Source organism: Sceloporus occidentalis, unplaced genomic scaffold, assembly GCF_023333645.1.
Source record: "Sceloporus occidentalis isolate IW3139 unplaced genomic scaffold, rSceOcc1.0.p SCAF_9, whole genome shotgun sequence".
Lineage (NCBI taxonomy): Eukaryota > Metazoa > Chordata > Lepidosauria > Squamata > Phrynosomatidae > Sceloporus > Sceloporus occidentalis.
In genome coordinates, this window is record NW_028316989.1 from 33747458 (window position 1) to 33819546 (window position 72089).

Consider the following 72089-nt stretch of genomic DNA (forward strand, 5'->3'; position numbering starts at 1 on the left):
TATATAAAATGGCAAAATCAAGGTTTGCTTATGGGAATGTATATATTTTAAAAATATTTTCAAACCATGGATGCTTGAATTCATAAATAATAAAAAAATCCATGGATACAGAGGGCAGACTGTATTTGGAATTGCTGGAGTGCCTTTAGAGCAGTGGTTCCCAAACGTTGGTCTTCCAGGTGTTTTGGACTTCAACACCCGAGACCCTCAGCCAGCTTAGCCACCTGTCAGGAATTTTGAGACCTGAAGTCTAAAATATCGGGAGACCAAAGTTTGGGAATCACTGTTTTAGAGCCTTGCCAAACTACATTGCCTAGTGTTCCATAAAGTGCAGATATGGCAGTTAAAGAGGGATCATTGCTCTTTCAGTGTATAGTGTGAAAGGGCCCTCCAATTAACAGACCTTCCTCTCTAGATCTTTCCGATTTCTCCAAAATGGGGTTCTGTTCCAGCAAACCTAGAGTTTGAGGAATGCCATATGCAAGACATCCTTCCTATTTCTCTTGAACTGACCAATGTGGATGAGAGCAGGGCCTGGTAATTTTCTCTCATGTCTTTTTTGTCTCAGTAACGGCACTGTGAACCACATTTTGATTTATAACAGAGTGTCTTTATTTCTATGGTTCACTGAAGAACTCCTGTAATTCCTTTGGAACCTGGGGACAAATAAAGGAAATGTCAGTATCTGTCAGTCTGTCTCGATATGCATCTACACTGTAGAAAAAATGCAGTTGGATATGCAGAGGTGATATGATAGCCCTGTTTAAATATTTGAAGGGATGTCATATTGAGGAGGGAGCAAGCTTGTTTTCTGCTGCTCCAGAGATTAGAACGTGTAACAATGGATGCAAACTGCAAGAACAGAGATTCCGCCTCAACATTAGGAGGAACTTCGTGACAGTAAGGGCTGTTTGACAGTGGAACACATTCCCTCGGATATTAGTGGAGTCTCCTTCCTTAGAAGTCTTGAAATAGAGGCTGGATGGCCATCTGTCAGGGATGCTTTGATTGGGAGTTCCTGCATGGCAGAATGGGGTTGGACTGGATGGCCCTTGTGGTCTCTTCCAACTCTATGATTCTATGATTCACTTTAAGTGCTTCAGCTCCATCCTATGGAAGCCTGGGATCTGTAGTTTTATCAGGTCTTTAGCCTTTGCTGCCAAAGAGGAGTGGTGCCTCACAAAACTACAAATCCCAGGATCATGTAGGAGGGAGCCATGGCAGTCAAAGTGCCATCAAACTGCATGATTTCTACAGTGTAGATGCACCTTCTGCCTCTGGTCCTTTTCACACTGCACAACACTGAGAGAGTGTGACTAACCCAAAGTCACTCAGTAAGTTTCCATGGCCAACTTTGTTGTTGTTCTTGTTGTTGTGTGCCTTCAAGTCGCTTCCAATTTAAGGTGACCTCCATGGGCTTTCTTGGAAAGATTTGTTCAGATGAAGTTTCCCATTGCCTTCTTATTGCCTAGTATGTGATTGGCCTAAGGTCACCCCGTGGGTTTTATGGCTGAGCTGGGAATCGAACCCTGTTCTCTAGAGTCATAGTCCAACACTCAAGCCACTATGCCATGCTGGCACTTCAACTTATGTGGATATAAAACAGTAACTGGATTCTGCGCTATGTGTTTTTGCTCACTTTGTGATTGTAAGGGCAGGTTTTCTTGGGTGCTGATCACTGTTTTGAACACAGAAAGGCTATATTGGAAGGGGACTGAGTTCTTTACCTTATTGTTATTTTTCAGGAAAAGTTCATATGTGGTACAGGCTTTGGAGATCAACTCATCCGCATCTAGGTCTATGATGTTATTGCACAGCTGCCGAGGGAAGAAAAGTGGCAATATCACTATCCCCAAGCCAATGGTTCTCATGCTGCAATGCAATTTGTTTAATTTGGAGATAGAAGAATAGCCTTATGTACCATGGTACACTGAATCTCATATTACTTGCTTAGATGGGAGGTGAGAATCACGTCCCTTCGTGCAGATGTCATTGAATTGCAAACCCCAACATTTTACACCATTGGCTGTGCTGGCTAGGGCTGCTGGGAGTTGCAGTTCAACAGCATCTGGGGAGCCACATGATTCCCACCTCTGAATTGGATCAATGCAGTGCTTGGACACTGAAGATTTCTGCCAGTTTTCCTTACCATTAAAATGTCATCTCCACTCATGTCCTCTTTGATGATCTGATCTCTCACTGTTTGCAATATCGTGTAGGCTACTATCACCTGGAAGTTCCTGCAGGGCAGTCCAGTCAGAAATACCTGGTAGAAGACCAAGACAAGTGATATTCAGTGTATGACACCACAACGCTCCATCCCTTGTCATCTCTGCTTAATACTGATGTCATTTCATCTTTCTTGTCATTCACTTTAGGTTGCCTGCATCATGAAGCTAATGCTACTCCATGTAAGGCTTCAAGAAGGAGGATAAAACAAGGTGATCACAGCTGGGAATGTGATATCACACCCACCAAAAGCATGTGTACATGGACCAAACATATCCGTTTCCCACTGCCCTTGCATCACCCTGTCCAGATGACTCTGAGCTAAAGGCCTGATTCAACTGCAGACTGTTTTAAGGCAAATTTAGGAGACTCCATCCCAGAAAACTTGGAGTGCTCCACAGTGATGCCAGGTAGATCCTCTGTATGTTGCACCTTATCTAGAAATTTAGGTCAAAAAATTGACCCAAAAAACCCTGAGTCAACTTATCCATGGGTCAATGTAAGTACTGTATCTTAACTCTTATTTAAAAGAAGGAACCATCCCCTGGTGAAAGGCAAGAGTATAACCTGTCCTGGAAGCACTGGCTCCCTCTACTCTCTCATCTATCCAGCCTTAAGAGTAAGCACAAAGATTTATATCTGAGGGAATTTTGGAAGTTCTTTGACATTGTTTTGCTGTGCTTCATCCTTTAGATCCTTTGTTATATGCCCTAAGTATTACTCTTGACTTATTCAAGGGTCATATCAAAATCCATAGTTTTGGCGGCCTCGACTTATACAAGATGTCAACTTACAGTCAAGTAAATATGGTACCTCTAGCCAATAAAGAGTTGTGGCTTTGTTTTACCTATGTCTGAGATGTATCCACACCTGCCAATTACAGCAGTTTGATACCCATTTAACCTCCATGACTCCATCCTGTGGTGAACTGGGATTTGTAGCTAGCTGAGGCACTTAAAATGCTCTACTAGAAAGCTCTAGTTTCTGTCTCCCAAAAAACCTCAGTACTTCAGCACACTGCACATCCAAGATTCCCTGGAAGGGAGTCATGGTATGTAATGTAACATCAAAGTGCTATAATATTGTAATATGGATAACATCCCTAGACTGTAAATGGCGAGTTCACCAACTCTCCTCCCTGCTTTGGTGCTGTGGGTGCAAGCCATTGCCTAAGCCATTGCTGTGAGTGCAAGCCTGGTGTGGATTATGGTGTGAACCCTGTTTTGGAAGCTGTTCTCAGAGAAAGCCAAGGATTTCTTCTTAACAACCCAAATGGAGCTTTGTCCTCTAAACAGCTGGTTGGAAGAGCCTATTCAGCAGGAAGAGCAAGTGTGGGGATGCTCAGTCTCTGCAAATATTAATTGAAATAAGAAAAGCTGCTGGGGAAGAGGATGGAGATTAAGATAACTAAACAAACGGCTGTGGTCTGGTGGGTCAGAAATATTGCTGTTCCAGCAATCTTGGCCTCTGTCTGGGACTCAGCTTAAAATGAAAAAACTTGGAGAGGAACTGGAGGGGAGCAGCAAATGTGGAGCAGCTGTAGAGTTAGCATGGGTCACTGGTGTCCTAGTAGCTTCAGGGGAGCTGGCATGCATGGCAATGCTGCCTTCCCTCTGCTAATGCTGCCAGGATCCCTAAACTTTGCCCAGAGAGTTGACAAAACTGCTAGCAGAACCGAAACAGATTTTAGTTGTAAAAACCCATTTCCAAATCCACCATGTGAATGAGGTTGTATTTTGCTCCCTGACATGCTTCCAAATATGGCTTGCAAAGATTATTTTAAAGAAAATCTATGAGTGGTTCCCATCTTTTTCTGTGCCCCACATACTAGGGAATGTTTTATTAATATTCACAGTCACTACGAAAGTAATATGACATTTGAAGATGAAGAACTCCAATTTCTAATTTTTGAACCAACTACAATACTGCAGATGAACAAACTTAACTTTAAAAAAAATTAAGCTTTTAATTCAGTACATAAAATGCAAATCTAAATTGAGCAATTAGAATCTAATTTATTCTGAAAAAAATTGTAAATAGTAAAATTAATTGCAGCTGTGAACATAAAATTCAATGACGTCTTTGCTCCTGCTTCTCATTCATGATTTTGTAAAAATGTGGAACCTTTTTGCTGACCACAATCCGCAGGTCTACCTGTGGATTCTGGTGATTCCTAGATTTTGTCTTGATTGACAAAAGAAAACTGAATTCAAATTAACACAAGTGATTAACTTTTCTACATCCTTTGATCCATTTGTCCCTCTTCTCCCTTCTCTCTCCCTTTTCTTTTTCCCTTCTCTTCTCTTCCTTCCTATCTCTCAGAAAGCCTCCATGCTTTTGCATTAGGAAAATTGTAGGTGCTGTTAGGTAAAGCAGACAAATTTCAGTCCCATTTTGAAAAACAAACTAACAAAAACAAAAAAACCAGTACCTAAATTTTTCCTTTTGCAAAAGCATAGAGGCTTTTCGAGCGATTCGGGCCTTTTTTTTTTTTTTTAAAGTCGCTCAGATTGCAGACTGGGAATATTTGCATGGAACAGGAGTCCTGCTTTGCAGATCAGGACATTTTTGCATATAGCAGGGGGCTCTGGTTTTCAGACTGGAAAGGCTTTTCATTGAACAAGAACATTGATTTTCAGATGGAGAAGTTTTTGCATGCATGGGAGTCGCTGCACTGGAGCAAATTGGTCGGGGTTTTGCATGTAACCCTCCAAGATGCATCATAAAAAGGAAATTTGGTCCCAGACCAAAGAGTATGCTCACCTTTGCGCAAACATTATCAGAGTCACGAATGGTATCAGCAGTCACTTACCTCCCACAGCCTCCAGACATCATCAAAAGACTTGAAGACTCTCTGGAAGAAGAGGCAGAACCACGGAAACAAGGCTGGTACAATTTGGCCTTTCTCTTCTAGAAAAAGGAAGGAAGGCAAAGTTTAGGTTGCGCAAATCCTGGCTGTCTCTCAGCACAGAAGGAGTCTGACCTTTGGAAATACCTTCTTGCTCTTTCCCATACAGTGGAGCAGTAGGGTAGTTTTGTTTCTTCTGCCTTCTGAGTTGGAGAACATGAGGCACACCTCTACAGTGGTGAGTCTATGAATAGCAACATGCTGTAGTGCAATTATTCCACTTTAACTGCTATGGCTTCCTCCTGTGGAATTCTGGGGGTTATAGTTTAGTGAAGCCTAAGAGCTCTCTGGCTGAGAATTCTAAATGCCTCTCACTCACCTGCAAATCCCAGGATTCCACAAGAGGCAGCCACTGCAGTTAAAGTGGAATAATAGTGATAGTAGCTAGAGCAATGGGCAAATCACATTCTCTCAGCCTCAGAGGATAACCTCCCACCCATTGCTGAAGAAACTTGCCAAGAAAATCCCATTAGAATTTGGTTTTAGGCTTGCCATAAGTTGGAAATGACTTGCAAACACATAACAACAACACTGATAATCAGCTATGCTAGATATGAACAGGACTCATCTGCATCTCCCAGAGGGATCAGAGCAGACCAGAACATTGTAAGGATGACAATCTTGCTCTCACATGCAAAAATAATTAATTTTAAAATGTTTTTTTTTTTTGGGGGGGGGAACAATTTTTAGTCTTGGTGAGATGATAAGAGCTTTTCAGTATTTTTAATGGTTTTCACATATTGGTTCTGTTTTCATAAAACATTGGATTGTGCCCACTTTTTACATGAAACTTAACAGCTGAAACACAAAAAATGGTGCATGTTCAACAGAATGCAGTACATGTTATATTGTGCACACACTGACCTTTTGTGCTAATGATTTTTTTTGTTTTTTTTGCAAAGGAGCCTCAATGTGAAAAATCTAATGTCCTTTGACTAATTTCTTCAGGAGGGTCTCAAGACATCCTTTTTAAAACTCAAGGATGAGAACATATGTTGATATTGTTTCCATCCCTAGAACCTAGCTATCCTTTCTGTGCGACACTGTTCTGAATTTTGCTCTGTGATACTTGGCTCAATATTATGGATTTGATCAGGCTTCAAAAAGTACACCATTTTTGAACATTATCTGCATTTCAGGACTTACTCTGCATAAAACGTGCACACTCTATTTTTTTTTCCTGTGCAGAAAGTAATACTTCCACACAGTTACGATATTTCCTGATCAAATCCACATGTAGATTTTTGAGAGAATGAGTCTCAAATGCTGAGGTTTATCATCAATCCAGAATTGTCTTCGATAGGTTTTCCCAACACTTGAGAAATATGTTTTTGAAATTTTTTTGGGGGGGGAGGGAAATATTTTCAGCCCTTCCTTACATCAGTCATCTGTAATTTAAATGTCAGTTTTCCTGAAGACTATAAAAAGCACAATTTGGAAATGGGATAGAAAGAGCTCGTGCCATCCACTAGTCTTTGCATGCAAGTGTTGCATAGTTTCTACCCCACGAAACAAAGGATGTCCACCATCATATGTGTTGTTCTGTGCCTCCTAGAGGTAGGTGAGAACAGCCCCTGTGATTGTGCATTGTAGGCAACAGTGTGGGAAGGCAACTGCACAACCCTGGCCAAGCAGTGGAACTCACCCAAGTGCTTTGCAAAAACTGGATCCAGAAATGCAATCAAAGCTCTGAGCATGAACAGGTTCTTCTCCACCCCAATGTTCATAATGCAGCTGTTCTCCTGGAAAACAAAGAAATCCAGAATGTGAAAGCATTCAAGGGGCATGAACAGTCCAGATGGCTCAGCCTGCCGATATTCTGCTTTTGTACAGTTCGGTCCATGAAATGGTAATGAATCCTACCCAAGACACCCAGGGCATCAACAGAAGGGGAAAAACAACAGCTTACTTTTCTTCCATGGACAGATTTGTATTCTGCCAAGGCCCTAGTCCTTCTTATGGAGATTTGGCAAAATACAGATGTGCTACCTTCTGTTCCCTAGCACAGAAGGCAACATAGGCTCGAGGAGCAAGTTCTGGGACTCAATACCCAGAGACGTAGCCAGGATTTTAGGAAGGGGGGGTCCAGACTAAGTGCCACCATTATAATGGGGCTTGGGTGCAGTGGCGCAGCAGCACACACCATTCATTTTTCTAATGGAAGGGGGGGGGGTCCGGACCCCAAGATCCCCCCCCCCTGGCTACGTCCCTGCAATACCTCTGTTATTTTTTGGACAATAACTCCTTGAATTTCCTCAGGCAGCGTGACCATGTGGCTGAAGTATTCAGTTCAAAAAAATACCATCAACTTTTCCAAAATCTGATTGCTAGTTTGGGAGATTGGGTTCAGGGCTGTGTGCTCCTCTTTGGTTGCAAATTTTACATTGTGGCTGAGGGATGGGGGATGCATTTGAAAGCTATTCTACATGAGACAAATTTATTTGTTTAAAATACCTCTGCCTCATTTTCTCATTCATCAAATGTGACAAAGATGGCTATACAGAAACCTAAAAATGATGGGTTCTATTGATCCAATTAGTGACTCTCTGGTGATTTAGTATTCTTTGATGCACAGTAGGCTCTCATTCGTGGAACTGGAAGGGAGGTGATTTTCAGTGCTTCACCTGCAAATTCAGTCCCCTTCCCAATATTCCAGAGAAGGCTGAAGTGTGCTTGGGAACAATGTGGGAAATGAGATGTGTGGGATGGAAGAATTGTCAGAAATAACTCCCCTTTCTGTTCCCCTGATGGATGTCAAAGATCCTTATGTTGGTGGAAGGAGATCAAGATGATGCAGTCTGATGCAATTAAAACTTAAGGATCAAACTTCATGCTTGCTTCCTTTTTTTAAAAATAAAATAAAATAAAATAGCTTCTCTTTTGCCTAAAATGACCCAGGGAAACCAAAAATATATAAAAAATGCCCCCCATGTCCTCTTGAGGGCTTTAAGGGCATTGTGGGGCAAATGTATTGTTGTGTGCCTTGAAGTCATTTCTGACTTATAGCGATCCTAAGGCAACTTTATCATACATTTTATTGGCAAGTTGCTTCAGAGGGGTTTTTCCATTGCCATCCTCTGAGACTAAGAGAGTGTGACTTATCCAGGGCCACCCAGTGGGTTTCCAAGGCCAAGTTGGGATTCAAGCCCTGGTCTCCCAGTGTCCTAGTCCAATGCTCAAACCATTACCTCACACTGGCATCTACTTTTACATTTTATTTTTCATTTTTGACCCCTGGGGCCCTGAGGGCCATGTGTAGCCCATGGACCACGCTTTGCCCACCCCTGGTGTAAAATTGTACTCCATTTCCTAGATGTTGGATCTTAGACCCAGTCTCCAACATACTCCACTTTTACACCATCCATGGTCGTTTGTTTTCCTTTAAACTCTGAAGGGTGATGGTTTGAAGTTCATTTCATGTTACTTATCTATCCATAGTGCTGAATTAAACCCATGAATAATGCCAGTTAAAGACCTTCTTTGCTGTGGCAAGGACATGGCTTATTTTCCACCTGAGCTGTTACTCTCCCTGTTCTGTGTTTACTTCATACATGACTGAGTTTCTCTACTGAGTCTGTTTTCATCTGCATGTATGAGTTTCAAATACACATATACCTCAGCTGACAAAGTCTCTGGTAAAGAAGCTCCTTCTTACAAAGTCTTTTTTATAAGAGCCCAGATCAGTCCCATAGAATCATAGAGTTGGATGAGACCTCAAGGGCTATCAAGTCCAATCCCTGCCATGCATAAATATACAATCAAAGCACCCCTGACAGATGGCCATCTAGCATCTGTTTAAAGCCTCCAGAGAAGGAGAGTCCACTAGATATGTTCCATTGCCAAACAGCTCTCACTGTCAGGAAGTTCCTCCTAATGTTGAGGTGGAATCTCTTTTCCTGTAATTTGAATCCATTGCTCCGTGTCCTAGTCTCTGGAGCTGCAGAAAACAAACTTGCTCTATTCTTCTTTAACATTTAGACCCAAACCCAGAACAAATTCAGTGCCCCAGGACTGCTGGAGCCTTTTGATGCTTCTGGACAAGCTTACGGTTTTTTGGAGAAAGAACTGGAACAGCCAATAGATCTCATGCTCCTTTTCTGCAAGCAACCGGAACAGCAGGAGCATCTCATGGAAGCCTTGTTGGTATTCTGAAAGAAAAGAGAAAGGAAAGAGAGGGGAGAAGGAGATGAAACTTTCTGCCCAATAATTATTTGTTACAACTGCTCTTGTTCCTTGTATTCACAGCCAAGCAACTCATACTCTCTTTTAGGAAAAGAGAGCTGCTAGCTATTTTCTCTCTATTCATGTTTACTTTGCATTGGTTAGAAGATTATTCTCTCCTTGAGAAACCATCCCAAACTCCATGCACCAGGACAGAGAGAGAGTTGCAGAAGTATATAATGAGCCAACCCAGACCATTGGACTATCTATCTCGGTTTTATCTATACCATAGTGAGGATCTAGATATTGTTGGACGTCACCCCTAACCACTTTTCATCACCACTAACCACTGGGAGTTTAGGAGAGGTGGAGTCTGGCAATACCTCAAGGGTATATAGGTTTCCTGGTTTGAGCGTTGGACTAAGACTCTGGAGACCAGGGCTTGGCCATGAAACCCATTGAGTGACTTGAATTCAGCCTTAGAGGATGGCAATGGCAAACCTGCTCTGAAGAAACTTGCCAAGAATACCCCAAGATAGGTTTGCTTTAGGGTTGCTATAAGTTGGAAATTACTTGAAGGCACACAACTATCACCACCACCATTAATTTGCTATGTGGTCAAAAGACTGGGGTCTGGGTATAATTTACAATGGTTGAAATAGCAGGTCATTGAAAAGTGAGTTGTCGAAAAGAAGGGGACTTCTGTCTGGCAATAGCTTTAATGGGTATCATGCAACAAGTTCTCTGGAGATAGTGGTAGATCTAAACCCTAACCCCAACATTGCAGGCACATAATGTGCTGTGCTACTGTGCCATGGCCTTCCCCAGCTACAGCTCTTAACCATTATCCTGCAATGCTTTCTACATAATGCCTACTTCTGTGGAAGGAACACGTACCCCAGAGCCAGGGATATGGACCTGATGGGCTCTCTTCCTCTCCCCAGTATGTATCTTTGTTAAGTACACATGTCCTCATCCTGACGGAATGTCAACACCTCCTATTTTTCATTTGAAAACCTTTTTGGAATGAACCAGGGGCTGTTCCATCTTCTGTCTGCCAGCCCAATGTACTTATCAGAGTTAAACAGAGGGTAGAAGGCTGCCTAGCAGATCCTTGCTGGCCCCTTTCCCACAGCAGTTTTTGTCTCAGAGGAAGAGCTGATTTGGCAGGGCTCTCCAGAGCATCTACTGTGACAAGGGCATTAGACTAGTGAGTCTGCAGTGGCAGAAGATCCTTCTAATGTCAGTGGGTTATGTGCACACAGTCTGCCTGTTCTTTTGCTCTGAACTTGAGGTTGAGATTTCAGCCAGTCTCATGGGAGAACTAGTTCTGGTTAGTAGGTTTGGTAGGCAGCAATGGGAGCGAGTAAACAGGATATGATCTGGAATCAAGAAGCCTTTAGTTAAAGGCACAGAAGCCCTGATAAGCCACAACAGCATGTTGTCTATTCACACCGAGACAGGTGGGAAATGCAACTTCTTTTAAACAAATAAATTGCCCCAAATCAGGTGCTGAGAGGGTTGTTAGTGAGAGATAATATTTAAATACAACGATCAAGCATAAATATTGCTTGTATTGTCTGTAAAAAAGTGAGCTAGTATCGTATATACTGTTGGGTCAGCATATGGGAGATCTAACTTCAAGTTCCTACTGAGCCTTGAGACTTGCTGGGCAACTATTAGCCACCCATTCTTGGTTGCCTTGGATTCTTTTTGGGAGAAAGGTGGGTATATAATTAAGTGCAATAAATAAATAGATTTCTCTCCCAGAATGATCTGATGTGATCTAGGCTTTGCCTCTGTGATATACCTCAAAGAGTTGTTACGGGGGGAAAGTGAGCCTTGAACTCACTGGAGGAAAGGTGGCATAGAAATGTAAAATAAATAAAGAAGAGGTGGACAAACGAATAACATTTTCAGAGTAAACAGTGCAGAAATAACTACTCTGTAACTCAGAGAATCTACTGGGAACGGATGTCTTGCTGCCCTTACCAGCTTCCACATTGCACATGTAGTTCAAGAGGAGGATCTTTTCCAGCTGGCTCTTATCCACAAGCGTGTTGCCCTGTGCATCTCTGACATAAAGTCTCTGAACATCAGATTCTGCAGGGAAAGAGAAGGCCATGTTTTTATTCTCACAAGCCAAGCCAAAGTAGAGGATAGGCAGTGGCAGCTGGTGGATTCTGCATTGATAGGAAGGTATAACTGCTCCGGGTATTAGTGTGAAGTGTAAAGGAACTATCCAAGTTGCTGAACCTATTTGGGGGTTCAGACTAAAGTCCAGAGTAGATGTGGAAGCCACCAGCCTTCAGAGAGTACAAGGATGTGTATATTAAAGTTGAAGAGTTCTTTTTGCATGAAGCAAGGTTAATTGTCAAAGGAGTGCCTGAATAAAATGGTCTCTGGCTGCTAGTGTAATGAAAACAAGAAGGGAGCCAGACCATGTTCCTTGGAAAAGGTGTTCTAGAGCTTGGGTGCCGCCACCAAGAAGCTCCTCTCTCATACCGATATCATGGGCCAAAATCTTTGCTTATTTCATGCACACACACCATGGATATTTAAACACTTTCTCCCCATTGGGTTGGAGACTATCGGATTACAAGAGTTTCTGAGCACAGTCTGATAATTATTAATATTTCACGAAAGTGGTTTTTGCACAAACATTTTTTTTGCAGAAATTACTTTTCAGGCACAGCAGATAATATTTTTTGGCAAAAAAAAAATTAATGTTTTTGTGCAGAACCAACTTCATTTTTTTACATTGCTGCTGCTGGGGAAAAAAAGCTATGATATTTTTTCACCTTGCAATATTATAGCACTACAATTCTACTTTAAGACCCTTCTCATGTTCAGTTAAACTTTAACTCTCTGTAACTTGAAACTATTAGACCTGGTTCTACCCTCTGGAGCAGCAGAGAACAAACTTTCAGCCTCCTCTCTGTGACAGCAGCCCTTTAGATATTTAAAGAGTGCTATAGCATCCCCTCAGTTTTCTCTTCATTAGGGTAAACATGCCCCAAATCTTCAACCTTTCCTCATACATTTTGTTCTCCACTCCTCTTATCATCCTTGTTACTATTCTCTGAATCTGCTCCAATTTGTCTATATTGTCTTTTAAATGACATGTCTAGAACTGAATGCAATACACCAGATAAGGCCTGACTAGCAAGGAATATAATGAGGTTATTACTTCCCTTGATTTGGAAACTATAATTCTATTAATGCAGGCTAAAATATGATTTACCTTCATTGCTGCAGCATCACATTGCTGGCTCATGTTCAAATTATGTTCAGCTTATGATCACATTGCTGGCTCATGTTCCACTTATGATAATCTCAAAGTCCTTTTTACATACTACTGCTAAGCTAAGTATTCTCTGTCCAATACCTGTGCATTTGGTTTTTATGGCCTAAATGCAGAATTTTTGCATTTGTCTCACATTTGTGCTTTACATCCAAAATCCACAAAATAGTGAAACTTTTATACCAATAAAGGTACCACTATAGTTTTTTGTGGGGTTTTTTGGGCTATGTGGCCATGTTCAAGAAGAGTTTATTCCTGATGTTTCGCCGGCATCTGTGGCTGGCATCTGTAGCCGGCGAAACATCAGGAATATACTTTTCTAGAACATGGCCATATAGCCCAAAACCCCCCCACAAAAAACTATGGATGCCGGCCATGAAAGCCTTCAACTTCACAAAGGTATCACTGTTTAGTAGATTTTGGATGTTTTTGTACTTTGCTATATGACCAACATAGTTATCCCTGAATATGTTTCTTGGATGTGAAGAAACCTAAAGGGGAATCCTAAAGAGGGAGCCAATGCTCTGGGACTTTACTATCTGAGGTTTCTACCTCCAACAAAGGGGAAAAAGTTATTAAAAAATTGGAACTACATTTGACATGTTTTATCAAAATAGCACCTACAATTTTTCTAATGCAAAAGCACAGAGGCTTCTCTTGAGATATTCAGTGTTTTCTGCCAAACAAAGGGATTTGTGAACTCACAAGGGACGGATGCATCCTGGCTCTCAGAGAAAGTACCTTTTGTATTTCTAATGGAATTAAATTTTATCTCCTAAACTTCGAAACGCTTTGTTCCCAGTGCCACATGGCCAGAAGGAGCAGAAACCTGCCAGCATAGATATCCCTCCATTACTATCTCAACTCAGAACAGCGCAAATAACATGTTGACAAAATGCAGGCCTGTGACTCACATCATCATATTCTTTTGTCTTGTATGATTTTTAACACTTTTACCTGACGAAGAAGCCAGTGAAGCTTCAAAAACTTGCACTGTATTTTTGTGCATTTTGATTGTTCCCATAAAAGTATCACAGTTCAGTAGATTTTGGATGTTATTGCAGTTTGCAGTACAACCACAGCATAGCTACCCCTGAACATGCCTTTACATGTTTGAGCATAAGTGGTCAACAACAGAATCCATGTAACAATGTTTTGTAGAACAAAAAAGAATAAAATTAGAATGAGAAAAAGTAGCAGGTGACTTAAAACAAGGTAGGATATTTGCCAGAGAAGGTGAGACATATCAAACCCCAGTGCCCTTGAAAAGCATAACACTGGGGAGTAGCGATCTAACACACTATCTTTTTCTATAAAAGTGGGAAATGATTTCATTTTATACTGATCCTTGGGAGGAGGAAGGGTGATAAAAGGGAACATTTCCCTCGGTGGGTGACCTGTTTAAGGAATTCTCTATCAAAATTGAATATCTATTACCTCCGAAGGGCCTGGCTAGGTCCCACCTAAGCCGTTAAATCTTTTCTCTAGCCTCACTTGGGTTGATTGATGGTCGTTACATTGATTTGTGACATTAATTTGGCTGCATCACTTAATATCCTTTCTGTTCTACAACTGGGAGGTGAGCTTGAATGGGGATTTCAATATAATCAAAATAATCGCTTACGTGCTTCTGCAAGAAAAGGGACTCATCGGTGTTTTTCATTTTTGCTCTTTCCAAATTGACATCTTAACCCCTCTGTCTCTCCATGTCCCACAATTTCTCCCCCTTCATTTTCTGTTTTGCTTTCTAGCCTCTCTTTCATCCTGTAACTCTTTCTCTGGAGACACCTGACCTTGTGCTAGAATGAGGTTGGCTTTGGGAGTAAAAACTCAATAGCTTTTGACATCAAATATAACATATGGGAAGTGTTGGTGGTGTGATGGTGGTGGTATTCTTGTCACAACAAGAATAGCTGGAGAATCTTATATACTTTGAAAATGCAGAAGTAGACAACAATAATCCTGCCAGCTGGAAATGTGGCACTTAGCTATGTCTCTGTATTTACATCTCCAAATCCACCATTCTACTCTACAAACCAGCCTTTGAACCAGTGTAGCTGTCGAACATGGCAGTTTCCAGGTTCTTGGAGATTGGGGAGGTCAGTGGAGACAGCCCAGCTATTTTCCTACAGCTGGACACTCTGTGCCCCACTGGGCCTCAGGAAGTTTTTGGAAGGTCCCTGTGGATGATCTTAGTTGGGAAAAATAGCTGGGAAATAGCTCAAAAATAGCTGGATATGTCTTTGTCGATTCCTCCATTCTCCAAAGACATGGATACCACCATGTTGCAAAGTCTGTGTCACTTAAAAAGTGTGTGTGTTGTCGTGTACAGCCTCTGCAACAACAAAAAAAGTAAGTCGCAGTGGTGTAAGTCTGACTTGCGCCATCATAATGCATGAACAGGACTCTGGCCAACGTTTCACTAGGAAGCCATTCAGGGTAATGGTCTGGAAGATTAATCTATTTCTATTCCTGGCATTTCCAGATTGGGGGATGCTCATGCTAGCAATTAGAAGATACCGAGAAGCTATTGACTGGCATGTTGTTGTTTTGTGTTGTTGTTACAAAACACAAAAATGTTTCACCAGGAAACCATTCAGGACTATGGTCTGGAAGATTAATCTATTTCTAGTCCTGATATTTCCAGACTGGGGCCCATTCATGCTAGCAATTAGAAGGCATTGAAAAGCTATTGAGCAGCATGTTGTTGGCTGGTCCCAACTCGAGTAGAGCCATTGAACCGATGGTTGGATAGTGAGTCAATAGTTATGTAAACCCCATTGATTTGGTGGTTCTGCTCTAGTTGTGACCACCAATGCACATTGTCATTTTCTGTTCAATGGATTTACTGGGGTAAAAGTGGAAGACGTGGTGTAAAAAAATATATGTACACAAAATCATAGTTCACCATTAGAGTGTGTGTGTGTGTGTGTGTGTGTGTGTGTGTGTGTTTAAAATGATGAGCTATGATTTTTTTATGAAGGCTCTGTAAAATTCACTACATGACAAAGGTTGATGGAAGGATAAAATCTCATCTGAAACCTATCATCATCATCATCATCATCATCATCATCATCATCATCATCATCATCATCATTTTTGGCTAAGTTCATATGTGGAGGCAGTTACACAATGCCATCTATCAGCAAATTGCAACAGAGAGCAATTGAATGTATAACTAAAGTGCGTATCTATTGCTTTATGTGCACCCATACACAATGTGCATGCACAGTCCATGCTCAATGGCACCCACTGCACAACTCTGCAATTCCAGCTAGACTGGATATGAGGACAGGGGATGGACAGGTGTATAAAACCTTTGTAAAAATGAACATCATTCTTTGTAAAAAGGAGCATTGTTAACTGAGGTATGCCTATACTCTACTCGCACCTTTTTGTGGCTTTGATGAGAAATGGCATTTCAACACAGTGAGATACTCTACCTGAAAATAGGTCAAGCACAACAAGATTTGTTACCCACTGCATGAGAGTGAAAAGACCAGCAACAATAGGGCATATATAAAAAAGCAAAAGAAAAATAAAAAAGTATTACATACAATATTACTGTACAAAAAAGCTTGTGGCATATATATATATATATATATATATATATATATATCCTGAAATGAGAAAAAAACAAAACACAAAAGCTACAAACACTGTTGTAATTTCGCCCAAAGGCCAATGAAAGAAGCATAGATTTCTGTCCCTCATTTATCACTCCATTTGGGTAAGAACCACATCTTATTTTACTCATAAAAACTCCCATGCACAAACAATTGCATTTCAGGCCTCCTAGCTGAAAAGACAGCCAGTCAGGTGTAGTGGTTTGAGTGTTGGAAACCCACTGGGTGACCCTGGGCAAGTCACATTCTCTCAACCTCAGAGGAATCATAGAATCATAGACTCATAGAGTTGGAAGAGACCGCAAGGACCATCCAGTCCAACCCCCCTGTCATGCAGGAAATCTCAATCAAAGCATCCCTGACAGATGGCCATCCAGCCTCTGTTTAAAACCCTCTAAAGAAGGAGATTCCACTACATTCCGAGGGAGTGTGTTCCACTGTCAAACAGCCCTTTCTGTCAGGACGTTCCTCCTAATGTTGAGGTGGAATCTCTCTTCCTGGAGCTTGCATCCATTGTTCCTGGTCCTGTTCTCTGGAGCAGAAGAAAACAAGCTTGATCCCTCCTCAAAATGACATCCCTTCAAATATTTAAATAGGCCTGTCATATCACCTCTTAACCTTCTCTTCTCCAGGCTAAACATACCCAACCCCCTGAGTCATTCCTCATAGGGCATGGTTTCCAGACCCTTCACCATTTTGGTCGCCCTCCTTTGGACATGCTCCAGTTTCTCAACATCCTTTTTTAATTGTGGTGCCCAGAACTGGACACAATATTCCAGGTGAGGCCTGACCAAAGCAAAATAAAGTGACACTATTACTTCCCTTGATCTAGACACTATACTTCTATTGATGCAGCCTAAAATCGCATTGGCCTTGTTAGCTGCCGCATGGCACTGTTGACTCATGTTCAATTTGTGGTCTACTTGGACTCCCAGATCCCTTTCACATGTAGTCTCATTCAGCCAGGTGTCCCCCATCCTATATCTATGCATTTCATTTTTGCACCCTAAGTGCAGTGCCTTACATTTCTCTGTGTTGAAATACATTTTGTTAGCTTTGGCTCAACTTTCTAATCTATTAAGGTCATTCTGAAGTTTGATCCTGTCCTCAGGGGTATTAGCTACTCCTCCTAATTTGGTATCATCTGCAAATTTGATTAGCATACCCTCAATTCTGTCATCCAAGTCATTGATAAAGATGTTGAACAGCACTGGCCCAGGACAGAACCCCTTCGGAACAAATCTTGCTAAGAAAACCCCATGATATGCTCTTAGGGTCACCATAAGTTGGAAATGACTTAAAGGCACATAACAACAGTCTCTGGCTACTTACTGATGAGGTTTTGGACCTCCACGAACCCCCGGTGCTCTGTCTCTAGCAGTGGCTGGATCTTTTCACACATAGTGCATAAAGACTCATAGCTTTTCCTACAAGGAGGGAGGGACACAGTCATTGGTTGGTAGTTCAACAGAACAGAATGAAGCAGAGACTGCCCACACATGCAATGTAGCATTGTCCCTAGGGCCAGAGCCTATAACAGGATTAAGGAGGCACTCTTATGGAGAACTCCTTTTCTCTTTTTCGGTTTCCCATAATGCCCAGATTGATGCTTTGTCAGAGCCATTACATGCCCTCCAACATTTCACAAACTGAAACAAATGAGTTTTAAAAATGCATCAGCTGGCATAGCTGGTAGGGGAACTCTGGGAAATGGTGATAGAGCTCATGTTATTAAAAAAACAGAACCATGCTTAGCTGCAGTTGAATGTGTGAGTATGTGAGGGGAACAGTTATTTTGCAGGTCTTTTGGGCCTCTATTTCAAGACTGGGAGAGTGGTGGACCTCCAGATGTTACTGGATTTCAGGTCTGATAATCATGGACAGCCATGATGACTGGGACCATTAAGAGATGGAGTCCAATAACATCTGCAGAACAACCGATCACCTGGCTCTACTGTCAACGACGTCACTAGGGTTGGCGTCATCCAGTGTGTCCCATGGTGTCATCCCCACCATTGACCAGACTTACTAGAATATCTAGTAAGTTCCTTGTGGTTAAAGTGAAACAAACACATAAAAGTTAAAATAAGCCTGGGGCCTCTCCTTTCTTGTCACACTGAGCCTTGCTCCACTCACACCATTTCTTTAGTGTTTTAAAGGGATGCAGGCCAGCACCACAGCCCATTTCTGCCAAAAGGCAGATGTTTAGGGAGCAATGGTGTCACACCCCCATTAGGTGTCATCTGGTGCAATTCACATCCCATGTGCCCCCATTAATGACATTCCTGCTTGCTGTACATCCTGGTCAGATTTGTATTGTTTGTTCTGGAGGTCTAAGAAATCACACCAGTCAGGAAACTAGTCTAGACATCAACACACCCTGGGGGCATCCTTGTCAGTAGAATCCATTCTACATTTCAGTTTGTATAACAGAACTCAACAAGCAACTCTTGATCCAACCAAGTCGAGGGCCACCTAGTGGCTAAAATATATGGCCACCCACCCACCGTTTTCTGCTGTCAGCCATAAGTCTGTCGTCACAAGAACTGCACCAAGAGTAGTAGCCAGTAAGAAATTTCCATGCTTCTGGTCTCACAGTGGGATCTAAACCCTGAAATAGACATAAAATATGGAGAAGAATGAGCCCCCAAAGGAGTTGCTAGGTCAATTAATCACTGTGGCCTAAATCCAGTTTGTCATCTTAATTAGACTGGAACCGTTGAATCTATTGCTGTAAATCATAAGTCAACATTTATTTAAATCCCCCTAGTTGGCACTAGTAATTGGATTGAAGCCTATATTCCCCATCACCAAATTTATGCATAAAAGAAGAATTCTGAAAAATAGAGCTAAATGAAACTTGTTCGCAAGCAAATAATTTAATTGGCCACCACAGTGTCTTGTAATCCCCTCCCCATTTCTGAGGTCATCCTGAGCCATCCTCTTGCTTATACCACACAATGCTCATGTCTACTCTGTAGTCATTCAGATCATGGCCTTTAGTGTAGTGTAGTGGCACCAATGTTATGGAATACCTCCCCCCAATACATGCACCAACAGTTATATTGAGGCACATATTGCACATGTACCTGTTTTTATTTTTGCAGGCCTCCTGGGTTCAGTTTGGACTCCCAACTATTTTTTGTGGGCTTATCCATGCATTCTTATGTAGGCAGGTGCTGTCTATTACATTTTATGTGTTGTTTTATATAAAATGTCTTATAACTGCTGCATACCACTTGGGTGTCTTTCACCAAGAGTGGTTGGTAATCATCATCATCATCATCATCATCATCATCATCATCATCATCATCTATTTATATAGCACCATTATTGTACATGGTGCTTTACAAGTACAAGAACAACAAAACCATTCCCTGCCCTCAGGTGCACAATCTCATTAAGACATGGCACAAAAAGAAAAGGGGGTGGCAGTGTGGGAAGGGATTAGGTCCAGCAGATCTCCATCCAAAGCCAGGGCAGTGACGGTTGGTGTGGAGGGAGAGCCTTTCATCTGCTTCTAGACCTAAGCATGATAAGTAAGTAAACAAGACTGCCCCTCCCATCATCCCTTATGAATGGCTAGGCATGGGTATCATTTAGCTTCCTTAACATTTTCTCCCTTTTTCATGTGGAGGTTGGAGAAGATCTCTGCCAAAAATAAGGATTCTCTCCTTTCTTGCCCTCCACTTTCTGGCCTCTAGCCAGTGGCATCTTGGAACTTCAAAGGAGCAGTCCAAAGTGTGAAACATATTCAGGAAATAGGGTTCAGCATCTTGGATAGCAACTTTAAAGGATAGCGAAAAGCCTGCAGTGCATTCCCCATCCCACCATAACAGGCACTACCTTGTGGCAGCTGATGGGTCCCATGCTGCAAGTAGCAAATCTGTGACAGGTTTTAGAGAGCTTTAATGCTGATGGACAGTGCTGGGTTAGGTCAGAAATAGCTTCATCACCATGGATAGCATCTATAAGGACTGGAGAGGATTGTTTTTTGTGGGTTTTTCAGGCTATGTTGCCATGTTCTAGAAAAGTTTATTGCTGACATTTTGCCAGCATCTGTGGCTGGCATCTTCAGAGAATGCTGAACTAGAGTGGATTCATCACTCTACTGATATGGAGCCACCAGCTGCCACAGCCAGCACTACTTCCAGCATGACAGCGCTGGACAGCAACCTATGCATTTTTCTAATATTTGCATTGCTAGATGTCCTCAACAGACTAAGGGGCTAAACAGACTGGCATAAAACTCCAGCCACATGCCACACTCCCTGACTCCACCCCAATGCCAGCATTATGCCACCTACCTGCCCACATGGCGGGCAGCATCACACCATTTCTTTGGCACAGCATTTAGATTAGCTGAGCCAAAGAAACCTGGAAAAGCTGCCACTGTGGTGGCAAGGGTAGCTTTTTGCTGCTCTAAAAAGGAGTGGCATCTTGCCGGTTCTTTTAAGGCTGGCAAAGCACTAGTTCTGCCTGGTCATGTGGTTGCTGAGGGCCTCATCTGGCACTGAAAGGGGCAGCATCAAGCCCCTGCTTTGGGGCTGTCTGTTTTGACCCTAACTGAGGCAGATGGAGCCTAACCAGTTGTACACTTTTACCCCAAGCTAGAATTAAAAGCACTAGAGGATAATTAAACTTGAGTAAGCAATCACAGGCAATCAAACTGTTTTTCAAGGAAGAACAGCAACAAGTTCAGCGGCTGGGAAATAAACGCTCTCCAAGTCCCAGGCACAGATGCTGTGCAGCTTAGGTAGCAGAAGCGACGGATGCAGATGTAGAAGAACTTGACAGTTTTCTGAAGGAAAAAATAACCCTACACCAGGGATAAATAGGATCTTCTGAGGTCATGGCGTTGGCTAAATTTATCAAGGCAAAGACTAACATTTATAATAATCTGTGGAGCTGAATGTGGAAGGGGAGAGGAGAGGGAAAGAATATTTTTCACAGCTTTCTCTAAAAGTGTCAGGTTTCCCTGGGTTCATCTGGGCCTTTGTGGTTGTTTTCCTTCACATGGTGATAGCAGGGAAGCAGCTCCTCATTGATGGAAGAAAATAAATCCAGCAACATTTAAAAATATTGGCTGTGAGATTAAAAAGGCCTCTTTCCTGATGCCTGAAGCTAATTTACCAAACAAATAATCAATAGAGGGATAGAAGTGTGTGTGTGTGTGTGTGTGTGTGTGTGTGTGTGTGTGTGTGTTTATTGGATTCATTGGCAGTTTGGGTGATTGACCTTTCCTAAAACTGGCATCTTGCATGTGTGGATGAAGTCTTCCCTAAACAGACACCTGGCAGATGTTTTGGCCAACAATTCTTATCATTCCTGTACAATTATATTGGTAAATTTTAACTGATTTCCTACTGTGAGCTGCCCTGTTCCCAATCTGAGAGAAAGGCTGCATACCATGGCTGTTGGCCATGCTGGATGGAGCTTATAGGAGTAATAAAAGTTGAATTGCTTTTTAACTTTTGTACACTGTGAATTTTTAACATGGGGTTGGAACAGACAGGCTGAATGTGCTGTTCTGGAGCCAATACTAGGGTTATGAACTGCACACCAACCGCAGGGTCCCTAACCCTAGCACAGTGCAGTGGCGGAGTAATGGTGGTGTCCTGTCCATATGGGCACCACCATTTTGACATAAGCAACATGCAGTGTTCACACATCGCTGCACATCACTTATGTTGCGAGTGCTTCAGTGGCACACTTGTGATGTCACTTCGGCGCCGCAAAAAGAACCCGGAAATACCGGGTTCAATTCCGGAGGGACGATGCACGGTTTGGGGGCTGTGCTGTTCCTCTGGAGTTAAAATGGGCAAATGCAGGCCCCCGTTTCACGGCGGTATGTACTGCCCCTAAGTCTATTTTAACCATTGTAAGTCACCTGGAGTCCCAAACTGGGAGGAAAACGTGATATATATCAATACTACCCCCACCATCATAATCAGTGGCTGGAGGGATGAAGTTGCACTCTAGAGTCTTATCCTAGTTGACTCTTAGAGTAAGGGACATTGCAGTAGGAGATAATGGATGCCCCCCATTGGCAATGCCCTACCCTAATACACAAGAAGGAATAAACAGTGTTGAGAGCTAGTGTGGCATAGTGGTTTGAGTGTTAGACTCTGGATACCAGGGTTGGATGTGAAACCCATTAGATGACTTGGGCAAGGCCCATGCTCTCAGCCACAAGAGAAGGCAATAGCAAATCTTGTCTGAGCAACCCATGACTTGAAGGCACACAACATCACCCGCTGATACAGACCATCATACAGAATCCCCCGAGACACCTGTCTCCCTGTCTCTGACTGTCTCAATGATTTTAATAGTATTTATTTATTATTGTCATGTAAGAATTATTATAATGTTGTTTTACGAGGGAGAGGATAATGAGATTGCTTTTTATATTGTATATATTTTATCACTATTGTAATCCACCTCGATCCTGTGGGAGACGCATGATACAAATAAATTATTATTATTATTAACAATAACAACAACAGCAACAACAACAACAGATGTCACCAACAGGGATAGCACCACCAGTATATGTCAGCGTTATGCCTTTCCAGCCCCATGTCCAGTAATTGGTCTGGTGATAGGAACAAAGCAGCTAAAATCAATTGTATTATCATTTAAGTTAAATTTTTTTCCCTAAAGCAAAGGGTCGACTTATTTTTCCCCCAAACTAAAGTGATTGACTTAAGAGTGAGCTTCATTTCAGAATTAAGTTATTAATTAATTAAATGAAAGAAAAGTGCTAAAGAGGTAGGAAAATTTAACATAAATTTTACAGTTAATTCCCCCAATGCAATTAAATTTGTCTCAGCTTATTAACAATTAGCTCCCTAATCCTTTCCTACTATATTTCCTATGGCTGCTAAAGTTTCTTACCATATATATTGCACTTGCTCAGATGGTGTGTTGAATTTTGTGTCAAACCTTGGCCAAGGGATAGTAGTATCCACTATACCAGAGGGACAAGGCTCGGTTCTCTACCTCTACACTGCTTTTCTCAACTATCAGCATCCATCACCGAAGGGTGCCTTTATCTAATGATAATTCTAGTCTTACTGTAAGAATTAAATCAGGTGTAGACAACTCAAGTGTGTCTTAGAGCAGATGTTCCCAACCATTGGTCCTCCAGATGATTTGGACTTCATATATTTCCTGACTGTTAGTCAAGTTGGTGAGGGCTTCTGGTAGCTGAAGTGCCAAATAAATGGAGGACAAAAACTTGGGAACCACTGCCTTAGAGATTTGGGACTATAATGTCCATAGGCCAATGCAGTCAGTAGCCAAAGAAATTGGGAACTGTAATCCAAAACATTTGGAAGGGACTAAGTTATCTATCCCTAAATTATGTGTACATTTCTTCATATTCAGTTCTCCTTGTTGTTCTTCTCTTGTTCATGTTTATTTGTAAGGGGTAAATATCTCACAAATCCCATAATCCTATAGCCTTGAGTCATGGCAGTTCAAAAGCTTTATTTCTGGATACACCCCATGTATCATTTTGCTGAATGAGCATCTTTATGCATTTGGTTTTGATTTTTTTTTAAATTGCAGATGATGAAGCAATCTAAAACAAACAATATGGGGGCAGATTTTTATACCTGCAGGATTGCCTGTTTATCCTTTGCAGCCCCACTTTAGTTTGGTGTCAACAGTAGATAAAATTGCATGGGTACATTTGGAACAGCAATGAAAAGCAATTGCTCCAGACCCCAAAGTTCTTTGGCGAGTGAGATGACTTCCACACCAATGAAAAGAACACCCCGGGGAGGCATCTTTTTTCCCCCTAAAGTTGCCTGGGCTTTTGATCACCATGGAAACCTCACCTTGGCACTGAGGATGTGCTAAAGGAGTCTGGGGAAGGGACGTCACATGAATCTTGTACACGGCGTTGATGGCCATGGACAGCTTAGTCCCTGCTCTGCCATTCTGGGGTGTCAGAATGAGACTGGGTCACCCTTGCCCCCAGTGGTGCCACTACAAGATTTCTTTTCGGCCACATAACAGAAATGCTGGAGCAAGGACTCCTTTAACAGCAATTCTCCCAGGTAATAAACTTCACCTTCTTATCTCTCTTTCATTGTTTTGGGTTCTCTTCTTTCCAGGATTTATTTAGATTCTTCAATTAAAAAAAAAAAAAAAATTTTAGCAGGGCTGTACGAAGGGATGTGTGGGTGTGTTCTGTCACTCCCAGGGATCTTCCAGAGACCTTCCTTGAATTTTAGCAATAGCAAAAGCAAGTACATTTCTGTACCACTTATCAGTACACTTAAGCACTCCCTAAGCGTTTTACAAAGTGTAAGCTAATTTTAACTTTTTATTTTTTTAAAAAATGGCTGCAAGATTCAGTGCAGTAGTTCCATATGTGGAACTATGCCATGCTGAGCCTTTTACTAACCCCTGGACTTACTATAATGCTGCTGAAGCAACTGCCCCAGTCATTCCATGCATGCTGGAGAGTAGGGAGGGGGGCATAGTTGTATCTGGCTATGTTACTGTAGCCAGATGCAAAACGATTACATCTCAGTTCATTGGTATTCTCTGGAAGCTGCTGTAAACATTTGGCATCTGGCTATAGGGACATAACCTGCTCCTCGAGTTCCCCCCTGTCCCAAACACGGTCTGGGCAACCAACCAAAGACTGTTTGCTTCACAGGAGATAGCCAGCAGCTAATGAAAGAAGCCAAGTCATAGAGCAACATACAATTCAGCACTTACTTTACTTTAGTAAATACAAGCCTTAGGTCCCAAACGGAGTTCAGCAAGTCAGGTAAATGGCATCCAAAGTCAACAAACACAGTCCAGGTCAAGCGCATGGCATCCAGAATTAACAAACATAGTCCAGGTCGAGCACAGAGTTCAGGAATATGACGGGGACCTAGGTAGGTCAGATAATCTCTGACAATGCCTGGAGGGCAGGGCTGGGGATTTATAGATCAGCAGTTCAATGCAGCTGCTGCTTAAATAATTGCTGTTTTCTAAAAATTGTCTGAGACCTTCTCAGAGGAATTCAGTCTGCAAAAATAGTTATGGATAAGTGGTCTTCTATATCAGAATGGGCAGGATTCTCTGCCAGAGCTGGCACTGCACTCTGGTCTATCTCTGAGATATGTGGCTCTGGAACCTCGTCCTGGTTCATCAGCAAATCCGAGCAGGTCCACTGCTTTAGTCCCCAAGTGAGAGTCTATGTCAATGTTCTGGAAGCAAGGCATGACACCACTCCTCACTTTCCACCAGGCATGAAATGCCCATGTGAGAGCTTCAACAGCTCTACAGTAGATCTGGGGTGGGGTGGGGGCTTGGATTACTGTGGAGGGAAAATGGGAAAACCAAAATCTTCCCTGACAAAAAAAGCTGTGTATGGGCCCGAACAGATAGGCCAAAGAAAGCTGCTTCAGGTCATTTTGGAGGTATGCTGTTTAAATGATGCATGTGTCTTAAGAGTCTGGAAGCTGCGCTAAACCCATGCTCCAGTCCTAAGGACTGAAGCACAGTTTTGGCACACCTTCTGGGCTCTTAAGATGCCTGTATCGTTTAAACAGCATACCTCCAAAGTGACCCAAAGCAGCTTTATTTTGGTCTGTCGGTTCGGGCCAATACACAGAGACAAAAGATTAAGTGAACACCTTTGTATGCCATTAACAGAATGCCGGCCAAAGTCTCTCACCTATTTACTGTTAGGCATACAGTACCCATTCAGTGAGGTCCAGCAACATGCCTCTTTGCTGTACCACCTTAGATTGCAGAGAGCTAGTACTGCATAATTCAACCTTCCTCCATACTGAGAGATCCCCTTTACAGTTGTTCAGTTAGGTGTGAGACAGAAGGGTCAAAATTGGGGAAACTGTACCTCTCCTATGTGTTGTTGGACTACAATTCCTACTCCTTTGGACTATTGCTATGCTGATTGGGGCAGATAGAGATTGCTGTCCAACATTTCCTACTAGTTTGAGGAAGCCTGCGATAAAAGTAGACATGTTTAACTGTAATAGGTTAACGATGTTGGATTTTATACTCGCATAATGATTCCACTCCCCCCCTCCCCACCCACCTGCACATAGCACAAAAATCCTGTTCTTTTTTCCCAGATCCTGGAAATGTTGCCTTCTGGACACCAGCTCCAAGGTGGCTGTTTTCAGGCTTGCCATTTTCATGATTCTCACTCACCCTGTCCAGTATCTGGGCTGCAACGTAGTCTCGGGATTTGCACAACTGGCCGCTCTCGTCAAAATAACTTTCCCATTCAGTACTGTCAATCGGCAACTTCTTCATTCCCTGGAAATGAAGTCAAAGGGTTGTAGTGAACTGGAACGCAACCCATGGAGAGAGGAGCTGGAGACTGAGCTGAATCCATATTGCTACATCAATCTGAAGTTTGGATTTCTCTACAGGCCAATTCCAATTTCAAACAGAGAGTGCTTGGACACTGTAAAATATTGCTTTGGGCACTGAATGAGATTTGTATAGTGAGGTGGGAGCTTTTGGCCCTGCAGATATTTTAGACTACAAGACCTCCCATTGGCCATATTGGCTAGGGCTCTCTGGAGCTATAATCCAAAACATTTGCAGAGCCAAAGTTTCCTCATTCCTGTTCTGTAAGAACATTTTCCCTACAAGGATCACAAAACTTGCAGATCAACTTGATGATGCCTCATCAGGTTGATCCCTCATGGAATCAAAATTAGGGATGTTGATTCTTGGGTTATTAGTCCTCATGGGCAAGTATGAATAATTCCTGCTGTATTTTCCTGGCTGGATAAGAACAACAAATATTTTTGCATAGTTCCTGATTGCTATTGACAAGAAAACATATTTCCAGCATAGGGAACAGCGTTTGCTATGCAAAAACACACTGTTCCCTCTACAAGAAACAAGTTTTCTTTGCAGAAAAAACAAGACCAAGATCCTGAATGGGAAGACCCAGGTTGGCATTGTGTTCAACAATTATGAGATTGTAAAATGGATTTATGATATCATAACTGTTGTGGATTAATGTTTATGGTTTTGAATGACTGAATGTGGCCCCACAGAACATATCTTTCTTGCCAAACAGACAGTGAAGCAGACAGACAGTGGTAGATGATGGCTCCAGTGTCAGTTGGGTATGACTCTGCTTTGGGTTTTACTCAGAACTTTACAAGAGCTATCCAAGGAGCTAGACCTATTTTGGGAGTGGGGTCTACAGGTATTTGTGCATTGTATATTGTGTATGCAGATGTGCGCTGTAGATTGCCCGCATGAATGTGCACTGTGCATGCAGATAGGCATAAACATTTGGTTGCATATATGTGCAGTGTTGCAATTCACTATCAAAGTGGCTTTGCACAACCACCACATAATGGAGTAAGTGTAACATTATCCTCGGGCTCCTTGATGTAGGACCTAGGCCATTAGCAGTGATGGCACAAGACGTTTTGCTACCTGAAGCAAGGGACAAGTTTGCATCCTGTTCCATTCCTTGGACAGAAAGTGACTAGGCTGCCAGCTGGATTTTGTTTCAACAGTGGCATGGGAAAGCATTCATCTGAGGGGGCAAGGCAGTTTAGGTGTATGGGTGAAATGCATAACCTTGTCCTCAAAGAATAGGTGAAGAAAGGATGGTAATTCAGAGGAGACAGTGGAGGAACTGCCATTGCTACTGTAGGCATCTACTAGCTAATTGTGATTTGTTTCATTTATATTCCACCTTTCTTGCAGTATGGGACCAAGGTGGCCCACAACAAATCAAAATAAACTACAGCTAAAACCTATTAATACAGGTTTTTTTTTAAAACTAATTAAACCTATTCCATTAAAAGCCACTGAACCCATTTTATTAAGCACACTAAACACTAAAGACTCTAAATTAAAAGACTAAATCAGAACACATTAGAACATATTAAAAAGGCTACAAGCAAAACATACCCCTTTAAAAGATCCTTCTGCCATAGCAGATTAACAGTCAAAGGATAGAAAGGTTTTTGACTGCTGGCAGAAAGAGAGCAGAAAGGGGACCAAGGAAGCCTCCCATGGGAGAGTTGTCCGCAACTTAGGATGCACCTACAAGGTAGAAATAATGCAGTTTGACACTACTTTAAGTGCTGTAGCTCCATCCTATGGAATCCCGAGATTTGTAGTTTTACAAGGTCCTTAGCCTTCTCTCCCAAAGAGTGCTAGTGCCTCTGTCACTGTTGTGTGTCTTCAAGTTGTTTCTGATGCTTGATGATCCTAAGGCGAATCTATCATGGGGTTTTCTTGTCAATATTTGTTCAGATGGGGTTTGTCATTACCTTCCTCTGAGGATGAGAATGTGTGAGTTGTCCAAGGTTTCCATGGCCAAGCTGGGAATTGAATCCTGGTCTCCAGTGTCATAGTCCAACACTCAAACCACTAAGTCACACTGGCTGTCTACAAAACTACAAGTCCCAGGGTTCTGTAGGATGGAGCCTTGGCTGTTAAATGTTGTCAAACTGTATTATTTCTACAGTGTAGATGGACCCTTAGTAGCAGCCACCAAGAAGGTTCTCTCCTGTGTCCTCACCAAACTCAGCTGTGGTGTGGCAGGGCGGAGAGAAAGCCACCAGTTGATGATCTTAAAGTTGGGCAGGCTTTTGGTCTTTTCTCAATGGTCAGTTCACAGCTGGGTCACAAAAAGCCAACAGGACTGTTAGCCATTGGCTACTTCATTCTCTCTAAATGGCTTGAACCACTTTCTACATAAGGCTACAGAATCCTATGAAAAGTCTGCTGCAGAGTCATGCAGTGACTCTGCTTCTCAATCTCTCTTCCCCCCTCTCTAAAACATTGAATTTTCCAATTGGGAAACTTGAGCGGTGAGATATTTGTACATTCGATCGAGTTACAAAAGCTTGGCAAGATGGAATGTATAATTAGTTACAAACAACTGGATGAGAGGAACTCGGGGAAATCGCATCGATGAGATCAGGTGGAGGGCCCATTTAAGCAAATCTCATTAGAATCACAGAAGGCCTGCAGCCCACGGAATCGAAAAAGAAATAATGGGATTCAATTTCAAGGCACAAGAATTTCTTTTAGTTGCAAGGTGGGGGGGGGGGGGGAGAAGTATGTCAGAGTGAAAAAGGAGAATGGGCTAATGCACATAGTGAGAGAGTTGCATCCATTGCTGTCAATAAACTGCTTTTATTGCCTTCCTGCAAAAGGGATTCCCAAGGATTTCAAACAGGAGGTGTGAAAATGAGAAGAAAGGAGAGGTGTCCCATTGGCACTGACCTCTCATTTGACACCATTGAGGTCCCCAACTGCAGTCCTCCCAACTAGGAATAGCAGACTATTGGAGGATAGAACCTGGTTCAAGTGACCAGTAGCTATTGGGGGCCATTTTGTTTTTCACTAGAACCCTGAGGTCCATCATCTGGAGCCAAAACAGTTCTTTGGGAAGGCAGATGTATACTGAGAATGAAGAAACAAGAGAAGTCCTGGAGATCATGCTCACCCTGGGAACTGAGGTTTGGAGACCTGGAACATGGAATGTTATTTTTCAGAAGTAATTTATTGGTGCCACACATTATGTAACCCATTACTCATTGCTCATTGCTTTAAGAGTAGTGCATTGGTAGGTAGGCATCATTCAATGACTTGCTTTTTTGGTTGGTTGGTTTTTCCCACTGACAGTATATACTCACAAAATAGAAATACAACTAGAAATGGCCAGTCTTCCTCAGATAGGTTCCCTCAGTCTTGGCGTTGACAACAACAACAACAACAACAACAACAAACAACCTGCTATGGATCAGACTAGAAACCATAATACAAATGACCAGAGTAATAAATGTATGAAAATAAACAAGTCAAATGTTCTGAACAAGAACATTTACTGTATATACTCAAGTTTGTGGTTGCCCTAAAGACTGGATGGATGAGAAAATGGACCTTAAAAACCTTGATTGACTCATCCACAGGTCAATATAAGTAGAAAAAGAAACCATTCTCTTCTGTGAGAAGAGTGGCAAAAAACTGAGAGCTTATTCCATCTTAGGAGCGCATAAAAGAAGCACTTCTCATGCATCCAGTCTTTAGGGTGACCACAAATAGTTATGCCAGCTGGAATTTTGTAAGTTCTTTGGCATTGTTTTCCTTTGCTTCATCCTTTACATTCTTTGTTTCATGCCCCTAAGTTTTACCCTCGACTTAGCCATGGGTCATATCAAAATCCATAATTTTGGTCCACAAACCTCCCCTCCACTTATACATGAGGTTGACGTATAGTCAAGTATACATGGTATATATTAAACAGTGGGCTACACAGGGCCTGGAAAATGCAAAAGAATGGGGAAAACAATCCAAAACTCAGAGTGATCAGACACTCATTTCCAGTTTTGTGTGGGGATGACTTGGAGGATTTGGAGTGCCTTATAATACCCTCCCTGCAAATATTGCTGTTGCTTAAAAACACTTTCTATGTTTTAAGTTTTGTCTGCTCTGGAGCAGCATCAGGGGACATTGTTTGGGCTTAGAGACCAACAACAACAAAGAAACAAACAACAAATACAAAACCCACACACCCCATTCTCAGGGGTGCACTTTGCCCACCACAGAGTTGAGGGTATTCATTACAGCTGAAATGTAACAACATTATGGATTGTACATTACCCACTATGGGCCCTTTCTCACTACAGGTCTTCCTTATCTGAAATTCTTGGGGTCAGAAGTATTTTGTATATCAGCACTTTTTGCATTTTGGACTATTTGCATATATATAATGAGCTGTCTTGGAGATGGGACCCAAGCTAAGTATGAAATTCATTCATGTTTCATATACATCTCATACACATAACTGTAGGTAATTTTATGCACAATATTTTAAAATAAATTTTCTGCGTGAAACAAAATTCTTGTATACTGAACTATCCGAAAGCAGTATTGCCACTGTCTCAACCACCCTTGTGGGCAATTTGAGATTTTGGAATATTTGGGATTTCAGAATTCTCTCTGGCAGAGACTCTTAAATACATCACAGAATTTACAATCCCAGGATTTTATAGGATGGAGCCCTGACAATTTAATGCGGTATTGAAGTACCATCACTGTGAGCTGTGAAAGAGAACTACAAAAATAACATTGTCAAGCTTTTTCCTAACTACCTCAAGTAAAGGGAAGCGCACAGCCTTATGAAGCACATTTAAACAGCTCTTACTGTTAGGGTTTTCTCTTCATGTGCTGCCAAAATCTCCAATGGGTGCAATTTCTATCCATTGATTCCTGCCCAGCCCTCTGGAGCAACAGAGAACAAATCGGCTCCATCTTTTGTGTGACGGCCCTTCAGATATCTGAAGATAGTTATCATGTCTCCCCTTAATCGTCTCTTCCTGACGCTAAACATAACCATCTCTTTCAACCATCCCTTGTGAGGCTTCCAACAGAGGGATACGTACCAGTATAGTCGAGATTGACGCTCTGAGTCTTGTAAAATGCTCTTCAGAAGACTCGGGGCTTTGAAATTGTTCTCTCACCATCCCCTTCCTCATTGTGCAACGATCACAAAAAAGGATATTTTGGTATCGATCAAAACTGAACAAGATCCTTTTACACTCTTAGGGGAGCAGAAGTCTCACTTGACCTCCTCTTTCTTGCCTCCTTCTCCATCAAATGAGCAAACTTCATAGAGAAAGAGAGAGAGAGAGAGAGATGAATCTGACTATTGTTGTTTCTCCCAGAACCAAAATTGGTTACCATAGTGTCATGAGGTCACAGAAGCATGAGGTCACAAGTAGAAATATGGATTTGTAGAAGAAAGGATATTCTTTCAAGGCAGAGGGGCATTTAGAGATCATTGGTAAGATTACAACCCATGATGCTAAGTGTTTACCTTCTTAAAGCCTTAGGTCACCTTCTCTTTGTTCATGGAAATCAAACAAGGTGGTGAATTCATAGAATCATAGGGAGTTATAGATGGAAGGGACAAGAAATTCAATCCCCTGTCATGCAGGAATACACAATTCTTACTCAGTCAATGATGAGGGGTACCTCATCAATTTATGTATTTATTCCACACGTTGGGTCTTCTTTATCCAAAATGCTTGGGTACAGAAGTGTTTGGGATTTTGGAACACTTACATCGACATAATATCTTGGAAATGGGGTCTGTGTCTAAACATGAAATTCATAGATGGTTTGCATACATCTTATACATATAGCCTGAAGCTAATTTGATGTATTATATTTTCAATAACTTTCTGCATGAAACAACGTTTGCACACACTGAAACGTCAGAAAGCAAAGGGACCACTGTCTCAGCTACCCATAAAAAAGATCTTTGAGTATTTTGGATTTTGCAATTTTGGAGACTCAACCTGCATATATTTACCACTCAGGTTGTTTTGCGCTCTCACATTTTATCCTTATGGCAAACCTGTGAGTTTGGTTAAGCAGAGACAGTGGCTGACCCAAAGTTTCCCAGCAAACTTCAGCCTATGGAATTCTAGGATTTGTTGTTTGTTGTGGCACCTAAGCTCTCTAAGAGAGAAAGCTAACTATTTCACAAAACTAGAAACTGAAGAGTTCCATAGCACTGAGCCACGGCAGTTAAAGTGGTATCAAACTGCATTAATTCTGCAGCATAGACTGAACAGCCAACCACCTCTGATTAATGTCTTGATCTTTCATAATAATCCCTAAAGCAACTTACAAGAATAGAAATATGCACAGCAACTAGGGCCTTCAACAAGATGTTGCAGGCTAGATTTTTTTCAATTCCTTTTTTCACTTCCCACAACTGTGAAGCAACATTCTTTGCTCACGTTGGCCCCATTCCCACTGGCCCATTTACCCTGGATAGAACTGGGCAGATCTGGGTCCCTCTCTCCGGAAGCAAGTGCCCACTAATCATTTATCTTAATCGGGGTAATTTAACCCTGAATGCCACTGCAGCTCTCTATAATAGAATATCATTCCCAAACAGGAGCCTACCTCAAGATGCTATTTAGGATTGCATATTGCATGTTTTTAGACAGATGATTGTTTTTATACTTTGTTTTTAATAATTGTTACTGGAATTGTTTGTAACTGCATTTGTATCTGTATTGTTGTATTATATATCCTGATTGTAATCCCACTTCGATCTATCGGGAGAAGTGGAAAATACAAATAAAACGTATTATTATTATTATTATTATTATTATTATTATTATTTACAAGTGTTCACATTTGCAGGTACCGGTTTAAAAGAAGGCTTCTTTGCTGTCAATCAAAATCAGTTCTACTTTCGTCAAAGGTGACGTTTCCTACAGCAATTGGGCAACCGGACGCATGCTTCCTCCCTCCTTTAAAAAAAACAACAACTGGTGGCAGTGTGTGCATATTTTGTCAAATTTAAAAACCTCCAGGTGTAAGTTGTATTTGGGTCACTACAGATTATGGATCTTCCTCTGCCTCCGTTTTCAACCCCAAAATGCAATCTAATGCCATCTCTGCATCCTCCCTCCTTGTGACCCTAGAATGCCTCATACACATACAACAACAACAACAACAACAACAATAATAAATTAATTCCTCACTTCAGAATGCCATCTCTGCATCCTTTGCTTTTCCTCAGCCACCCCAGAATTCCTTACAGACACATACAGTAGCAAAAGCATTCTGTATCAATTTGCCAAATTGAAAGGGAAACATTTGTAACATTCGCATTGTAGCATTCACATATAAAAAATAATTTAGAAAAAAAGCCTCTTGCAAAGTGAGGGGAGCAAGCTAATGAAAGGGAAATGTAGCACAAGCAGACACATTCTATCTATATATGTATCTACCTGTAAAAAAAGTATTCGCATAGTCTGTCAAAATAAAAATATAAAAAAAGAAGAGAGAGAGAAAGAGAGAGAGAGAGAGAGAGAGAGAGAGAGCTGCCTGTGAGAGCAAAGGCATGTTCCATTCCCTGCCCTCCCTCTGACCTAATCCCCTCCCCTGAACTTGACCCTTCGCCCTGCTCCTTCTTCCTCCTCCTTCACGATTCTGTCCTTCATGACCTCCTCCTTCTCCCCCGCTCCTTCCTCCTCCTCCTCCTCCTCCTCCTTCTTCGCCCTAATGAAGGGGAGGCATGTTTCGCCCTCTGCCTTCCCTCTGACCTAAATCCCTCCCCTGAACTTGATCGGGGACAAGTTCATATTTGCCGGACATGGTTTTTCTCAAAAGATACAGCTTTTACTCTGCTTTCAAAAGACCTGCGCCAAGGAGCATTTGCCCCTGAATGGGTGTGAAAGCCTCGTTTTCACTTGTGGAAGAACCGAGGCTAATATGAACTTCCCGTGGTTAGTCCGGGTGCTGATTCAGGGTAAAAAGTAGTCTGAATGGCCCCGTTGTGCATTGATTTTTGCGTGGGGGGTGGGGTCTGCCACTGACTCCCCCTCCAAATACAAGTTGCACATTTGCATATCATAGACTTCTCCTAATACATGCTGATACCTACATCTTGTTCCTCAGGTCTACTATTCTGCCTGGGATGCAATCAGCGCTATCAGTTTTCTCTTTCTCAGAGCCCTTTATGGAGATATATGAAAGCACTGGAGCAAACCATACCTCCCTTCCAGAGGAGGCTCCAGCAGACTTGCTCTAAGATCAAGGTCAGGTTGTAAATCTTTGCATTTTTCACCTTGGCATACAAAGAGGAATAGTTCCTATGGTATTCTCCCCAGTGCTGGAGACAATGTGCAGTTTTTGAGAGCTATTCCCATTTCACAAAGTCTTTTGGTGGAATTGTTCTGTACAGAAAATGCATGTGTTCTTCCTGCACACAGACCATAGTTGGAATCCTGTTAGTGACATGTGCTGACATAAGTACAGTATCTCTCTTTTTTAATGGAGGACTAGGACACTGGTTCTTCAGTGTCTGACTTGCCCCCCCCTGCTGTCTCCCTTCTTCACTGGTGAGCAACACCAGGTGTGTGTGTAGCAAAAGGCTAGGGGATAGGTCCTTGCTTCCCATCCAAAAAAAGATACACACTAGAAATGGACATAGAACTGCATGGATGGACTGCACCTGCTTTTGGTATGTATTTTGCATGCATGCAGAAAATGTTTCCTGCCCACAAAATAGTGTTCTCTGCAAAACATACTGGCTGGGTTCCCACAACAAGGCTGTCTGCATAATTTACAGATTGAGATTGGTATCCTGTTGATGGCACATGGAAGCATGCATTACCATTATGTCTGCATATGTCTGCTTTTGGTTGCTGTGGAGATTACTATTCCCTTCCTCCCCTGCAGCAACCAAAACACCCCCATGATTTACCACAGAGCTGTGGAAGGCTCTGCACAGCCATTCCATACTTAGTGTGTTCTACAAGCATCTGGCTATGTCCCCTGTTTGGTTGTGTGCCTTCAAGTCATTGCTGACTTATGGGAACCCTAAGCTGTAGCTGTCAAGGGGTTTTCTGGGACTGAGATTGTGTGACTTGCCCAAGGTTACCCAGTGGGTACCATTGGCTGTGTGGGGCATTGGACCCTGATTTCCAGAGATATAGTCCAACACTCAAGCCACCACAACATAGTCAAACTCAGCTGCTGACACCTGGGTGGTTGGTGTAATCTCTTTGCATCTGGCTATGGGGACAGCCTTTCACTCTCCAGGATGCACAGATACATCACATAGCACAATGTAGTGGTGGAACCATTATGCTAGATTATCCGTGCAGGGACCTGATTATGTTATAATACCAGCATGGTGTAGTGGTTTGAACATTGTACTATGACTCTGGAAACCAGGGTTTGGATCTCTGCTTAGACAGTGAAACCCACGGGGTGAGCATGGGCAAGTCAGACTCTCTCAGTCTCAGAGGAAGACAAAGGCAAACTCCTCCTGAACAAATCTTGCCAACCCCCCCCCCCCCCTGCAATAGGATTTCCATAAATTGGAAAAGGCCTGAAGGCACTCAACATCCATTTTTTTTGTGTCGAATACTCAAATGCATCTGAACATGCATGCATTTACATGTGGCTCTGCACACACAATTGCAACCTATGTAAAGCTCTGCTTCAACAACCTGGAATGGACCATATGCTTCTGCAGCCGTGACCATCCACATCAGAGGAAAATGTTCAACCATTGATGCAGGGAAACATCCAGATATTGTTTTCTATGAAGGACAATATAAAGAACAAACCAAATGAAACCAAAGTAATGGGTTTTGTGTGTGTATGTGTGTGCGTGCAGAAAAATGTGTATTTCTGCCTAGTCTATTTCTGTGAAAACCCTCTCAAAGTACAAAGGATTTTCATCACTGCTGTACTCTCCTTGTCAGAGGTTTCTTGAGTATTGGAAAGACAATGATACTACCAGGAACATCAGTAAATATTCTTTCTATGCCTTGATGAGGGTCAGGCCCCATAAGCCTCTCAGAAGTGGGTAGGCAATGTTATTTCTGCAGGCATGTTTCCTGGGTTGGAGAAATATCTGTGGATATCTGCTTGCCTCCAGTTAGGAATAGAGGAACATATGGCCCATGAAACATTACTGGATTACAGCTGCCTGTACTCCTCTCTGCTAAGGAATTATTCTTCACTAATTCTGTACTTGAAGGAAGCAACAATTAATTTTAGCAATTTTCTTTTCCCGTTGGGAGAAAGTATTTGGAAATTGTGCAGTTTTAGGAGACGGTTTGCAGCAGCCAACACTTTTGCAAAGAAGTATTGTCTGAAATCCTGTATCAGTTTATACTTAACTAAACACTTAAAGTAACTTCTCCTGGTCTGATCTTTCCAGACTTGACAGGAACATTCTTCAGCCATGCTCTGATCATAAGTAGAATAGACCTTCTTCTTCCAGTGCAGCTGATGCCTGGTAAAGAGGGTTGGGTGAGTTATGATCATGGCAAATAATGTCAAAATCATGACTAAGTAGTGATTGGTTAGGTAAGTTTTTTGTATTCATGATCACTATGTAGGTGTTCCATGTTCACAATCACTACTATAGCTGCTGCCATATTGCAGAACTAATGCAGTTTGACATAGCTTTAATTGTCATGGCTCCATCCCATGGAATCCCAGGAATAGCACTGAGCCATGGCAGTTAAAGCAATGTCAAGCTGCTTTAACTCAGGGTAGGTGCGGTCTATGTTACAGTTTTGATGATAGTGATGTTTCGTCAAGTTTGGAGCAGTTGAGACAGGAGAAATTACTTTAGTTAAGCACTTAGTTAAGTGTAAGCAGATACAGGATTCCAACTATTATTTTCTCTGCAGAGTATGTTTTTCACCACTCTGAAAATGCTGTAGAGGGGGATGTATTCTGCACAAAATTTGTAAGTTTTTATTCTTCCATCATTTTTTGCACAGGAAGCAGCATTTTATACAGAAAGGGTTATTTCTTGCACAGAAAATGGTGCTTTCTATGCAAAGCCCCCATGTTTTGCAAACTGCGAAGATATGCTTCAGTCTATGATTTTCTTCATCGAGAGTTCCTGACACATACAATGCACATTTTTGACCATTTTTGAAAGTATTTTTTAATATCCTCTCCATCCCTACTCCCTACTGGCTGTGCTGACTGGGGATGACTGGATTTACAATCCAGCAATTGCTGGAGCACCATTTGATCCCACTTCTGCCTTAGATATTAGTGTCAATGTCACCTATAATCAGAGGGCTGTAGTGAGGTATTAACATTTGCAATCCCCCTTTCGGTTGCCAAATCTGTTGAGGATTCTGCTTCGGTACTGGAGCTGTGCTAATTTTCAGCAACTGTGGAAAATACAAGGAGACTCCCCTTGGCTAAAGAAATAGAAATACATTCCAAATGGATTGGAAAGGAATGAAATGGAGCTGTGTGTGTGTGTACAAAAGGCAAAGAAGCAGAAGGAGCAAAAGTAGAAAACCCTTTCAAACTCTGGGGACAGTTAATGGAGGAGGCGACATTGGTTAATTACCTGCTATGAAACTGATCCAGTCAAAAATGCATTTTTAATGGAAAAGTAATGCACTTCCCTAGCAATGCTTTCATGTCAAGAAAGCAAAACCGGAGAGGCTGGCAGATCCCCAGTGACTGCACAAGTATTGTGCCCACTGGGTTGCAAATGATATGCACACTATAACAATGAATAGTTTTTTGTGGGTTTTTGGGCTATGGGGCTGTGTTCTAGCCCGAAAAACCCACAAAAAACTATGGATGCCAGCCATGAATGCCTTCGACTTCACATTATAACAATAAATATCTGGTCAAGTTTCTTACTGACATAGCTATGGTGGCATGACCCAATAAGATGCCATCCATGGAGGAAAAACACAGTGGCTTTGCCTTTTTCATCTATGGGCCTGTTCAGATGTGCTGGACTACAACATCCATCACTCTTGGTCAGGATATACTTCTGGAGGGTCCTAGAATCCTAGAATTGAAAGAAGCTATGAGAGCCATCCAGTTTAACCCCCTTCCATGCAGGAATACACTGCTTTGGCCCACAGCTAGAGAATTCTGGAAGATGTAGTTTTGTGAGGCATTTAGCCTTCTCTGTCAGAGAGCTCTGGTACCACAACATACTACAATTTCTAAGATTCCCTAACACTGAGATAGGGCAGTTAAAGTGGTTTCAAACTATATTATTTCAGCAATGTGTTTTGGACCATGGTTCTTTACTGCTCTGTGATGTGGCTTACTTGCTCTCTATTAAGAGCCCAGGAGAGGATAGACCCATTTACAGTGACATCTAGGTCTTGCTAATGTGTTAATGTGATCCTTTGTCTAGTTCCCATGGTCATCCTGGCTTTCCAAAACATGTTGAACACTAGGTGTCAAATACCAAAATATGAAACCCCATATCCAGCTAGCAGGGTGGTAACAGCTAAACCTACTTAGAAAATAGATTTCAGTACTTTGGGTATCTCCTCTGTAGCCTTAAATGAAACTATCCAAGGTGAGGAAGTTAGTTTGGGCAACAGGGATCATCTTCTTAGGTAACAAATTGTGAAGTCTGGAGCAGAACTCAGAGCAAATTTACTGAAATGCAGAAGGAGCCAGCTGCACCTGCTGGTCATGGACAAGACAGAATTTGATTTCTGTCATATAGAAAAGGGGCAGTGGTGATGCCTGGCTTCTTACTGCAGGCGTACAGGTTCCTGAATCTAGCATCTTCATAATAACTCTTTTAGTGTCCCTGACAGCCTCGTCCATCTTTTCCAGATGAAGGTTTGTGAGTGTTCCTTGCCTCCCCCTATTTTTTCCCTGTTTTTTTTTTAAAACTACCCCATCAAAGAGATGTATGAAAGACTCAGTTCTTCACCGTCAAGCCATCTATTTAAAGTTTACATACCCAGCAACACTCTGGAAGATGCATTAATGGGAGATGGTTGAAGAAGCTTGTGCCCTCCACCTTTTGGAAGAAGGATCTATGCAAACCCTGACCAATCAAACTGTAATGCTTCCCAGCTAACAAAATCTAATCTTCTCTCCTAATTCTTCTCCTTCCACTTTAAATACTAGGGAGAAGGTTGGTTATCATTATTATTAATATAAATTTTATTTTTTTTAGAATAGTGACATACAAGACAGAAAAACAAATAGGAATAGGAAACATTGGGAATTGAAACATAAAAGTCATCCTCCCAGATCATCAGTGACTTAAGTTGCTGGAGACCTCAAAGAACTTCATCAGTTTCCTTCTTCCAGCAGCAGAAAGGCAGCCAGATGTTTTTCAAGCTAAATGAGTGTGGCAGTGCACTCTGGTGTTTCATATCTGCCTCCTCTCTGTATGGGAGCGGAGGTTGTGCAAGAAGGTATCAAATCATTCCTCCTGCAACATCCCCCCAAAGGCATACTCTTCCATATCCACAGGTTATGGAATTCTGGGCCTAGAATCTTCTGACTGGTATTGATGCTGGGTTTCTGGAAGCGGTAAAGGTAAAGGTAAAGGTAGCCCCATGACATGAATGCCTAGTCATAAACTACTGTAGGGGGTAGTGCTCATCTCCATTTCTAAGCCGAAGAGCCAGTGTTGTCTGGGGCTCTGCTGCTCCAGAGACTAGGACCAGGAACAATGGATGCAAGCTCCAGGAAAAGAGATTCCACCTCAACATTAGGAGGAACTTCCTGACAGTAAGGGCTGTTTGACAGAGGAACACACTCCTTCAATGGAGAGTGGTGAAGTCTGCTTCCTTGGAAATTTTGAAAGAGAGGCTGGATGGTCATCTGTCGGGATTCTTTGATTGAGATTTCCTGCATGGCAGGGGGTTGGACTGAATGGCCCTTGCGATCTCTTCCAACTCTATGATTCTATGATTCTATGACTGCTCTGGTGGTTTTGTGGCCAGCATGAATGCATTACCTTCACACCAAAGTACTATCTACTTGCATTTGCAAGCCATAGTCCCCAGAAAATAACTTTTCTGAACTCTGTTTATATCAGGGTGGGGAAATTGTGGCCTGTTGGATACATAAGGGCTGCCTTTGACCCTCAAATACCTCCACGTATTCTAGAAAACAGAGAATAATTTTGCCACATTTTGCTCCCCTGTGGTCATTTTATACCCAGGAGAGGGTTTCTTTTACAAGGAGGTGTTGGGATGGGGGATTGGGGAACAAAATCCATTTTTCAGTCCTCCTGCCCCAAGAATCAGTGAAGAGAAGTCAAAATTCCCTAAAGGATCCAGATTCTGTCTGGTCTTGGAAGCTAAGCAGGGTTAGCTCTGGTTTGTACATGGATGGGAGACTGCCTATGAAACCAGAGCTGCAGGCTATATTTGAAAGGAAGGAACTGACAAAACCACTCATGGTGTCACCCCCATGGATCTCCTGGGATGGTGGTGTGGATGGGAAGGAAGACAGCATCCTGTCTCCCATCCGCAGCTGAGACAGCAAAGACTGGAGCCAACCCCGAGCACCCCCCTAGTGATGTCACTGGACCCTAAAGGCCATTTTAAGGCCCCAAGCACCAACTGCTACCCCCCCCCCCAAAAAAAAAGCAATAATAAACCATTGTTATGATTCCAGGGAGACTCTGCCATTGATGGGAGTGCTGCCTGGCTGCTGCAAACAATGAGCAGAAATGAGTGAATTTCCTAAATGAGGTCCTGGAGGGATCAGAGAAGAAAGAGATGCTTCTGACATCTTGTTTTGTCCTCCCCTTTGCAATAAAGCTGTCACAGTTACAAAGGCTGGCACATGACACCACCACGCAGTCTCTCCAGACCTTCCAACGAAAATACTCCCTGGTGGTTTCTATCTACCCCCCCCCCTTTTTTCCCCTGCATTCAGCTCTTGCAAAAGCCTATCCAACTGGCTCTTTCATTTGCTGCCCATGAAATGAGAATCCAAGGGGAAGCCCTTCTATCACCGGGGAGCCACGCCATGGTTAGCACACGGTGATGCAACGGGCATCAAGGGATGGCTTGTACTCTTTAAGAAGAGACGTGCCCATGTTTTACATCTCACTGAGGATGGTAATGACAGAAAAAGACCAAAGAGAGGTAGGTGGGTGGGAAAGAAACAGCAGTGAAGAGAAAGCTCCATAAAAAACACCAGCTGTGACAGCAACATTGACAAGAGTAATCAAAGGAGATGAGACAGGACAGATGGGAAATTGCAGGTATCCCCGTTCTGGGTGCTCCAGGAATGAGGCTGTACTTTATTACTGAGTTTGCAAGGAGCAAGGTGGGAAAAATAATAATCAAGAGCTGGATGTGCAATCACCTGACATTATCCATAGTGCAGAACAGGGCTGAGATAACCTGATGTTTTGATCTCCAGATGTTTTGAACTCCAGTTCTTATCAGCTTTTGCCAGTCCATCCAGTGGAGAAGCATGTTGGGTACACTGGCTTATCTGGATGCAGAGGGCCAAAGTGTTTCCATCTCGGGTGGTTAGACAGTGTGAATGCATAGATGCAGTGTATGACACATCCATGAATGCAGGTAGAGAGGAGAGCTATACAAAGAAATGTTCCCATGTGTAGTTTCAGCTGTTGTTGTTGTGTTCCTTCAAGTCATTTCCAGTTTGTGGTGATCTTAAGACAACCCATCCCAGGGGTTTCTGGGCAGGAGTTCTTCAGAGGAGGTGTGTCATTGCCTTCCTCTGAGGCTGAGAGAGTGTGACTGGCCCAAGGCCACTCAGTGGGTTAGTATGGCCACTTAGGAATTTGAACTTCTCAGAGTTGTCATCTAACACTCAAACCACTACTGGTTTGCCCAACCCTTTGGAATGGGAATACCTTTTCTGCAGAAAAATGCTGACAGCCCTGCAGCCCTGCTGATGACATACAGATACAGCAGTTGCCAGCGTTTTCCACCATTGGCTGGATTGGCTAGGGTTGATGGGACATGCTACACAACCACATTTGAAAGGCTACATGGTTCCGACCCCTGTTGTTGAATATTCTCAGCATAAGCATTGCCTGTTGAAAATTCAACCCCCATTTTTCATACACACACATTCACACATTTTTCACACCAGAAGTGGACTTTTGACCGGTTCTGATTTTGTCCCCTCTTTTTTGGAATTTTTGGCAGCACCTGTGGTCTCAGGAGGTTCCCAGAGCAGAAACATGGCCCCAAGACCCGTCATAGTTACTCATCCACAGAGCCACAGAGCTAGTGTCTGACATCACAAAGCCCATTCAGAGTAAAAGGAATGTTTTTTGCCTCACTCAAAATGGCTAAATGGTTTCACCAAATTTCACAGCAGCTATCAGACTATTTCCATAATATGTGAGTGTATAATTTTATTTAGTTAGTTAGTTCGTATAGTGACTGAGGTTTTTCACAAAACAGTCTCCCCCATTTCATATCAGCTTTGAGTCAAGTGTAATAGGTTAAGCAAGGTGGAACTGAGTGAAAGACATACACAGATTTTGTCTAAGGAGGATCACCCTTGCTTAGTTTATTTTCTGCCTGGAAAAGTCCCATGCTTTAAAAACCCATTTGTTTGCAAAGGGCATTCCTCATAACAGAAGAAAAGGGAACAGCCTTGTTCATGGAGGGAATGCCACACACACCAGAGTTTCAGCTGGGAAGCTTTGTGCCCTTGGCTTTCAATTCTGTTGGCTGGCTTTACTAGGGGCACCGAATGAGCTTCATTTGATCTATCTCCGCTCCTTTCATCATATTCATTTTTATGGCCCCATAAATTGTTTTAAAAGCCTTTTTATTTAGTGATTTCTCAATCAGCACCTCAGTTGGTTTGATTCTGTCTATAAAAGAAGCGGAGGTAAAACGAGATTTTTTAAAATGTCCATGCTGTAAAAGTCAAATTGACGTTAATTCCTTAAACTTTTTTTCTTTGGCTGGAAATGCATGAAAGCTTTTTGAGATCAAAGTTACACCATAAGAACTCTTGCGGTAGCAGTGCAATGACTCCAGAGGAAGCGTCTTGAAAATCTCACCTACTGGAGACTAAAATCATCTCTGTCAATAGCAGACAGCATGGCAAATGTTTAACCTTGTTCAGTCCCCCACCGCTGCTGGAGTTCAAAAATGAATGGATTAAATGCAATTAAAGGATGGCCTACACAGACCTTGAAAAACTACTTTTGTGGACTATGACTTCCCAAATGTCTTACCTGGCATGGCTCTGCACCAATGCACAGTTTGTTTTGGTGTCCCCTTCTGCTAATCTTTAGTTTCCACTGATTAAATATAATATGACCATTTTGGGTTATTAATGGGCTCTCTACTTAAAGAAGGAATGCATGGTTAGCTGCTTGCTATAAGGTAAGTGAAATAGCAGTGGGCAAATTGTAGCCCTTCAGATGTTGGATGGCAGCTCCCATTAGCCCTATCCAGTTTTTCCAGGACCCCTGAATAGGTCTTGCCAAGAAACCCCTGTGATAGATTTATCTTAGGGTCTCCATAAGTCAGAAATCACTTGAAGGCACACAACAACAATGGCAGTTACAGTCCATAACATCTCAAAAGCCACTAGATGCTCATTCTTGGTATGCAGGAAGAAATGTGGTTCCATTAGATGGTGTAGCACCAACTTTGGGCAAGTGAAATGTACGGTATTTGTGACTGATCCTCTGATGTTCTCCTTTTGCTATATATCACAGGAGCCTGATTTGAACCAGGGCCACAGAATTTGACTCAGGACTACAGAAGAAACTGAATCTAGACTTTCTTCTCTGCACTGTGGCCCCAAACCAAATAAACTAGGACATGGAGCAATGGATTCAAGCAACTAGAAAAGAGATTCCACCTAAATTTTAGGAAGAACTTCCTGAAAACAATAGCTGTCTGACTGTGGAAGATGCTGACTTGGAGAGTGGTGGAGTCTCTCTGGATATTTTTAAGCGGAGGCTGGATAGCCATCAGTTGGGGGTGCTTTGATTGTGTCTTCCTGCATGGCAGAATGGGGTTCAACTGGATGGCCTTGTTGTCTCTTCCAACTCTATGATTCCATGGAACTTGCAAGAAAAGAAAGCATACAGTTTTCCTATCTGTACCCATGAGCAGGTCTAGATAGACAGTTGGTCTTTCACTGTGATGTGTTAGAAGATTCCTCCTCCTGCACCAACACTGATCAGATCCAAACACGAATGTTATGGAGCTTCTTTTGGGAAACAAAAGACATCAAAATCTATATATAATCATGATTATTCCAGTCGGAGTGATTGTGTTGCTGCATGTAAGAAACAAGATGGGATATCCTTCTGTTTCCTATACAAAAAACAACTGGACTGACCAATGCATATTTGTTCAACATGGGCAGTGGGAGAGCAATATTCACCACATCCAAAGGCAGCAGACTTAACTCTTTGGGAGCCTCCAGACAGATCATGTAGCAGAGAAAGCTCTCTTCCACAACTTTGCTACCACTTCCCAGCATTTTCTGCCTAAAGTGGCTGACTCACTTTGCTTGATGGTAGAGACAGACTTGTTACTCATTTCAGCTAGTATCCTGTCAGTGTCAATACGTGTCAATACATGAACAAGTTCCCCTTCAGAAGCAGAGGGACATTTTTCTCCAGTGTGTAGGGTTACATTGGTCAATACCTGCTGAAATTCCCTCTTTGGCACAAAAATGAAAGGTATGGGAGACTTGTCCCTTATTTCATCTGGAATGCCACCAATGAAGCAGAGATGAACATGCATGTGTATGCACACTGGCATCTGCATTCACTTGTGCAAGGTTGCCATTCAGTACAAGGTTTGGGTATCGAAATCAATGTGTATTTCCACTTACCAGTATTTATGCTGTGCAACCCTGATGTAGGATCTCAGTCATCTAACTAGACCTGACTCTATAGTGGGCCAGATTAACAGCATGTATACCCTATTAACAGAAGTGAAGCTGAAGAGCTAAACTTTCAGCAGACTTTTTTGTTTTGGCTCTTACACAAGGTTCCTTGCTGGTACAGCTCCCACCCTGGTCAAAACTGCACAGAGAAGCAAGTTGCTCAAAGATTTAATGTGCCAAATCAGCAAAGGGAAGGTGGAAAAGTTAAAATTCTGGAACAGCCCTAATTTCCAGTCTTTGGAGACAAAGCTCCATTAATCTTTCATATTCTCTTCTCAAGCTTGTCATCAATGTGTTCTGATGCTGCTGAGAAATGTGTTGAAATGGAAGGTGGATGGGTGGGACAGAAAGATGGAGCAGAATATAGGGGGGAAAACAGAGAGAACGTCTATTTCTTATGGGTCCTAGACTGTTTGAGAGTCAGCCTTCTTCAACCTGGTGGTCTCTAGATGCTTTGGGCTACAAATACTATCAGCCACAGCCAATATGGCCAATAGTCATGGATGTTGGCAGCTATAGCCCATGCCCTTCAGACCTGAATTGCCAAGACTCCTTTGTTGACAGAAAATTAAATAAGGAGCTGTGCAGACAGCTCCAAAGGGGCAGCCTCCAGCCACCCCTTTGACAGCCAGATCGGGGCTGTAGCAACCACATGCCTTGGCCCTGATCTGGCCTTTCCAGAGTGCGACAGCCATGGCACCATGGCTTTACGGCACTCCTTTGGTGCTGTGTTGTGTTGATGTAGTGCCAGAGGAGTTGCGTAAAGCCACACGTTGTGCGGTGCGGCACATGGCATCATGGGGGCAAAGTAGGGGCATGCATCATATGGACACAACACCTCATCTCCAATCCCAGACCAGCCTTAATGGCCTGTCTGCACAGGGCCCAAGATAGCTTCTTAATAGTAGAAAAATCAATGTAGTGTAACTTTACATGTTGACAATGGAAGCAAGAAACAGTAAATCCTTTCATATGTTCAGGTAGCTGCAGGAATGTACTACTTTGCTGATGTAGACTACCTCCTGTGTCAACCACAAGCCCCCTACACTCATTGTGTGAATGAGTGTTTCCCAGAGGTATGCAGTTTCTTGGGATTGCGGGGCTACATGGCCCAGCTGAGGGATTCTGGAAGGCTGCACCCGACTGTCAGCTCAATCTTCCAATTTTGGGGGGACCCATAACAATTTTTTTGCCCTCATTTAGCCATTAGCACCCTTGCAAGCCTCTGGGGTTCCTATTATGTTATTTGGGTTTTCCCTTTCAATCCTTTTCAGGCCTGCAGAGGATTTCTTTCAGCTTATACAACCCTAACCTGAAACCCTGTTAAACGAAACTAGAATAGGGCCCTCTGAATCAATAGGATTCATCTATGTGTCGATTTACCATTCACCAATTACTTTTATGGATCTACTTTGGTTGGAACTAACTAATAGGATTTAGGACTCCATCTTCAAGACAGATGAGAAGAGCTGAAAGTCTACTGTAGATCTCTAGCTACCTTTAATGGCAGTGTCATGTTTTGGTTAAAATAGGACACACAACCATTGTACAAATCACAAAAAATGTTGACCTATATATTTTCTCCTCTATGGGTTTACAGATGAGCCAGTCTAGCTGGAACTTGTAGCATTGTTGTTGTTGTTGTTGTTGTTGTTATGTGCCTTCAAGATTTTTCTAACTTATGGCGATCCTAAGGTGAACCTATCATGGGTTTTCATGGGAAGATTTGTTCAGAGTGGGATTGCCTTTGCCTTCCTCTACATCTGAGAGAGTGTGACTCAGTGGGTTTCCATAGCTGAGTGGGGATTTTAACCTTGGTCTCCAGAGTTGTAGTACAATGCTCAAACCACTATGCCGCTATCCCACCTTCAATGGATTTTTCTTTCCCTTTTCTTTTTTAAATGAGGACCAAATAGTTAAGGAAGCACCAGAACAAGAAAATGCACACAAGAAGAGGGGAAATTATTCGCCTGCTTAAAAAAGGCTTTTGATTCAAAAGCACCAGAGGGCTCAACTTTGCTGCTTCAGCATCAGTCATGTGTCAGAAGATGTGAAGGGGTCCTAGCAGTGGCCAGAATGAGCTAAGGATTTGAGCGGAAGCTCGAAAAGAGAACCATTGCTTCTTCCTGACATCAGCAACCTACTTTTCAATGTTGCAGCAGTGCTCAATGGATGCAGGGAGGCCTTCCGTTTGTCCCCTTAGGCTCCACCAAGAATAAGATTCATTATGGTGCTATATTAGGATTGCAAACTTGTCACTGAAAGTGCAGACTGTAGGCCACGTATGACCCCTGAACCCCACTTTTTGCATCCTATCAGTCTCCAAAAGGCCAGGGTTTTAAAAATTAACCCTCAAAACCCCACTCAAAATGTCCTCAAATGTCCAAAAATGCGCAAAATCACCATAGTTCCATGTTGGCTTTTGCTGCAACGTCATGGTTTGTTGCAGGTCTCCAAGCCCCCTTTCTTTTGGAAGAAAGGTGGGATATAAGTGCAAGAAACAAACAAACAAAGAAAGAAACAAATATTGAGGAATCCATGAAATTGTTCCACTAAGAAGCTGAGAGGAAGAAGTGGCTCACAACAAAACTGGGTACACAAAATATATCGAAGATAGAGGAGGAATACGCACCAATACTAACATAGATTTTGGTGGGGTTTTCAACTATGTGGCCATGTTCTAGAAGAGTTTATTCCTGATGTTTCGCCTGCATCTGTGTGCTGGTGGGACGTCACAAATAAACTCTTCTAGAACATGGCCACATAGCCGAAAAAAACACAAAAAACTATGGATGCCAGCCGTGAAAGCCTAATACTAACTAACATACTTTGAGAATAAATGGTGATGAAATGTGGTGGAGAAGATAAAAAAAATAGATAACCATGGGTCAGAACAAGGTTAGCTGAAAATAATAGATTGGAAAAGTAAGGAAACTTAATAAGTAATCTGAAGCCAATGAAAATTAATGAAAATATGATGTTGCAAAGTTGATTATTATAAGGAAGTATCAAAGCATAATGAAAATTGTAACAGATGTAGTAGACATGTAATGAAAAGAATGCCCAAAACAAATGGAAGTACTATTGCTTTCTGGATTTTATAAATGATTGTTTTCAAATAAATAAATAAATAAATAAATAAATAAATAGATAGATAGATAGATAGATAGATAGATAGATAGACAGACCAAAATCCTATTTTACAAAAGTGTTTTTTTTTTTAAATTTAAATTAAACCAACAATTTTATTAAAGAGTCCCACAGCCTGGGAGCAGCCACCGAGAAGGCTCTCTCCACCTCCTATTGCTCTTCCTAAATGATCTTGGCTTTAAAAATAAAAACCCATCAAAAAGAATGTTAAGATCGGCATTTTGAATATGTTTCTCTGCCAAGTATATCTAGAAATGTGCAGGTTAGGGGAAAGCATTTATTTAAATGCAAATTTCTATGCTGATTTTTTTTTCTTTCATTGCACATTAATACAGAAAGAATAGGGAATGTGGCTGGAAGCCAAAATGAGTGAAGCTATGCCCTTTTCTCTCTCTCTCCTTCTGATGCACCCATTTCTGTCTTGGTCTGCTGCCACATTGCAGAATTAATGCAGTTTAACACCACTTTAACTGTCTTGGCTCCATCCTGGGGTATCCTAGGATGTATAGTTTGTTGTGGCACCAGGGCGAGGCTAAATACTGTCCCTCTCACAAAACTACAAATCCCAGAATGCTAGAGCATGGAGCTGTGGCAGTTAAAACAATGTCAAACTGCATTAATGCTGCAGCGTAGATGCACCACTGGTTTCCCCCTTCCCCCTTCCCCCTTCCCCCCTCATCCTTACTATGATGCTGGAAGAGGAAGAGATCTTTCTTGCTAGAAATCTGAATTCATTGCAAGCACAAAAATGATTTCAAAGCAAAATGTTTGCTGGATTGAAGACCCCTCTACACACACACTTTGGCTGCATCTGCACTGCAGAAATAATGCAGTTTGACACCTCATTAACTCTCATAGCTCAATGATATGGAATTCTGGGATTTGTAGTTTCATGAGATATTTAGCCTTCTCTGTCAGAGAGTTCTGAGAATTCCATAGCACTGAGCCATGGCAGTTAAAGCAGTGTCAAACATTTGACAGCCTCAGACACTTCCAGCATTTATCTAAACAACAACCCTGTGAGGGAGATGAGGTAGGAAGAGGAAGCAGCTACCTTGAGGACACTGCTCCAAAACACACTGCAAAAATAATCCTGTTTGAGAATAGCTGTAACTGCCCTGGCTCAGTACTAGGGAATCCTGGGAACTATAGTTTATTGTGGCACCAGAGCTCTCCGTCAGAGAAGGCTAAATGTCTCACAAAATTACAGTTCCCAGAATCCCCTGGCATTGAGCCAGGGCAGTTAAAGTGGCCTCAAACTGGATTATTTCTGCAGTGTGTTTTGGACCACTATTTCATACCCTCCAACCTTTCACAGATGAAAACTGGGACACGTCTGGCTAAACAACACCAAAATGTGGTGAAGCTGGCAAAAGTTATAAATGAGGAACAACACAGAAGGTAGGAGAGGCTGAGACAGCTTGCTTTTACTTGACTCTACTGGGAAGAATAGATTCCACCAGTCCTTTTCTCATGTTGAGTTAATGGAATGCAAACGACCTTTGCACACTTTGAATTTAGTTGACAGCAATGGAAGTAAGGTGAGGACAAAGTGGAAGAGGAGAGAGAAACTGGGACATTTTAAAAGTGGCTGAAAATTGGGATTTTCCTTGCCAAATCAGGACATTGACTCTGGGACAAAGGAAGAAGAAGATTTGACCCCACATCTCCCTGATATTGGCCCAGCAGTATGTCGACTATACTCCACTGCACCCCATGCTTAAAATAAGAGGTTGCTGAAAGAAACAGACTTCTTGATCCAGTTCTTTAGTATTTTGATCCTGAAGCCCAGGAGTAAGTCCTCCCTGCTTTAAAAACAGGGCGCCAAGCTTTTTATCCAAGATTAATGAGACAGTAAATAATACTAATTCATTTGCATTTTGACAGCTGCTTTCATCATCTGGAATATCTCCAAAACTATTTTCATATTTACCTTCTAAAGAGAAATGAAAGCACAGGAGAAAGGATAGGTGTGCAAAGGGCTCCAAGCTGCGTATTAACTGAGTCAGATGATGGATGGACACAAAGCTTGGAGGCCAAGTCTTCTTCTTTGGAGGTTTTTAAAGAGAGGTTGGATGGCCATCTGTCTCTTCCATTTCTATGATTCAGTGATTCTATGATTCTAAGTCCCTGCCTTGCCATCTCATATCACTACCATGGAATATGGCTTTTTCTCATAGTCCTGCTGGAGAGATTTCTATCAGAGGATGGCCCCAGAGCTCCCTGAGGCAAACATCGTGGAGAAGTAGTCTGTGTCATGGGATTTTAAGGCAGATCTGGGAAATCAAGGTACAGTGGGGTATGTGTGAATAGCCCACTGAGATATTGAGCCCCTCTCCTCTAGCATTTACCCATCCTTACTTCAGTCCATTCCTTCCGGATTTATTCTCCTGAATTTATTTGTTATTTATAAACATTGGTAAACTACTAACACCTGAAGACTTCAAAACCATGTGAGGCAATAATGAAACATACAAGATACACACTTTGTAGAATTAAAAGAGGGTCACTGAGATGCGTAACTACATCTTGTCACCCAACCTGACTCCCCAAACCTCTTTTAACAACCAGCATCCACATTGAGCAATGGAGATTTTTTCTGTTGGCTATCAGGATGCAACAAGATGATGTCTACAGCTCTCTCCTGCCAGTGATCTGCAGTGTGGCAAGGAGTTGCAACACAGGTCCTGCCTCTGGTTGTTGCACTGGCGATCACTGGCAGGAGGGGGGCATAACTTAATATGGAGCAGTTATGGATCTGTAGCTCCAGGTTATGAACCCATAACTGCAGTGTAGGATGCCAGCCAATAGCTATATTGCCCATGAAACAGATGGTCAATTAGACCACAGAAGGAAAGCTTGCACAAAAAAGGTCAGTTTTCAACATGCATCTAAAAATATCCAATGCTGTACAGCCACATTCAGTTTAAGGCTTCAGAAGCAGAGTATTCCATGTGGAGCCAGTGTGGTGTAGTAGTTTGAGCATTGGACTATGACTCTGGAGAGCAGGGTTTAAATCCTGGCTTGGTCATTGAAATCCATTGGCTGACCTTGGGCTACCGGTAGTTTCATTCTCTCAGCCTCAGAGGGTGGCAATGGCAAACATATTATTATTAAGCTTTATTTATATAGTGCTCTGAAGAAACATGCCAAGAAAACCCAGGACAGTTTCACTTTAGGGTTGTCATAAGTAGGAAAGAACAACAAGAACAACAATGATAACAACAAGCTATTGTACATTCTGATGCACCTGGGGTGCATAGGTACGGACATGGAAGGTACTTGTGGGACCCTATCATGCCTGTGCATCCATTCTGAGTTGTGCATCTCAGTGTGTATTCAGTTGTGTAATGTTGCAATTCAGCACAAGAATGGCATAACCCAAGCAATGCATCACTCCTCATAGAGAATTTTATGCTGTACAACTCTGATGTAGGATCTTAGCCACTGGATCTATAAGAGAAAAGCAATCTCTCAAGTGAGTGGGTCAAATAATTGTTCCTGGATATTTGCCACATAAGTGAAGTAGCCTTTAGAACGGAAACAGAAAGATGGGACACAGGTATCGATCAGGCTCCTAAAGTGGCACCCTGCAGGGAGAACTCGGGACCTGTCAGACACAGCTCCATTTGTTTCTTCCTTTATCCTTTCCTATGTCTGCATGCACCAAACAATAAGACTTGTTTGCTTTTTGCTTTCCTCTTCAAAAAGCTTGCCAGAGCAATGAGATGGTTCTTACTTTCCCACTTTGACTGCCATGTTGAGTGGCATGTTCTCAATTCTACCTCCTTTATCATTGTCTCAAATATGATCTTCCTATCAGGCGCTGATCACAGCGAGGTACTCGGGGACTGATAAGAGATGAGGCATCTTTCTGTGCTGTCAACATCAAGGTCCCCTGGATTGTCACTCAGGAGGAGGTGGCAGGATTCCAGCCATAAAGTACAGTAATGCACTCAGATTTCTGGAGAATCTTAAAGGTAATTCTTTTTTCCTCTCTCCTCACCCAATTCTCCCTTTGGTTACTAAGGTTTCTTACTTATCTTCCCTACTGGGTGGGCAAGAGATGGCAGATTTTGTTTTGTTTTGTTTTTGTTGTTTAGCTCCTGTTCCTCTGACTCCCTTGGACTACTCTCCTTTCTGGCAGAAAAGAAGGATGTTTCCCCATAAGCCTCCAGATGAGGTTATTCATCTTTAAAAAGACTGTAGGAAGTCTTTACACTGTTGAAAACACTTTCTTTTGAGACCCACAGCAGGCTTCCCAGCTACAGTATACAATGTCTCCTCTGGTTTGGACACTTTTGTAATCCATATGGATACCAGAGAGCCCTAAAGGCCAAAAATAGCCCCCCCCAGACATATTGAAGTTATTCACCTTTGACCTAAGGTGCATCTACACTGTAGAAATAATGAGGTTTGAAACCATTTTTTGTGCTCTAGCTCCATCCTACGGAGCCCTGAAATTTGTATTTGTACAAGGTCTTTGCCAGAATGTTGGTGGGTCATAAAACTGCAAATCCCAGGATTCTTTAGAATGGAGCTAAGGCAGTTACAGTGGGATCAAATGCATTATTTATACAGTACTGATGCACCCCTAGCGGGACCTAAGAGGCTGCAGTCAAACCAGCTGAGAACAGTAGAAAGTGATGTTCATGTTATTGTGTGACCATATGTGGGTGGGGCAGGCGCTGCTGGTTGCATGCTGGGAAAAAATGAGAAAGTTCCCTCCAGGGCCCCACATGTGGGAAACAAACTTGCACGGTGACTGCCGTTGCAACAGTAAACTTTAATGAAAACAGGAAAACATCCTCTTCTCCAGTGAACAGTCGAATCTCCCCTCAAACATCTCCACCACTTTTCCCCTTAGTCCCACTCTGGTCTTTAAGGCCGTGGGAGGGCGTCTTCAGGTTCCACGCGGCCTGCGTCTCGGGCCTGGCAGCTCCCCAACTGCTTCTCTAAGGGCTCACGCTCAGCCTTCTCCCAGTCTTGAGGCCCTGGCCCTTGCTCCCACTGTTCGCCCTTCGGGTCCCACCATTCGTCCTCCAAGTCTCTTTCCTCCGGCTGACCCCACTCCCCTCCGTCAGAGTACGAATCCCTCCTCCCGGGGATTCCTCAACTTTACCTCCACGTGAGGGCCTCGCCTTCTGCAACCCGTCCTCCACTGAAGGGACACAGGAACGCCCTCCCGTCTAGGGCTCCGAGTAACCTGCTCTGTCCCTCTCACATCCGCCACTCCCCGACCTCCTCTTCTGCAACTTCTCCCTCTCCCCGCGCATCTCTGTTCCTGCCCTTTTATCCTTCCAGTCTCTGGCCGCCCCTGGGGCTGTCCCTCCTTCTTCCTCCACCTGACCACATTCAGCCCTCCCAACTCTCCCATCAGCTGGGCTCCCCTCACTACACCATGACATGAAATAAAATTGTTCTTCAGTGGCTTCATTTACTTGCTTCAGGGGTGGGCAAGCTTGGGAAGTTCTGGTGTTGTGGTCTGAGTGTATGACTAGGGCTCCAGAAGACCCAGATTGGTCATCCCACTCAGCCATGGAGACCAACTAGAGGACTTTGAGCAAGCCAAACCTTCTCTGAGGAAATGTTGCCAACCCCACCTATGACTGGGACAGCATAAAGTAGAGTCATCTTGAAGTTATGTAACAACAAGGACACAACATGGGCTCCAACAGGTATCTCTAAACTAAACTGGAAGTAGCCAAAAGTCCACTTCCCATTTGGTGAAAACACTGGGAGCCCTGGAAATGGAAACAAACAAACAAACAAACAAGATAAAAACAAACCACAGCCTTAAGGATGCTTTTCTCTGGTTTAGCTTGAAACTGGCCTCCCAATACACTGAAGCAAAAATGGGATGGATCACCCAACTTTGGGATAAATTTCTGCACCCTGAAACAAAGCAATGTTGTGAGCACAATTCCTTCTTCTGCACAACTGTTAAATGTGCAGGAGCTCTATCCTCTTTTTCAAAGGGCCACCCAACAGATTATCTATCTCTGCATTAACACATGGCACTGGCTGACTAAAAAGCTGAGATTGTAACCTAGGTTGAGTTGCAGGTGAACTCTGTATATTGGCTGACATCCTGTTGGTGGCATACTGTATGCAGGCATAAATTGCAGGTTGATGGCATATCCAGACATGCCTGAAGATCAAACTCTTGCATCATTGTGCAACAGGGGTATTTAACTTTCAAGTGCAAAAGGAGATTTGCCTGTGTGATACCAGTGTACACAGATGAGCACTGTGCATGGCTGTTCATTGGTGCATGTTACACATGGATGTGCATTGTGCATGCACACAAAGGCACAAAATGCAATATCACAATTCACTAATAAGGCAGCATGGTACAACTGCAACATAACTCCATGAGTGTAAAGTTATACTCCTTGTCCTTAATGTAGGATCTTGGCCTATTTCCCCCTTTCCCCAGAGTACCTATCTTTGCATACACTCCAACATTTCAGAAATGAAAACTGGGACACGAGTGGCCAAACAACTTCAGAGTGCGGTCAAGATGGTAAATGTTATTAATGAGGAAGAATACATACCATATATACTCAACTATAATTCGACCTCATGTATAAGTTGAAGTCAGATTTGACCTGTGGCTAGGTCGAGGATAAAACTTGGAGGCTCCTTCAGTGTGTGTATATGTGCATATGACAAGAGCGACTCTCACTTAGGCTTTTCTTCATTGTTTCAGCTTTCATTTCAGCCAAATGTGTGGGCTGGAAGGGAACTCTTAAACAAACAGCAATATCAATCAATTACTCTTTCTGCTTGGCTTTTTCTTGCTAAACTCCTCTCCTCATGACATGGGAAAACCTGAAAGAGCTGCTATCATATTTCCATAGTGACCCGTAAATAGTCTACCTGGGGTTTTAGGGTCAATTTTTGGGCATAAATTTTTAGACTTAAAGACAAGTATATATGGTAAGTTAGGAGAGGCTGAAGCAGGTTGCTTTTGCCTGAATCTACTGGGAAGGGCAGATTCCACCTCTGATCTCCATTTCCCCCTGCTGAGCTAACTGAGTGCAAACTACTTTTTCATTCTGAGCCCAGTCTGTAGCAATTGAAATAAGCTGAGGGCCAAGGAAGAAGAGACTGGAACTAGGACATTTTCAAAGCAGCTGAAAAACTGGGATGACAGAGGATTAATTGAGACTTTCTCCACAGTTGGTGAGGTGTGCCTTTGGTTGCAGAAAAGGCATGAGTTCAGAGTGATAGCTATCTCTGCTGGTCAGGGGGTTGACAGTTGGCAGGGAGAAAGGAGAGGCGAAATCTCCTTTTCCTGATGTCTTAGTTGAAGGCTTTAGCTAATTTTGGAGAGCTGGGAGGTGGCAGAAGGGCAATCAATACATTGCTAAGTGAATTAACACAGTAGAAGGATGTGTCTGCAACGTGCTCCATTTACTGGCCAAGGCCAAACCGTGGAGAGCCTTACTCAGTACTTCAGGCTGAGCTCCTGCAAATGTGTAACGGAAACCATCGTCCCTGTCACTGCTGGATGTGTTCCAGCAAACCTGAAAGGCAGCGAGGTTATTAAACAGCCTTGCAGAGCTTGGCAGGCACTGATCATGAGTGCTGCATGCTAATTACATCTCCTGACATCTTATCTGCTTCCTCAGGCTCTCTTGCTGCATATGTAGGAACATCTCCTGTGGAGGCTGGCCCCGATGCGTGCTTGCATTTTGTTGGAGGCAACAATGTTGAGGTGGGTCCCTTCAGTGGTGGAATTAGTTCTGCTTTCAGGAACAAAACCATTGCCAGTTCATTTAGAACTCCAAAAACGTAGGGAAAAAATCTGAGGAAGGGATTATTTGAAGCAACCCTGATTTTAAACTAGAAAGATGTGGTTGGCTGGCATCCTGTCGGTGAGTTACAGTGGCATAAGTCAGACCTACAGCATTGCAGCTCACCTTTTCAGCTCATTGCATGGGCTGTTCTGACCATGCAATGACTGAAAATCCCTTCCTAAATCCACTGTGTAAGCAGTGCAGCCTTGCGAAATAGCCATTTCCATGTTGTCAGAGAGCAGGGAAGGTTAGTGGTGATGCGTCCAGCTATTTTCCTGTATCTGGAAGTGCTGCAAGGATGTCATCTCCAGGAAGTCACTGGGGAATCCCAAAAGTTTCTGCAAATACCTGGTGCAATGCATCTCTGTTGATCTCCCCACTCTCCAACAACATGGAAACAGCCATGTTTGGGCGTCAGGGAAGAGCTGTGCTGGAGAGCTTACAAGGTTTTTTGGGGGGAATTTTATGACTCTTTGTCTCTCAGAACCCACATGGCTAAAAAGGAGGAATGGCCTCAGTCTACATGGATATCCCTCCATATCATCTTAACTGAGAACAACAATTTGATAAAATGCACACCTGTGACTCTAATATAGTCATTTTATTCTTTCTCCAGTAACGCTTTGAAAGCTTGCATCATGTATTTTGTGCATTTTGGCTGGCCCAAGGTGTTGCTGTTTTGTGGATTTTGTATGTTATTGTACCTTGCTGTATGATCAACAGGCCTACCTCTGGATGTGTTAACTTAGGCTGCATCCACACTGCAGAAATAATCCAGTGAGATACTACTTTATCTGCTAGGGCTCAGTGCTATGGAATCCTGGGATTTGCAGTTTGTCACGGCACCCGAGGTCTCTGACAGAGAAGCTTAAATCAAATGTCTTACAAAACTACAATTCCCAGAACTCTATAGCATTGAGCCATGGCAGTTAAAGTAGTGTCAAACTGAATGTTTTCTGCAGTGAGGATGCAACCTTAAAAATCTTATTCTATTAGCTAAACCAGAAGAGCTTTTTCAACCTTTTAGAATGGGAAAACCCATACAAAAAAGCTGTGAAACAACCAGATTGTGTCATAGGGAAGGGAGGATGGTCACCTTGGAAAGGTCAGAGGAATAGGAATCAGGATCTGAGAAGGAATAGAAGTTCTCTGGCTGAAACCCAAAGAATGGTTCCTCTTTCCCAGAATTATCTTTATTCCTGTTCAGTGTATAGACCAACTTAATCTGTCAATTAATCAGCTCAGCCTGGTTCATCAATGCAAAAAAATGGCCTTATCTGGGAAAGAGTCCTAATTGCATTGCAATCCATTGGCTGGAGGAAAGAAAAGGATAATTATAAGGAAGCAAAGTGTTGGAGCCGAGCCGGAAAGCGTGCTCTTCTGGAATGAAAACCCGGAGAGGCCCAATGCATTTTGATTGTTCAAAAATGTCTTCCTGGGGATCATTTCTCTCCAGAGAGCGCGAGTGCGTTCTCTTTGCAGCGAAAGAACATCAGACGGCTCCCTTGAGGAAGATTGGAAATCAAAGGACGGTGGGCTTCTCATAATTCTGATTCTGCAAGAATAAACTTTCCATTTCAGTTCCCAATCTGAAGCATGCCTCTCGCCTCCTTTTTTCTTTCCTTTGCTTTTCTTCTCTCTGGCACTTTTTAAGCGATAGCTGAACATCCCTTGGCTCTCTTTGGAATTAGCTGAGAAACTCAGTTTGCTCCCCTCTTCTGAATCACTACATACTAAATAGATGGGTTTTGAAAAAGTTTCTTCCCCCCCTTGTATTTTGCTCCAACCCCCACAATATCTTCAGAGTACAACAGAGAGACACCATCTCGCCACCTCCTGTGAACTGCTAACTCCCTTATAGGCATGTACATCTATGCTTCTTTCATTGTCAGGTATAAAAATAAGAAATTTCAAAAGTCACCCTCTCTATATGCATCAAGTAAGATGACAACAGAATTTTTAAAGCACCTTTTAAAAGTGGGAAGGATTTGGTTTTGTATTTTGGGATGTGTGCCAAATAGAGGTATACCTTAGTTAACAAAGCCCAGTGGAAGTTCTTTCAGGGATGTCTGCACATGCAAGTGTCCATTATACATATGAATGTCTTTTTTCCCATCCATCCATCCATCCATCCATCCATCCATCCATCCATCCACCCACCCACCCACCCATCCATCCATCCATCCATCCATCCATCCCTTTATTTTTATCTCACCTTTCTCCCAGGCTGGACGTCAAAGCAGCTTACAACCCACCCCACCTCCCAGAGAATGTAACAAAACACATACAGTAAAAACAACAACATGCAAAATCAAGATTAAAACAGTATTAAATAACAACAGAATCAGAGACCTGCCCCACTGCAGAGATAAAGCAGTTTGACACCACTTTAACTGTCAGGATTCCATATAAAATGGCATAGCAATTAAAATGGAATAAAACCACTATAATTCTGTAGTGAGAAAGGGCCCCAGGAAGATGTCAAGTTGCAACTGGGACCAGTCTGTGTGTCATAGGAAACAACTGCCAAGGTCCACTTGCCCAGAGATGTAGTTACCAGGATGGGGCAAAATGAGGGTATTGTCCCATCAGTATGAATTCTTGGCATTTTGCGTGCCTTCAAGTTATCACTGACTTATGGCACCTTTAAGGCAAACATATTGTGGGGGTTTCTTGGCATGATTTGTTCAGAGCCTCAGAGGAGACTTGCTATTGCCTTCCCCTAAGGTTGAGAGAGTATGATTTGCTCAGGGTCACCCAATAGGTTTCATGGCCAAGTGGGGAACCCTGGTTTCCAGAGTCTTAGTCCAACATTCAAACTACTAAGTCATGCTGGCTCTCTGAGAATTTTTTTCTTCAGTCCCAGCACCAGATCCCATCTGATCATGGAAGCTAAGCAGGGTCAGTCCTGCTTAGTACTTGGATGGGAGATCACCAACAAATACCATGTGCTGGAGGCTATATTTCAGAGGCAGGAACGGACAGAATCACCTCTGAGGATTCATTACCTAAGAAAAGTTCATGAAATTAATGTGGTTGCCATAAGCAGACAGGCAACATGAAGGCACATAACCCATCCCCACCCCCACACAATTTTTAACACTGCAGTAACTTTAAACTTCAGTTGAGCATTTAAAGATATAGTTTAGGCAGCCAAAGAAAAGGGATGGGCAGAGACTATATTTGCATTGCAGAAATAATTCAGTTGGACACAGCTTTACCTCCCATGGCTCAATGTTATGGGATTCTGGGATTTGTAGTTTGTTGTGGCACCATAGAATTCTGACAGGAAAGGCTAAATATCTCACTAAATTGCACACCCTAGAATTCCATAGCATTGAGCTATAGCAGTCAAAGTGGCATCAAATTGCATTATTTCGGCAGTGCAGATGCAACCACAGTTACCAAGAGAAAGTGAACATAGCAAATATGAGTTTATGATGTGAACAATTTTCCGTGTCTCAGTCTCTGCAATGCTGGAAATTTGGGCAATGAAAGAACATTTCACAGGGGGAGGGGATACAATTAATCTTTAGAGGGGCAATGCCCTCATTTTGCTTCTCCTGTAGCGACAGCCCTGTCGAGTTGCCCATTGTAAGTTCATTAGAGCTCCTTCAAAGGAAGGGAAAAAATGTGAGGAAATTGACATCAAAAAGCAACAAGAAAGAGCCCTCCCGAAACTCACTGGCAACTCAGAGGTTGTTTGATCTTCAGTCTTGACCCCTACGTGTGCCACAAAGTACTTTGATGACAAATCTGCCCCCCTTCCTTCTCAGACTTCTGATGGGAAACTTAGTCACTTCTACTCTTCCAGTGCTTGCAAAGCCAGCTGGTCCCGACAATAGTCATGCTCTTCCTATTTTGTGCATGGTGACACTTGAAAGCTTCTTGATGCCACCTAAATCTGCTACAAGCAAGGAATCGCTTTCTAATTGCATCTCATTTGACTTACAGCCCTGACCTCTCCCTGTCTGGATTTACAGCCCCAAATGAGGAACATAACATGCTTTACACTTGGCCAGCTTTTGGCCGGTAGATAATCCCATCATGCCCATATCAAAGAGTTTAGTAATTTGCTTAACCCTAACTAAACACACAGCCAGGCCTTGCTAACATCCACAGGCTTGATTTTTCCATCTGCTCCTCCTGGCTGCATAAGCCAAGAAGAAGCTGCCTTTGGTTTAGGCCAGGCAAAATGCCCTGGCACCATTCATCATGGGGACCCAGGCTTTTCTAACACTTGATTCCTTAAGCAGGCATGTTTAACAGGCAGGATGTTTCCCTGAAGAGCATTGGGAGTTGCAGTCCTTAATAGATTGCCGGGAACTCCATATTTGTCTCTTTTTAGTACTATTCTGTAAGTGTCAGGATTCCTTGATTAGCAGCCATGACAATTTGTCAAATTGATTCTTCCAGTGCTGGGATAGATAAATGGATTGGGTCATGGTCTGGGGCCCCTTTGCACTCCTAGGATCCCACAGGTTGTCCAACAGCACACAAAAGGAAGTAAGTTTCCATGTTGTTGTTGTTGTTGTTGATGATGATGATGTTGTTGTTAACTGCTCTTGAGTCCACCACAACTCATGGGTACCCTGTGGGGCCTCATTTCCACTACAAAATAAATCATTTTTTGAGTCAAACTGATGAAGCAATTTAGTCCTGAATAGACATTCACACTATTCGAGCCGTGATCGAACATACCTATTTCAATTCAAAAGCTCCAGGAACAGAGATTCCACCTCAACATCAGAAGGACCTTCCTGACAGTAAGGGCTGTACGACAGTGGAACACACTTCTTTGAAGTGTAGTGGAGTCTCCCTCCTTGGAGGTCTTTAAACAGAGGCTGGATGTCCATCTGCTGGGTATGCTTTGATTGAGAGTTCCTGCATGGCAGGGGGTTGGACTGGATGGCCCTTGTGGTCTCTTCCAACTCTATGATTCTATGATTCTAATTTAAACCACTTTGCATTCACATTCAGCAATGGATCGATTCAACATGGAATCGCCTCACAGGGGTGACCGCACCACAGAAACCGAATCAAATAGACACTTGTGCTGAATCAATTCATTTCAAAAGAAGTGAGGAATGCCACAGATCCGGACAAACTGGTTTAAGTGGGTTTAGTGCTGCACCCCCCCCCCTTGGCAAGGGATGCCAGCAATTTGGTGCAAGTGCAAACAAGGTCCATTTAAACCACTTCACATCGGTTTGAAAACCAGTTTATTATCTAGTGGGAATTAGGCCCTGGATGAAACATCTCCAAGCCCTATCCTCCACCCAGGTCCTGAAAATCCCCCTATCCTCTGCTTAGATCCTGCAAATCCATGCTTATGACTGCTCTGATTGAGACTGTCCATATGGCATGTGGTCTTCCTTCCTTTCTACTTCCCTCTATCTTTCCTAGCATTATTGTCTTTTCTAATGAGTCATGGCCAACATACAACAGCTTGAATTTGATCATCTTGGCTTCCAGGGAGATTTCAGGCTTGATCTGTTCAAGGACCCATTTGTTTGTTCTTTTGGCTGTCCAAGGTATCCTTAACACTCTTCTCCAGCACCACATCTCAAATGAGTTGATTTTCCTCCTGTCCACTTTCTTCATTGTCCAGTTTTTGTATCCATACATGGTGACTTTCATATCCTTCAACATTTCACACATGAAAGCCAGGACTCATGGCCAGGAAACATCACACTTTGGCCAAAATGGCAAACATTATTACTGATGATGAACACACAAGCTAGGAAATGTTGCAACTGTTTGTTTTTGCCCACAGGGAAGGGCATTTCACTATAGTAAACTGTAGTTTGAGAGAGAAGAAAAATGAAATAAGAGAAATGAGAAAGGAGCCTTTCGTTTGGATCTGTGCTGGCTACTTCATTTTATTTATGATCTTCAAACTATTTTAAAATCATTTCAGTATTGTTTAGATGGAATCTCCTTTCTGTTATTAGAATCCATTGGGGTCTTACCCTCTGGAGCATCCATCTGCCACATGACAGGTCCTTGAGATACTTGAAGGTGGCTATCCAATTACCTCTCCATTTCCTCCTGTCCAGGATAAACATAACCAGTTCCTCCAACTGTTTCTCCAAAGGGTCAATTTCTAGATCTTTCCTATTTGGTCACCATCCTCTGGTCATGTTCCAATGTATTGACATCCTTGTCTCAGTACCTGCAAATTTATGGCCAAGATTGTACCTTGTGCTTTTGTTGTTATTACCTCCTTCAAACTGACTCTGATTTACAGTGAATCTATCACAGAGTTTTTCCTGGTGAGAGGCCACTGCCTTCATTGTAGTGTGAGACCATATGATTTGTACAAAGTCACCCAGTAAGTTTCTATGGCAAGTGGGGATTTGAACTCTGTCCTCCCAGGGTCCTAGTCCAACACTCAAACCGTGATACCATGTTGGTTTTCACATTGTGTTTATGTAGTGTAAACATACAACTCATGGCATTTTGCGGTTCTTATGCTACATTACTTTTCTAAATACTGAAATTGTGCAACCAAGTGTTCATCTGCCAGTGTAATTGCTCATTGTTCCATTGTGTTTCCAAAGAAGGAATCAAATGGTACAACAAAAGCACCAACAGAAAGTTATCCGAGAACATAAAACAGCATGTGAAATGGTTACACTTGTCGAACTCTGCCTACACAACTGTGAACAGGTTATATCCTTTGGATATAACAAAAAAGTACAGCCACTGGTGTAAGGGAACTTAGATGTGCATGTGACAGCAACATGACTCAATGCCCATATTTCAGTTTGTTCCATCTGTGTAACATGCACATGTCACAGTTGACATTTAGTTTTCATCAACACCACACCGGGTGATTTTGCTAGTAAATCATATGCTTTTCCCCTACATAGCAGATTAATTGTCCTCAATCTGAAGCATCTGAGACAGGGATCATGTGCCTCAGGCACCTGAGTTTGTGTTTGCTAGTGGGATTCTTTGCCCTAAAGGCATCTGTGTCATATAATACATTTTTTGCCCATTTTTACTATCTTCTAGGTATGAAATGAATATCTATCGTTTTCACTGCTAGGGAGCAGAGATCACATTATTTGCAGCTATAGATCAGTGTTCTGAATACAGTAAACATTTTCTGACCAGCTAGCTGAGGAAGATCTTACATGGGAGTTGGAGTAGATCGGGGAGAGAAAATGTAATGCCTGGTTGTGCAAAAAGCTGCACATTAAATTTGGTGCAACAGCTGAAACTTAATGCAAAGCAATCCTATCACTCTGGAAGGGAACCTAGAATATTGTGACTGCAATCCTGGGGTGAGGTCTGAAGTTCTAGAGCAGGAGTGGACAACCATGGAAGGCCAGGGAGTTGCATTAGAAGACCGAGGAGGATCACTTCCCTCACAGAAAAATTTCATATGGATGTGTGTGCATATGTAGATAGATTAAACATTAATACAATTCCGACCACATTTTGTAAATATATCTAAAGCACAACCAATAAGAACAAACAAACAATAATCAAACAAATGTAATTAAATCATTAAACCAAAATAAACATACACTACTGACTCCACTCCCCCATGGATATATACCACTATTATTCTGCTTTCTCCTCTATAATACTATATTTAAGGTTTTACAATATAACAATTCTGTTTGTACTACTGACTCCACTCCTCCCATGGATGCACATCACTATTATTCTACTTGTTCATATATAATAGTATATTTAAGTCTCTACAATATACCAGTTCTGTTTACACTACTAACTCCTCTCCTCCTATGGCTATACATGACTGTTATTCTAGTTCTTCATATATAATAGTATATTTAAGTCTCTACAATATACCAGTTCTGTTTACAACTACTGACTCCTCTCCTCCCATGCATATATATACCACTATTATTCTACTTCCTCATATATAATACTATATTTAAGCCTCTACAATATTCCAACTCTGTTCATTTTACAAAAGCTAAAACTCACATCCCCAGTATGACTGGAGGTTTGTAATAAACAAATCCTAATCTTTCCTTAAAATTATCCAGTGATTTTTATTTGATCACATGTGCATTAACAGTGGAAAAGCAGTGTGACTGGGAGGCATTAATGGGTTTTGACCATCATTGAGAAGGAGTGCTCCAGCAACAGATGGACTACAGACCATCTAGACAGACACAGAGATAAGGTACAGCCACAGACAAGACTATCCTACTCTAATTCCACTTTTCAAGCCTCATGTGATAAAGTCCTTAGATAACACAGTAAGCTTGGTAAGTACACAGAATGGCTTAGCATGTCAGAGGGACATTTGAAATTAGAACATAGCCCAGAGGAGAAAAAGAGTAAAGACAGACACAACAGTAGTTTTCCATTATATAAAAGGTTGTCATGCAGAAGAAGGAGCAGCCCCGTTTTTCATTTATCTGGAAGACTGGACTAAAACCAAGTGGGTGGAAATTGCCAGGAAGATGATATGGCTAAACACTAGAAGAAACTTATTTTTAAAAATATATCTGTTTGAAAGTGGAAAAGATTGCCAGGATAGGGAGTAGAATGTCTTCTTGGATAAAATATGGGGGTAGCTGCAAGGCCTATATGAGATAGGTGCTAGACTGAGATGAGGTTTCTGCTCTAGATGATACACCCTTGATTCTGAATACATGGCAAAGTGGCTGTCCTCTTAGTAGAACTTGAAGTCTGGTGAACAGAGGAGTAATAGCATTGCATGAGTAGAAGTGAAATAGGAAATGCTGAATAATCAAGCACCTGACATCCAGAGGCAGCCAACTATAAATGTCCCAACAGCAGCTGGGAGTCCTTGTTGCTCATAATTGTTCAAATTCCCCAATTGGCAGTGGTTCCTGTACTCATGTATTTCTTGGGATTCTTGACCTCTGGAGTAGCTATGTTTAACATCTCATTGCCTTACTCTTCCAGCTTTGGTTATCTGGACTACTAGCTCCTTGTAATGAATTTTGGACCAGATGTAGCTTTGCCCCTGCAAAGTTTCCCTTCAGCTTCTGTGGACGTCCTCTCCTCCCACATGACCTGGACTGTCTTGACTTACCTGTATATGTTTTTCCTGTGATAACATGTCGCTTGATTCCTGTAGACACAAGAGACACAATACAGTCGGCCCGGATTTTTTATACACGGATTCAAGCATACACGGTTTGAAAATGTTCAAAAAAAGTATAAATTTCAAATATCAAACCTTGATTTTCCATTTTTTATAAGGGACACAATTTTGCTATGTCATTATATTTAATGGGGCTTGAACATACACGGATTTTGTTATACACGGGGGATTTTGGAACCAAACCCTAGCATATAACAAGGGTTCACTGTACTGCAATTCAGTAACAAAGTAGAACTGTGCAATCACTATGTAACTCTGTCCGCATATAGCTAAGCTCTTTCCCCTCAAGGTAGGATCTCAACCAGTGCATTGTTTTTTGGGATGCACAGCCAATGCTCGGTCACACTGTCTGGAGACAAAAATCTTGGCTGTAGACAAAAGCCCTTTCTGTGAAGCAGAGGTTTGGTTGGCCACTTACTGCAGGATTCTCTACTAGTTATTGCCAGCCTATGGGGTTAGACTAAGGATCAAAACCCACTGCAGAAATAAGTGTGGTTTGAGACCACTGTAACTGCCCTGGCGTAATGATAGGGAATTCTGAGAACTGCAGTTTTGTGAGACATTTAGCCTTCTCTGGGGCTGTGCACACTAGCAGGAAAGGGTGGGTTGGGGGCAGAGTCAGGGTGTAGCGTCCATATGACACACACACCGGCTCTGCCTCCAGGGTGTTGTGACACCATGTGCCACACCACACGGCATGCGGCATCAAAGTGCTCCTCTGGTGCTGCATCCGCACAATGCAGTGCCAAAGGAGTGCTGTAATGCCGTGCCGTGGCTATCGCGCCCTTTGCAGGGTGCAAAAAGGAGCTGCTTTTTGTGGCTCTTTTTTGTGCCCTGCAAAGACCAGATCAGGGCCATAGCGTGTGGTTGCTATGGCCTTGAACTGGCTGTAAAAGGGGTGGCCTGCATAGCCTCTCTGTCAGGGAGCTTTGGGGTCAGAACAAACTACAATTCCCAGGATTCCCTAGCACTGAGCCAGGGTAGATTATTTCTGCAGTGTGTTTTGGACCTAAATGACTTCTAAGGATCTTTTGGATCCGAAGCCCCAAGGTTCCCTTTTGAAGCCTCAGCACATTCCCTTCTTCACAGGGCGATGCTGTTGCAGAGTAGCGTATCCCCATCGGGGCCCATTATGGCTCTTTCAAGGGCATGTTACAATTACATAAAAACGAGATGATTCACAAAGGACCAGCAAAATTAATGGTTAATCAATGCACAATTGGCTGCTGTTCAGAAACCACGAGGACAGGAAATGGGATAGCACCGAGACACAAAATAAAAAGGTGTAAAAAAAAAAAATCATTAACAGACCAGTAGCTAATGAAATTAGATTCAGGTTCAATAGCACTGGAGCCACACACCTCTTAGGGAGAATGCAAGAGATTCATCTCACCTGTTTTGCAATTCCATTTTGCTTTTGCTATTACAACTTTCGTTTTATCATTCGTTCATTAAAATCTCATACATTTCATTAATCTGTTTTTGAATTCACCATTCCTTCATTGTGGTTTACATTGGTTTGGTGAGTATTTTTCTTTCCTTAGTTCATTTTCCATGCTAACAATGAAGATAACAAAAGCAGAATTAAGGCACAGAACAACATTAGCACTCCTTAGCACTCTTTTTCAACACCATATCTCAAATCAGTTGATTTTCTTACTACTGGCTTTCTTTGCTCTCCAGCTCTCACATCCATACATTGTGATGGGGAATACAAAGGTTTGGACAATCCTAACTTCAGTATTCAGTGTTATGTCTTTTCATTTTAGGATCTTGTCTAGTTCTTCCATAGCTGCCCTTTCCACTCTTAGTCCTTTTCTGATTTCTTAAGTCTCCATTCTGTGAAGTTGAAGGCTTTCATGGCTGGCATCCATAGTTTTTTCTGAGTTTTTGGGGCTATGTGGCCATGTTCTAGAAGAGTTTATTCCTGATGTTTCATCAGCATCTGTGGCTGGCATCTTCAGTGAAGATGCCAGCCACAGATGCTGGCAAAACATCAGAAAGAAACTCTACTAGAACATGGCCACATAGCCTGAAAAACCCACAAAAAACTAATTCTGATCAATGTTTGATTCAAGATATGGAAACTGATTATGTTCTAGTTTGTCATCATCTAGGATGAATTCTTGCAGCTCTTCTGTAGTCATTACGTATGTTTTCTTAATATTTGGCATTAAGCCTACCTTAGCACTTTCTTCTTTGACTTTCTTTAGCAACTGTTCCAGCTCTTTGTTGTTTTCTGCTAGTAGTATGGTGTCATCTGCATATCTTAGATTGTTAATGTTCCTTCCTCTGATGTTTTCCCCATTTTCCCCCTCCCCTCTTGAAAATGTCCATAATGGATGTTATCAGACAAGGGAAATTGGAAGTATAATCCAAGGGCAATCGGAACACAGTCATGGAGTTTAACGTTATTACGTGATAGATTACCACATGCAATTTCAGGTAATGGGAAGTCAGTCTGAACGCAATCATGGGGTTTCACGTTATTGCGTGAGAGGTGATCACACGGAATTTTGGGCAATGGCAAGCTATTTTTGGGCAATGGGAAGTCAGTTCGAACGCAATTCGAATTCACATAAATTCGCTGAACTACCAAATTCATGTGAATGCGTTCTGGCCCCACTTTCTTATCATTCGGAATTAAGAGAAATTCCTCATGTGTGATCAACTCCTTTGTCTCCTCTTTCAATGGCTTCAGAATTTCCAGGATTTTACATCTCTGTTTACATCCCCTCCACCTCCCCAAGCAATCAAAGAGGATTTCAATGAGAAAAAAGAATTAATCTCTTCTCAATATATATCATGCATATGGGCAGCAGTTCTGGAATACCTGCCTTGCAGTGCTGAATGATGAATGTACACAGATGCATGAATGTACACACACACACACATGATCAGCCTCCCTGCAAAGACTTGGAAAGGTTCATTTGACATTCTGAGCTAGAGAAGAAAATTTGGAGTATGTGGCACTCAATTTGTAATACGCCTGAGCATTCCAAGCAGAATGTGTTTGTACTCTGAATCAGGTAATGATGAACTTTAGGAAACCGTGCTGACTTCTTTCTTTCTTTCTTTCTTTCTTTCTTTCTTTCTTTCTACAAAAAAAAAAAAAGCATTCTTGAACTGACAAACCAAGGACTTGGGACTGTGCAAGCACAGAATCTCTGGTGACAGGAGCATCTTGGCTTCAGGAGGCTGAGGCTAATGTTAAAAGGGGGATATGGCTTGGCAATCATTCAGGAACATATTGAAGCAGCAGATGTGGCCAATAGCACTAACAATGTGACATTTTTATAGGGGCACACAGCTAGCCACTTTAATAAGGGACTTTTGATCCCCAGCAGGAAAAACACTATAACAGTGTTTGCCTTTGGCATCTAGCCCTGCTTCTCTTTTTGCGAGTTGTGTTGCTGCTAAGCCATGCTTTTCTAGCACTCTCTAGACCTCTTTCCTGCAGTGCAGCCAAGATGCTGCAGTCATTCTTTACATCCCAAGGTCCCAGCGGAAGTCAAGGTCATTTTCATCTAGGCATTGGAAATCTAAAGAATCAAACAGTCTCTTCTTGCCCCCATCCATCTGCTAGGTTGATTTGAACCGACATGGTCAGATATTTTCATGCCTATAATGTTTGCATAGGACACATGAACTGTTAGAGACTTACATTTCTGGAATACCTTTCTAGGCCAGGCAAAAGGCATGCAATGTGTACAAACTTTATAGGTCTTCAGAGCTCTTCATCTGTTGAAGAGATCTGATGTTCTCAAAAACTTACAGGTATTTCTGTGCCTTTTTTATTGGTTGGCCTAATAAACTTATTAGTGCAATAGGGATTTTGGATTTTTTCTCTCGCTTATGGTTAACTCTGTTTTGGCATTTCTTGAAAAGGTACTTAAAATCAGTAATGGAACTAAAAATATTGGTTCAATGATGAAAGGCATCCATTTGGTATCTGATGTAAACTCAAACTTTGGTTGTCTCATGTTGCTGGATTACCATTCCCAAAATTCATGCTAGTTGAGGCATCTGGGAATTAAAGTCTAACAGGGGACCTTAGTTTAGGAGCCACTGGTTTAAATGACAAATACTGAGGATGTAGCTTATGCAATGTGGACTTACCATGTTTGATATGACGATAAATAAGCATCATTTTGAAGACTGGCTACAATAAAATACAGAACACAGTTTGCCAAGCAGTGAACATCCTGTTAAGGTTTTAGGATGATATGAAAAATGAGGACAGGGAATGAGAGAGTGAGCAATAAAATTGCAAATGTGATTCAATGTAACCAAGTAGACCATGATGCACATTGAACAAAGGAAATAACCCCCTTAAGTTCACATATCCTGATGTAGTTTGAACTGGTAGTGCCTAACCAAGAAGAGATCTTAGTGTAGTAGCGGACAGCACACTAAAAAATATCAACTGACTGTGCCACTGTAGTGAGCAAAGTGTTGGGGAATCATTCTGAAAGGAACTGAAAATACAATTGCCAGTGCTCTAAACAGTGACTCTATACTGGATTGGATAATGCTGTGTTGGAATTGGTGCGCAAAAGGCCAGCCAAAATGATCAACAGACAATGAAGCAATTCCTCCATGTTGATTAGGTTCAAGTGCAGTAGAGCCTTGAATCAATTGTCAAATAATAAGTCAGTACTTATGTAAATCCCACCTATTCAGAGGGTGTATAGGTTGCAGGCCACAATGCTTGTGGTTTTTCAGCTTAGACAAAGGGTGAAAGAGCTTGTGGACTCACAAGATATCCAATGAAGCTGCATGACTGGAGAATCAGGAGAATTTCTTTGTTCAAATGCATCCTGAAAGGATGGAATTCACAAATAAAATGATTTTTATTTAGCTTAGTCGGTTTTAATACGTAGTTTTTAATCTTACATTGTTTAATCTTGTTTTAAGGGGGGTATTATGTATATATGGATGTATTTTAACCTGTTGTACACCGCTTTGATTGCCTGGCAAAAAGCGGGATAGAAATAAAAATATTATTATTATTATTATTATTATTATTATTATTATTATCAGCATGGAGGAAAAGAAACATTCTTGCCCTATTCCTGAACTGACTAGTTCAGATGACACACAGGGCCAGAGTAGGTGAAACACGGACCCAATCTGCACCCTAGCGTGATTTTTTGGATTAAAAAGAGTCCCCTATTCCCCAGAACCAGGGGAGAAACTCAGGAGAATCCCTTGGGCATGCAGACTGTATGCTGGTGAAGGGACAGTGAGGAGAGGATTGAACTGTTGATCTCTTCATGTCTGGAACAGTCACCTCCCCATCACAGCACTTTCACTTTCAAATTTATGCAGTTCTTCTTGGTGCCATTCCTTTTGCTGATGTGCAAATTTATTGCACAAGTAAACATTAGCCCAACAATAGCATTAGCAATAGCATTTACATTTCTATACCGCTTATCAGTGAACTCAGCACTCCCTATGCAGTTTACAATCTGTCAGCCAATTGCCCCCAACAAGCTGGGCACTCATTTTACCAACCTACAAAAGGATGGAAGGATGGAGTCAACCCTGTTGGACCCCCCCCCCCCCGGGATCGAACTCACAACCTTGTGGCTGCAGTGCCGGCATTTAACCACAGCTCCACCAGGGCTTCCTGTTTTAACCACAATACTATCAGTACAAAGTACCAAGGCTCAATAGGATGGCCGTTGTCCCATGAGTTGTGGGAAAAGAGCAAGACGGGCTTCTTGGAGATTGTATGGACAGTGTTGCTGGTGTTGGCCCTTTGTGGGTGCCAGCTGTGCAGATAGTTTGTCTTCCCTATGGATCCGGCAGCCCTGACAGTAAGCTGGGATTTTCTGTCAGTGTGGACACTGACCTAAATGAGATGTAGCAATGGGCACCAACTTGGAAGGCTTTGAACAGGAGTTAGACAAATTCTTGAAGAATAAGAAAGACTATCGGTGGCCTCTAGTTACGATCTTGCAGTACATTGCTTGCCGGATCAAAGGAATATTGCCTTTGAATACCAATTGGCATGAAACATTGGAGAGAAGGTGTCACTGTTCTCCTGTCCTGCTTGTAGCTGTAGGTTTCTCACAGGCATCTGGTTGGTCGTGATGGAAAAAGAAGATGGATAGAGCTATGAGCTAAACCACCATGTTTTAACCCCTGCACTTTCAGCCTCAGGGGAAGGCAATGCCAAACCTCCTCTGAACAAATCTTGCCAAGAAAACACCATGATAGGTTTGCCTTAGGGTTGCCATGAGTCAGAAATGACATGAAGGCACACACAACAAAACAACAACATGTAGTGAATTCAGTCAATTTCCTGGGGAAACACCAAATCTACTTCTTTTCTAGGAAAAGATACAGGATTTGGATCTTGATAGAATTGGCATATTTTCAGAGGGTTGTCACTGGAGAGAAGGTTTTTTTAAAGGTAGCATCCAAACTTTGCAACCCTTTCCTGCATAGGTGTACTTGGTACCAATTTCAATGCAGAGACAGACAACTGTGGCTCTTCAAATATTGTTGGGCTGTAGCTCTCCTAGCCAGAACAGCCAATGGAGATGGAATATAGGAAATGCAATCCAAAGGCCGTAGTTATCCATCCTTGCTTTAA

At 42.4% G+C, this 72089-nt stretch overlaps 1 protein-coding gene across 1 annotated transcript; it reads right to left on the bottom strand.

Moving 5' to 3' along the window:
• Positions 1–617: 617 nt before the first annotated feature.
• On the bottom strand, positions 618–31731 carry TBC1D21 (TBC1 domain family member 21). The gene is made up of 11 exons (XM_089538293.1): positions 31639–31731; positions 26414–26521; positions 18736–18839; positions 17561–17655; positions 11291–11401; positions 9185–9285; positions 6783–6879; positions 5042–5139; positions 2150–2266; positions 1728–1817; positions 618–656 (listed from the first exon to the last, which is right to left on the bottom strand). Exons 1-11 carry the CDS (start codon positions 31729–31731, stop codon positions 618–620), a joined length of 1053 nt encoding a protein of 350 aa, XP_089394419.1.
• Positions 31732–72089: the final 40358 nt, after the last annotated feature.

Excerpts from the sequence above, each read along its gene's own strand:
- TBC1D21 (XM_089538293.1), bottom strand. The coding sequence starts at position 31,731 with ATGAGGAAGGGGATGGTGAGAGAACAATTTCAAAGCCCCGAGTCTTCT. Across the intron at positions 9,286-11,290 it reads CATGTGCAATGTGGAAGCTG|AATACCAACAAGGCTTCCAT; the intron begins GTAAGGGCAGCA and ends CTTTTCTTTCAG. Across the intron at positions 657-1,727 it reads TCCTGAAAAATAACAATAAG|GTTCCAAAGGAATTACAGGA; the intron begins GTAAAGAACTCA and ends ATTTGTCCCCAG.